The sequence below is a fragment of the Convolutriloba macropyga genome, chromosome 1 (genome assembly GCF_964194025.1).
Source record: "Convolutriloba macropyga chromosome 1, txConMacr16.3, whole genome shotgun sequence".
Lineage (NCBI taxonomy): Eukaryota > Metazoa > Xenacoelomorpha > Acoela > Convolutidae > Convolutriloba > Convolutriloba macropyga.
Window position 1 is genome coordinate 80,570,857 of NC_134468.1, and position 67,706 is coordinate 80,638,562.

Genomic DNA, 67,706 nt, shown 5'->3' on the forward strand with positions numbered 1-67,706 from the left:
AACTGTTTCTTGAAAGCCCAAGGCGAAACTGTTTGACCCCCAAAAATAAGCTGATCTCGCTTCAGCAGATCGTTCAAAAGTGCATCAGGGGCGTTATGCAGCGAAACAATAGCCAAAAGTGAAGCCATTAAATTTGTCTTTGTGACACCTGTTGTGCTAACTATTTCATTTGTTTCATCATAAGCTTCTGGTGTCCCGTGAACGTCCTCAGAATTTTGGAAATTGCCGATGAGATCTAATCCAAATTCATAATCTTTGTCTTCACCAAAGAAATCGGCGAAATTTGTACTGCTAGCAACTGATAATTCAGATAAATTGCTGTTAGTATCAAAATTTTCGTCAGATGAATCCCAATCTGAATCAGTTGAATTTGTGAGAGGCAGCGAGCTAGTCTCTGATTCTAAGCTGACATTCGAGTCTTCATCGTAAAACTTGATGAGATTGACCAGTAACGAGCTACGTTCATCATTTTCAATAATTTTGATCCTGGGTTTTGCCACTCGTTTTCTTTTGGTTGTCGTAGCGCAAAGTTCATCTTGGTTCTCAATGCCCTGTCCTTCTTCTTTTCCATGTTTTGCTTCATGTTCACAGAGACACAAAGCATTATTTTCCCCAAAAAAATTACTGTTATAGAAAGTAACTAACTGCTCGCCGTCCATAATTTCACGAAGAGCTCTTAACCGAACGCAAACTCGTCCCCGAAAACCATTACTCATATAATAGTCGCAATTTGCAACACATGAATGGTTCGCCCATCTTGCCACTCCAACTAACAGTTTCCCCCTCCATCAAAGACCAGTCATCAATTTCACGATTTTTTGGCTTCTTAGCTAACAGGCCGACGGCAACGTTTATTTCTCCACACTTAATGACTTTTCCACTACGGTTGAACAGGCCATATCCTCCATAATTGTCAGGTTCAATTCGCAGTCCAAAAGAAAAAGAAGACTTATAAATTTCTTCCATATCAAGATGCAGTTTCTTGAAACTTTTGTCAGAGATTAAAAGTTTCTTGTAGCTGTCTGCTGATAATAAATTTGTCAACGCATGAATTGGATTATCCGACCTCTTCACAAACTGCTCGGCCAAAAATCCTTCAACTTGTGCGAGCTTGTCACATTGGTCCATAATCTGAAAATTGAAAAAGTTTTTGTTTTCATGATTAGAGAGATCTACTAATTTGATTTTAAAAACCGCTGCAACTATAGAAAGACTTGATAATTTCATTATTTAGCCACGAAAACAAACGAAAACTAAAGGCCATCACTGCACGACGATGAACCCTAAAGAAAATCGAAAACTGTTCAGAATCAAATGACAATTAAAACCTCTCATGAAAGCAACCGCTATCTCAATTACGTAAAATTAGGAGACAATTTGATAACTCATATGCAAACTTTCAAAAAAAATAATAGAAACTAAAAGTAATTATCCTGAGATCAAAAACTATAATCACAAATGTAACGCTTCAGAATTGACTGATCTACTAAATCTCAATCTCCGATGAATGCTAGAACGATGAATGCTAAGGAAAATCGAAAACTGTTCAGAATCAAATGACAATTAAAACCTTTCATGAAACTAACCGCTATCTCATTTAAGTAAAATTAGAAGACAATTTGATAAATCATATGCAAACTTTCAATAAAATAATAGAAACTAAAAGTAATTTTCCTGAGATTAAAAACTATAGTCACAAATGAATGGGTCAGAATTGACTAGTCTACTAAATTTCAATCTCCGAAATTACTGAGCAGTAAGGGTTGAAACTGCAGCAATTTCCGCTTCATCATCAATCTCTGTCCTTTTAGAATAACTGAGTCTTTCTCGACCAGCCTGGTTGGCAGCTTCCTCAGCTTTGCGATATGCCAGTTGTGGCGTGAGGGGGTATTTCTGCATGACGACATCTAAACAAGAATCAGATTTCTTTTATTTTCTCAGAGCTAAGAACCAGGACTTGGACAACTATAACTTTTTCCAAAATACTGAGACAAAAATATGTTAAGAATTATGTTATAAAAGAAAAAACGCGAAAGCAAGTTAACCTTGAAAAAGCACGACTTTATCCCTCGGTGCTTCGGAACGCTTTGCAGACCGGGTACTGTCAATCATTTCCTCCACTAAACCATCTTCTCCGAACAGAACACGTCTCAAAAATCTACCCAGTTGAGAAGGATGCGCATTGGCTTTGTGAGCTTTCACTAAGTCTTCGCCCTCAAAGTCAACTCGGTGTACAGGATACGCCACCATCAACTCTGGATGCTCATCAATGCTCTGGAAGCCGTGTTTTTGAAGTAGACAGATTTCCTGAACGTCCTTTGCCTCAATTTAAAAAAAAAGTTGAAGTTTTTTCAACGTCTTGTGCCTAAATTAAAAAAAGTGCTGAAGTTTTTATTAAAAAGCAACCACACAAGACAGACAAAATTACCGTTTGATCTAGCTCTCCAAGCAGTTTTCGCTTTTTCTTGTCATGTCCGACTTTAATATCATTCGCAACCCTTTCTGCTCGTCTCATTCGTTCTTCGTGCCCTTTCATGAATTCCATGAACTCCTTACAGACAGCCGGGGATCTACCCTGCAAAAAGACCTTCAAATTTTAGAAGACATGAAAAAATCCAAAAACTCTACTATCAGCAAAAAAATCACCTGCTCATTGGGCTTATCACTCATCACTGCTTTTTCTTGGAATAACAGCGCTTGGGTTGTCACCTTCTCCCTGCTGACTGCTTTTGCCTCTTTATTGCTCGCATGCGCAGTTCCTTCTTGAACGTGAACCTCTGGCGAAGAAAAGATGTCAGGCGATTCCGGAACTATGGTTTCGGTAGCTTGCGTAACACTGGTTGCTGCCTTCTTTTTTTATGATTTGTCTGGTATGACGCAATTCAAGTAGGTTGGAGGCAGTCCTCTTTTAACTCTCTCTTCTGTCAACTTTTTTTGTAGCCTAACTTCATCAGCGAGACCGTACCCTAAGTATAGCATCCTATGTGTAGCTTGATTATGTCGTATGAACTCGTACTGGCCCGGTTTCATTGCTAGCTTCTGTTCATCGGAGTATCCACGTGGCCATGCAATACTATTCAGCGTTGTCGAAACGCATGCTTTATGGTAGGAAAAACAAAACAGTGTATTTCGATGTTGATATCGAATGCTTCGCTGAACTTGGACTTCTGGGCTGGTTTCAAAACTCGGCGCTTTAACTTCTCGTTTTGAATGGGACGTCTTTTTGATTGGAGCCATGGTTAAGATCTGAAAATCAAACGAACAATGAGCATCAGCAGTGGACTTTTACTTTCTTTGAACGTACTGTTTTGCTATTTGAATCAATGGAGTATTATCTCGGGTTATTTGTAATCTCAAATTGAAAACTATAAGAAAAGACCAAACTCGTAATTTTTTCAAAAATTAAATAGACAATTAAAGGCCAGTAAAAACTCGACTTCACAACTGCGCATTCATTCAATTAATCTAGACAAATAGAGCTCTCATTAAAATTAATCATAACAGAGGTAAAGACATCTAGCTACATAACATCTAAGAAAAGAAAATGCTTGAAACATTACAAAAACTGAGCACTAGAATTTCAATTTGCATCCTTCTTTCTTTTAGCATCCATCAAAGCCAAATAAGACTGCTTCTTTTTCCCTTTAGCATCTTCGCTGTATTTGCCCGTGGATTCCAGTCTCTGTTTTGCATTCAAACCCGCTTTGTTTGCTGCCTTCTTCGCATCTCTTCTCGCATTAGGGAAGGAAGCACTCGGAAACTTTCTCTCAACAGCACCTAATTAAAAACAAGTACAAATGATCACATTTACAAAGGATCCAATAGAAAAGAACTGACAAAAATCACCAAAGATATCCGGCAAGAAACTTACGCAAAAATGTAAGCATTGATTGTTTCGAAGCACAAGCTCTCCCACTTGACAAACTTTTTGAGGGTAAGATCATCTGGTATGCTAGGCCATCAGCTCCTTATATCCATTTCCTCAATGCCAGGCCATACTCTGCAGGTTTGTGACCACTGTATATATGATCAAGGTTTTTGCCGTTTATGCCAAACTGAACTGCAGGTTTTTTCTCAATTAAACGCAGCAAGGCGGCCTCTTCCAAATCCTCTACCTCCAAGGTATTCTCCTCGTCAACCTCAGCTGTAACGTTTCCTAAATCTTGAAACCCATCAACGCCAGCAAGAGCACCCGTAACCTACAAAACAAACCGGTATAACGTTCATAATAAGAAAAACTTCGAAACAACTGTTGAAAACTAACAATCCCATTCAGGTTGCGCTTGATGTTGTTTATGTCCTCAATTGACTGACTTGTGGTGCTTTCGAGGAGGGTCACAAGATTATGCATTCGCTTTTCATTTTCTAAGAGAACTTCGGTAAAACCTTTATGTTTCGCACAGCACTAAAATGCAGAAAGACAAAATATTGAATGTAATGTTTTTTTTTATTATATGCTTTTGAAATGAAACATACCGAAACCATTGTTAACTTCTTGACTTTTGAGGACTGAGGGGCAACCAAATCATCACTTTCTTCGTTACCTGCTTGGGTAGAATCACTTAGAGAAACTGGGTCGTCAAGTTTAAGCTGTTTTCTCAATTCACGAAGGTCTGCAGTATAATCATCGGTGCCATGCTTCAAAATTTTATAGGTACGCCAATCATTGCCTTTGAATAAACGCGCTTCTTTGCCCTCGGTTTTTTTCAATTTGTCAGACTGACTCAAGTAACCCCACCTTTCAGAATCCGTATCAATGATTTGGGCATCATCTTTTTCGGCGCTCATAATCAGCCAATAGTATTTATTGTCCATTTTCAAGACCTGAAATTCAGAAACAACGTTGTGAAACTGATGACACATTGTTACAACAAAAATTTTAGTGCCTTTCCAACGCCGTTGAGGTTAAACAAACACTAGTGTAATTAACATAAACTAATTTAGAAAATCCTCTCGACTAAAAAACTTCAAACTCACTAACGAAGAGTTTATCTCTAATCAGAACTAAATTGCATGGCATTTTGGATCCAACAATTATCTCAAATACCGTTAGGGATATCGCTGTCAACTAAATCTTCTGAAAGTACGGAGACCGTCGATGGAAAGCTATCGTCAGCTGTCAGATCAACCATTTCAACTTTCGCGTTTTCAAGCTCCCGTACTCTCTTTTTCAATAGCTCAATTTCTACTTGAAGTTGTCTTATTTTCAGCCAAATTTGGTCTTCCTGTGACTGGCGCACTGAATTTTCATCAACGTTCAAACGAGGCCTCTTACAGGACACTCTGCCAGATTCTTCTATCACAATTCTTGTTTGCTGCATCAAGAGAACTAAAAAACCAAGCTCCGCTGAACCTCAGACTAAATCCAATTTTTTTGTACGCAAGCTATAGCGAAAATTTTTTTTACCCTTAACTCTAACTACACAGGGGATACTCCACATCGAGTTTGGTTTGATTTGAAAAACTCCTTGACCCGATGAAAAATACTATATTTAAAAATTAAAAATTCGAAATTATCGCAAATTTCCGTATGAAATACTAACTTTTTTCCTAGGCATGCTATACCAAAAATTCTTTTTGTTTTACAATCTGGTTACCTTTGGGATACTCGATGCCGAGTTTGGTTTGATTTGGACAATTCCTTGACCTGATGAAAAAAAAACCTATTTTTAAAATTCAATAATTTCAAGTTATTCGAATAGCAAAATTCCGTATGAAAAACTAACTTTTTTCCTAGGCAAGCTATACCAAAAAATCTTTTTGCTTTACACTCTAGTTACAAAGGGGATACTCTATACCAAGTTTGGTTTTATTTCAACAACTCTATGACCTAATCAAAAAGACCTATTTTTAAAATTATTTATTTGAAATAATAGCAAATTTCCGTACGAAAAACTAACTTTTTTCCTAGGCAAGCTATACCAAAAATTCTTTTTGTTTTACAATCTAGTTACCCATGGGATACTCGATACCGAGTTTGGTTTGATTTGGACAACTCCTTGACCCTATGAAAAAGACCTATTTTTAAAATTCAATAATTTCAAGTTATTCGAAATAATAGCAAATTTCCGTATGAAAAACTAACTTTTTTTCCTAGGCAAGCTATACCGAAAATTCTTTTTGCTTTACACTCTAGATACACATGGGATACTCCATACCAAGTTTGGTTCAATTTGGACAACTCCTTGACCCGATAAAATTTCTATATTTTTGAAAATATAATAAGCGTATAATAAGCGAATAAGTCGAAATTTCCGTATGAAAAACTAACTTTTTTCCTAGGCAAGCTATACCAAAAACTCTTTTTGTTTTACAATCTAGTTACCCATGGGATACTTGATACCGAGTTTGGTTTGATTTGGACAACTCCTTGACCCGATGAAAAAGACCTATTTTTAAAATTCAATAATTTCAAGTTATTCGAATAGCAAATTTCCGTATGAAAAACTAACTTTTTTCCTAGGCAAGCTATACCAAAAATTCTTTTTGCTTTACACTCTAGTTACAAAGGGGATACTCGATACCGAGTTTGGTTTGATTTGGACAACTCCCTGACCCGATGAAAAAGACCTATTTTTAAAATTATTTATTTGAAATAATTGCACATTTCCGTACGAAAAACTAACTTTTTTCCTAGGCAAGCTATACCAAAAATTCTTTTTGTTTTACAATCTAGTTACCCATGGGATACTCGATACCGAGTTTGGTTTGATTTGGACAACTCCTTGACCCTATGAAAAAGACCTATTTTTAAAATTCAATAATTTCAAGTTATTCGAAATAATAGCAAATTTCCGTATGAAAAACTAACTTTTTTTCCTAGGCAAGCTATACCGAAAATTCTTTTTGCTTTACACTCTAGATACACATGGGATACTCCATACCAAGTTTGGTTCAATTTGGACAACTCCTTGACCCGATAAAATTTCTATATTTTTGAAAATATAATAAGCGTATAATAAGCGAATAAGTCGAAATTTCCGTATGAAAAACTAACTTTTTTCCTAGGCAAGCTATACCAAAAACTCTTTTTGTTTTACAATCTAGTTACCCATGGGATACTCGATACCGAGTTTGGTTTGATTTGGACAACTCCTTGACCCGATGAAAAAGACCTATTTTTAAAATTCAATAATTTCAAGTTATTCGAATAGCAAATTTCCGTATGAAAAACTAACTTTTTTCCTAGGCAAGCTATACCAAAAACTCTTTTTGTTTTACAATCTAGTTACCCATGGGATACTCGATACCGAGTTTGGTTTGATTTGGACAACTCCTTGACCCTATGAAAAAGACCTATTTTTAAAATTCAATAATTTCAAGTTATTCGAAATAATAGCAAATTTCCGTATGAAAAACTAACTTTTTTTCCTAGGCAAGCTATACCCAAAATTCTTTTTGCTTTACACTCTAGATACACATGGGATACTCCATACCAAGTTTGGTTCAATTTGGACAACTCCTTGACCCGATAAAATTTCTATATTTTTGAAAATATAATAAGCGTATAATAAGCGAATAAGTCGAAATTTCCGTATGAAAAACTAACTTTTTTCCTAGGCAAGCTATACCAAAAACTCTTTTTGTTTTACAATCTAGTTACCCATGGGATACTCGATACCGAGTTTGGTTTGATTTGGACAACTCCTTGACCCGATGAAAAAGACCTATTTTTAAAATTCAATAATTTCAAGTTATTCGAATAGCAAATTTCCGTATGAAAAACTAACTTTTTTCCTAGGCAAGCTATACCAAAAATTCTTTTTGCTTTACACTCTAGTTACAAAGGGGATACTCGATACCGAGTTTGGTTTGATTTGGACAACTCCTTGACCCTATGAAAAAGACCTATTTTTAAAATTCAATAATTTCAAGTTATTCGAAATAATAGCAAATTTCCGTATGAAAAACTAACTTTTTTTCCTAGGCAAGCTATACCGAAAATTCTTTTTGCTTTACACTCTAGATACACATGGGATACTCCATACCAAGTTTGGTTCAATTTGGACAACTCCTTGACCCGATAAAATTTCTATATTTTTGAAAATAGAATAAGCGTATAATAAGCGAATAAGTCGAAATTTCCGTATGAAAAACTAACTTTTTTCCTAGGCAAGCTATACCAAAAACTCTTTTTGTTTTACAATCTAGTTACCCATGGGATACTCGATACCGAGTTTGGTTTGATTTGGACAACTCCTTGACCCGATGAAAAAGACCTATTTTTAAAATTCAATAATTTCAAGTTATTCGAATAGCAAATTTCCGTATGAAAAACTAACTTTTTTCCTTGGCAAGCTATACCAAAACTTCTTTTTGCTTTACACTCTAGTTACAAAGGGGATACTCGATACCGAGTTTGGTTTGATTTGGACAACTCCTTGACCCGATGAAAAAGACCTATTTTTAAAATTATTTATTTGAAATAATTGCACATTTCCGTATGAAAAACTAACTTTTTTCCTAGGCAAGCTATACCAAAAATTCTTTTTGTTTTACGCTCTAGTTAGACCTGGGATACTCCATACCGAATTTAGTTCAGTTTGGACAGTTCCTTGATCCGATAAAATTTCTATATTTTTGAAAATAGAATAAGCGAATAATAAGCGAATAAGTCGAAATTTCCGTATGAAAAACTAACTTTTTTCCTAGGCAAGCTATACCAAAAACTCTTTTTGTTTTACAATCTAGTTACCCATGGGATACTCGATACCGAGTTTGGTTTGATTTGGACAACTCCTTGACCCTATGAAAAAGACCTATTTTTAAAATTCAATAATTTCAAGTTATTCGAAATAATAGCAAATTTCCGTATGAAAAACTAACTTTTTTTCCTAGGCAAGCTATACCGAAAATTCTTTTTGCTTTACACTCTAGATACACATGGGATACTCCATACCAAGTTTGGTTCAATTTGGACAACTCCTTGACCCGATAAAATTTCTATATTTTTGAAAATAGAATAAGCGTATAATAAGCGAATAAGTCGAAATTTCCGTATGAAAAACTAACTTTTTTCCTAGGCAAGCTATACCAAAAACTCTTTTTGTTTTACAATCTAGTTACCCATGGGATACTCGATGCCGAGTTTGGTTTGATTTGGACAACTCCTTGACCCGATGAAAAAGACCTATTTTTAAAATTCAATAATTTCAAGTTATTCGAATAGCAAATTTCCGTATGAAAAACTAACTTTTTTCCTAGGCAAGCTATACCAAAAATTCTTTTTGCTTTACACTCTAGTTACAAAGGGGATACTCGATACCGAGTTTGGTTTGATTTGGACAACTCCTTGACCCGATGAAAAAGACCTATTTTTAAAATTCAATAATTTCAAGTTATTCGAATAGCAAATTTCCGTATGAAAAACTAACTTTTTTCCTAGGCAAGCTATACCAAAAATTCTTTTTGCTTTACACTCTAGTTACAAAGGGGATACTCGATGCCGAGTTTGGTTTGATTTGGACAACTCCTTGACCCGATGAAAAAGACCTATTTTTAAAATTATTTATTTGAAATAATTGCACATTTCCGTATGAAAAACTAACTTTTTTCCTAGGCAAGCTATACCAAAAATTCTTTTTGTTTTACGCTCTAGTTAGACCTGGGATACTCCATACCAAATTTAGTTCAGTTTGGACAGTTCCTTGATCCGATAAAATTTCTATATTTTTGAAAATAGAATAAGCGAATAATAAGCGAATAAGTCGAAATTTCCGTATGAAAAACTAACTTTTTTCCTAGGCAAGCTATACCAAAAATTCTTTTTGTTTTACAATCTAGTTACCCATGGGATACTCGATACCGTGTTTGGTTTGATTTGGACAACTCCTTGACCCGATAAAACTTCTATATTTTTGAAAATAAAATAAGCGTATAATAAGCGAATAAATCGATATTTCCGATTGAAATATGAACTTTTTTCTAGCAAAGCTATACCAAAAACTCTTTTTGTTTTACGCTCTAGGTATACATGGGATACTCCATACCGATTTTGCTTCGATTTGGACAACTCCTTGATCCGATAAAATTTCTATGTTTTTGAAAATAGAATAAGCGAATAAGTCGAAATTTCCGTATGAAAAACTAACTTTTTTCCTAGGCAAGCTATACCAAAAATTCTTCTTGTTTTACACTCTAGGTACACATGGGATACTCCATACCAAGTTTGGTTCGATTTGGACAACTCCTTGACCCGATAAAACTTCTATATTTTTGAAAATAAAATAAGCGTATAATAAGCGAATAAATCGATATTTCCGATTGAAATATGAACTTTTTTTCTAGCAAAGCTATACGAAAAATTCTTTTTGTTTTACGCTCTAGGTAGACCTGGAATACTCCATGCCAAATTTGGTTCAGTTTGGACAACTCCTTGATCCGATAAAATTTCTATATTTTTGAAAATAGAATAAGCGAATAAGTCGAAATTTCCGTATGAAAAACTAACTTTTTTCCTAGGCAAGCTTTACCAAAAATTCTTTTTGTTTTACAATCTGGTTACCCATGGGATACTGGATACCGAGTTTGGTTTGATTTGGACAACTCCTTGACCCGATGAAAAAGACCTAATTTTAAAATTATTTATTTGAAATAATTGCACATTTCCGTATGAAAAACTAACTTTTTTCCTAGGCAAGCTATACAAAAAATTCTTTTTGTTTTACGCTCTAGGTAGACCTGGGATACGCCATACCAAATTTGGTTCAGTTTGGACAACTCCTTGATCCGATAAAATTTCTATATTTTTGAAAATAGAATAAGCGAATAAGTCGAAATTTCCGTATGAAAAACTAACTTTTTTCCTAGGCAAGCTATACCAAAAATTCTTTTTGTTTTACAATCTAGTTACCCATGGGATACTCGATACCGAGTTCGGTTTGATTTGGACAACTCCTTGACCCGATGAAAAAGACCTATTTTTAAAGTTATTTATTTGAAATAATTGCACATTTCCGTATGAAAAACTAACTTTTTTCCTAGGCAAGCTATACCAAAAATTCTTTTTGTTTTACGCTCTAGTTAGACCTGGGATACTCCATACCAAATTTAGTTCAGTTTGGACAGTTCCTTGATCCGATAAAATTTCTATATTTTTGAAAGTAGAATAAGCGAATAATAAGCGAATAAGTCGAAATTTCCGTATGAAAAACTAACTTTTTTCCTAGGCAAGCTATACCAAAAATTCTTTTTGTTTTACAATCCAGTTACCCATGGGATACTTGATACCGAGTTTGGTTTGATTTGGACAACTCCTTGACCCGTTGAAAAAGACCTATTTTTAAAATTCAATAATTTCAAGTTATTCGAAATAATAGCAAATTTCCGTATGAAATACTAACTTTTTTCCTAGGAAAGCTATACCAAAAATTATTTTTGTTTTACGCTCTAGGTAGACCTGGGATACTCCATACCAAATTTGGTTCAGTTTGGACAGTTCCTTGATCCGATAAAATTTCTATATTTTTGAAAATAGAATAAGCGAATAAGTCGAAATTTCCGTATGAAAAACTAACTTTTTTCCCAGGCAAGCTATACCGAAAATTCTTTTTGCTTTACACTCTAGATACACATGGGATACTCCATACCAAGTTTGGTTCAATTTGGACAACTCCTTGACCCGATAAAACTTCTATATTTTTGAAAATAAAATAAGCGTATAATAAGCGAATAAATCGATATTTCCGATTGAAATATGAACTTTTTTCTAGCAAAGCTATACCAAAAACTCTTTTTGTTTTACGCTCTAGGTATACATGGGATACTCCATACCGATTTTGCTTCGATTTGGACAACTCGTTGATCCGATAAAATTTCTATATTTTTGAAAATAGAATAAGCGAATAAGTCGAAATTTCCGTATGAAAAACTAACTTTTTTCCTAGGCAAGCTATACCAAAAATTCTTCTTGTTTTACACTCTAGGTACACATGGGATACTCCATACCAAGTTTGGTTCGATTTGGACAACTCCTTGACCCGATAAAACTTCTATATTTTTGAAAATAAATAAGCGTATAATAAGCGAATAAATCGATATTTCCGATTGAAATATGAACTTTTTTCTAGCAAAGCTATACGAAAAATTCTTTTTGTTTTACGCTCTAGGTAGACCTGGGATACGCCATACCAAATTTGGTTCAGTTTGGACAACTCCTTGATCCGATAAAATTTCTATATTTTTGAAAATAGAATAAGCGAATAAGTCGAAATTTCCGTATGAAAAACTAACTTTTTTCCTAGGCAAGCTATACCAAAAATTCTTTGTTTTACAATCTAGTTACCCATGGGATACTCGATACCGAGTTTGGTTTGATTTGGACAACTCCTTGACCCGATGAAAAAGAACTTTTTTTAAAATTATTTATTTGAAATAATTGCACATTTCCGTATGAAAAACTAACTTTTTTCCTAGGCAAGCTATACCAAAAATTCTTTTTGTTTTACGCTCTAGTTAGACCTGGGATACTCCATACCAAATTTAGTTCAGTTTGGACAATTCCTTGATCCGATAAAATTTCTATATTTTTGAAAATAGAATAAGCGAATAATAAGCGAATAAGTCGAAATTTCCGTATGAAAAACTAACTTTTTTTCCTAGACAAGCTATACCAAAAATTCTTTTTGTTTTACAATCTAGTTACCCATGGGATACTCGATACCGAGTTTGGTTTGATTTGGACAACTCCTTGACCCGTTGAAAAAGACCTATTTTTAAAATTCAATAATTTCAAGTTATTCGAAATAATAGCAATTTTCCGTATGAAATACTAACTTTTTTCCTAGGAAAGCTATACCAAAAATTATTTTTGTTTTACGCTCTAGGTAGACCTGGGATACTCCATACCAAATTTGGTTCAGTTTGGACAGTTCCTTGATCCGATAAAATTTCTATATTTTTGAAAATAGAATAAGCGAATAAGTCGAAATTTCCGTATGAAAAACTAACTTTTTTCCCAGGCAAGCTATACCGAAAATTCTTTCTGCTTTACACTCTAGATACACATGGGATACTCCATACCAAGTTTGGTTCAATTTGGACAACTCCTTGATCCGATAAAATTTCTATATTTTTGAAAATAGAATAAGCGAATAAGTCGAAATTTCCGTATGAAAAACTAACTTTTTTCCCAGGCAAGCTATACCGAAAATTCTTTCTGCTTTACACTCTAGATACACATGGGATACTCCATACCAAGTTTGGTTCAATTTGGACAACTCCTTGATCCGATAAAATTTCTATATTTTTGAAAATAGAATAAGCGAATAAGTCGAAATTTCCGTATGAAAAACTAACTTTTTTCCCAGGCAAGCTATACCGAAAATTCTTTTTGCTTTACACTCTAGATACACATGGGATACTCCATACCAAGTTTGGTTCAATTTGGACAACTCCTTGACCCGATGAAAAAGACCTATTTTTAAAATTATTTATTTGAAATAATTGCACATTTCCGTATGAAAAACTAACTTTTTCCTAGGCAAGCTATACCAAAAATTCTTTTTGTTTTACAATCTAGTTACCCATGGGATACTCCATACTAGGTTTGGTTCAAGTTGGACAACTCCCTGACCCGATGAAATTTCTATATTTTTGAAAATAGAATAAGCGAATAAGTCGAAATTTCCGTATGAAAAACTAACTTTTTTCCCAGGCAAGCTATACCGAAAATTCTTTTTGCTTTACACTCTAGATACACATGGGATACTCCATACCAAGTTTGGTTCAATTTGAACAACTCCTTGATCCGATAAAATTTCTATATTTTTGAAAAGAGAATAAGCGAATAAGTCGAAATTTCCGTATGAAAAACTAACTTTTTTCCTAGGCAAGCTATACCGAAAATTCTTTTTGCTTTACACTCTAGATACACATGGGATACTCCATACCAAGTGTGGTTCAATTTGGACAACTCCTTGACCCGATGAAATTTCTATATTTTTGAAAATAGAATTAGCGAATAAGTCGAAACTTCCGTATGAAAAACTAACTTTTTTCCTAGGCAAGCTATACCGAAAATTCTTTTGGCTTTACACTCTAGATACACATGGGATACTCCATACCAAGTTTGGTTCAATTTGGACAACTCCTTGACCCGATAAAATTTCTATATTTTTGAAAATAGAATACGCGAATAATAAGCGAAAAGGTCGAAATTTCCGTATGAAAAACTAACTTTTTTCCTAGGCAAGCTATACCAAAAATTCTTTTTGTTTTACAATTTAGTTACCCATGGGATACTCCATACCAAGTTTGGTTCAATTTGGACAACTCCTTGACCCGATGAAATTTCTATATTTTTGGAAATAGAATAAGCGAATAAGTCGAAATTTCCGTATGAAAAACTAACTTTTTTCCTAGGCAAGCTATACCGAAAATTCTTTTTGCTTTACACTCTAGATACACATGGGATACTCCATACCAAGTTTGGTTCAATTTGGACAACTCCTTGATCCGATAAAATTTCTATATTTTTGAAAATAGAATAAGCGAATAAGTCGAAATTTCCGTATGAAAAACTAACTTTTTTCCTAGGCAAGCTATACCGAAAATTCTTTTTGCTCTACACTCTAGATACACATGGGATACTCCATACCAAGTTTGGTTCAATTTGGACAACTCCTTGATCCGATAAAATTTCTATATTTTTGAAAATAGAATAAGCGAATAAGTCGAAATTTCCGTATGAAAAACTAACATTTTTCCTAGGCAAGCTATACCGAAAATTCTTTTTGCTTTACACTCTAGATACACATGGGATACTCCATGCCCGGTTTGGTTCGATTTGAATAATTCTATGACCCTATCAAAAATAGCAAACAAAAAAATCGAGACGTTTGGAGAATAGAGAAAATAGCCTATTGTCAACAATTCTGTTGGTAATCTAGGGTTTCCCCTGCAGAATCCTCGACAATAGACCACTTGGTTCATACTATATGAATAATGAAACCGATAAATGGTAATAAAACATTTTTGAAATCATCATTTTTCAATTCATCATCTCTAAGTAGTCATAAAAGGTGAATATATACAAATTTGAAGGGTAAAGTGGACTTTAAAACCTAAATCTACACCAAGCAAAAGCACCAAGAACTAATATACAAGCACAACATTACTAAGCAAGCTGGAAAATTCGTCGACTGCAAATTTACTATAATTTTTTGGGCTTAATCTCTTGCCCCAAATGAAGTACTGTCTCGGAACTTTCTCCTTGGCGGGTACTCTGAAACGTGGAATTTGAACGTATTTCTTCTTGGCATCAAAACCCAGGATCCTGATTGAACCAACTTTTTCAATTTTCATTTGACCGTACTTATGGGGTTTCTTTTGAATACGTCTTTTAGCACGGTTGCAATCCCCGATGCCAAAAAAATTGACCCATCCTTTGTATACCCATTCGGTTTTTATTCGTTTTTCTGTTTGGGCCTCAATTTCCCCAATTTGACGGACTTTGCGCTTTTGAACAGCTTCAATACAGTGCTCAACACTTTTTTGGGTTCGCATTTGGCTTTAAAATTTCTGAACTTTAATGAAGTTGCATGTTCGAAATTGACGCAACGTCTTGATTTCATCAAAAAATCTTCCTTCTTTACTTTCAAATTCTCCAAACACTTTATCCTAATAGCCTTCTTGTTACCTCCAGGGCTCAAAAACTCATTAGCATTAATTCCACTTCCGTGAATATCATCCTCGAAATAGCGCGAATGCATCTCAGTAGATCTAAAAGTGCTCGAAACCCGTTAAAAATGGACTATAACAACCCTATAACACTTATAACGCTCTGCTAGCTATATATGGTTGTTGTTAGTTTAAAAAAAAGATTACAGATCGGAATAATACAGATCGAACTACCATATTTGAATCCCCAACCCCCCAAACTGGTTTCAAAGCTTAATATCTCGACTGAACCGTTTCTTAAAAATGAAGGTGTTTTGGAATCAGGAAGAAAAGGGCTATCATCTGGAACATAAAAAAGTTCGGAAAAACAATTTTTAAATTTTGACGATTCTGACCCCTTGATCGAAAACAGCTCATTTTCGATATTCTTCAGTAATAGCAAAAAAACAACACCTTTGTTCACAGATAACATTGCAACAATATACATGACCGTAACGCAAATTAGCTAAGCTTTATTTTAAGCCATAGAACGCTTTCTAACTCTATCTATGCTCGAAGTTATTAACAAAAACTACTTTGAAAATTCGAATTTTTTCGAAATTTCCACCTCAAGTACGTCGTACTCTTTGACAAATTTCTCAACATTTTTTACGTATTTTTAGAATAAAATTGGTTTAGTTACAAAGCTGCGGTATTAAGCTAAACGATGCGTACTTGAAATCATAGTTTCGAAGTACAAACACAATTTTAAAGCAGGACTGATTGTGAAACAAGGCGTTTTTTTCTTTTCTTCCAATTCCGTGCAATTTTTTTTAACCTTTCGTTCAAAAACGATAGTCTTTGTATACATATCTAGAAAGATGATTTTCTAAGCAGTATAACAAGCATACATATGCCAGATAAATATTCTGTAATGGTAAGATACGTTGATAATCTTGAAAATTCACCTAAAAAAATTGAAATGTTTCAAAAACTTCCTCCAATTTTCATGCCTAAAACATACATTAAAGACCCTTTCTTTTCGCGCAACCTTTCTTTCACGCCTGATTTATTGAAAATCATAATAGATTTTAGGCGTGGAGTCCCTTAAAAACAATAAATTTAATGTTTTTTCTGTTAGTAAAGTGAAAAAAATTATAACATTTTGAGACCCAATGCAAATTTTTTCACCGAAGAATCTTTTTCAAAGCAGGCAGGCTAATTTGTCCTTTTGATTTGCCCTAAACACACAATCGGAACTCTTCGTATCATATTTGCATTCATTTGAACAACACATTGACCCGGACACAAAAACTGACCGCACTCGATGAGGCTTAACTTTTTCGATCACCGAACATTGTTTTGGACACCAAATCGTCAATTTTAGTCCAATTAAGCTCATTATTGGTGGGTATGCTCCATTTTAGCCATAATTGGGGATGAAACAAAAAAATGGACTGAGCGAACCATTTTGGACAAGTTTATTCCTATTTCCAACAAAGTATCTGAACTTTTTCTATCACCGAACATTTTTTTGGAGACCAAATCGTCATTTTAAGTCCACTTGTGCTCATTTTTGGTGTGCAGGCTCCAATTTAGCCATAATTGGGGATGAATTAAAAAAATGGACTTAGCGCACCAATTTGGACAAGTTTTCAATTACTTCCAAAAAAGTACCCGCGCTCGATGAGGCTTAACTTTTTCGATCACCGAACATTGTTTTGGACACGAAATCGTCAATTTTAGACCAATTATGCTCATTTTTGTTGGGTATGATCCACTTTAGCCGCAATTTATGATAAAATTAGAAATTCGGACTGACCGAATTAATTTTGACAAGTTTTTACCTAGTTCCAAAAAAGTATCTGAACTTTTTCTGTCACCGAACATTGTTTTGGTGACCAAATCGTCCATTTTAGTCCAATTGTGCTCATTTTTGGTGTGCAGGCTCCAATTCAGCCATAGTTGGGGATGAAATGAAAAAAATGGACTGAATAAACCATTTTGGACAAGTTTTCAATTACTTCCAAAAAAGTAACCGCGCTCGATGAGGCTTAACTTTTTCGATCACCGAACATTATTTTGGACACCAAATCGTCAATTTTAGTCCAATTGTGCTCACTATTGGTGGGTATGCTTCATTTTAGCCATAATTGGGGATGAAATAAAAAAAATGGACTGAGTGAACTATTTTGGACAAGTTTATACCTATTTCCAACAAAGTATCTGAACTTTTTCTAACACCGAACTTTGTTTTGGAGACCAAATCGTCAATTTTAGTCCAATTGTGCTCATTTTTGGTGTGCAGGCTCCAATTTAGCCATAAGTGGGGATGAAATAAAAAAATGGACTGAGCGCACCATTTTGGACAAGTTTTCAATTACTTCCAAAAAAGTATCCGCGCTCGATGAGGCTTAACTTTTTCGAACACCGAACATTGTTTTGGACACGAAATCGTCAATTTTAGACCAATTATGCTCGTTTTTGGTGGGTATGCTCCACTTTAGCCACAATTTGTGATAAAATTAAAAATTTGGACTGACCGAATTAATTTTGACAAGTTTTTACCTATTTCCAAAAAAGTATCTGAACTTTTTCTATCACCGAACATTGTTTTGGTGACCAAATCGTCAATTTTAGTCCAATTGTGCTCATTTTTGGTGTGCAGGCTCCAATTTAGCCATAATTGGGGATGAAATAAAAAAATAGACTGAGCGCAGCTTTTTGGACAAGTTTTCAATTACTTCCAAAAAAGTATCCGCGCTCGATGAGGCTTAACTTTTTTGATCACCGAACATTGTTTTGGACACGAGATCTTCAATTTTAGACCAATTATGCTCGTTTTTGCTGGGTATGCTCCACTTTAGCCACAATTTATGATAAAATTAAAAATTCGGACTGACCGAACTAATTTTGACATGTTTTTACCTATTTCCAAAAAAGTATCTGAACTTTTTCTATCACCGAACATTTTTTTGGAGACCAAATCGTCATTTTAAGTCCACTTGTGCTCATTTTTGGTGTGCAGGCTCCAATTTAGCCATAATTGGGGATGAATTAAAAAAATGGACTTAGCGCACCAATTTGGACAAGTTTTCAATTACTTCCAAAAAAGTACCCGCGCTCGATGAGGCTTAACTTTTTCGATCACCGAACATTGTTTTGGACACGAAATCGTCAATTTTAGACCAATTATGCTCATTTTTGTTGGGTATGATCCACTTTAGCCGCAATTTATGATAAAATTAGAAATTCGGACTGACCGAATTAATTTTGACAAGTTTTTACCTAGTTCCAAAAAAGTATCTGAACTTTTTCTGTCACCGAACATTGTTTTGGTGACCAAATCGTCCATTTTAGTCCAATTGTGCTCATTTTTGGTGTGCAGGCTCCAATTCAGCCATAGTTGGGGATGAAATGAAAAAAATGGACTGAATAAACCATTTTGGACAAGTTTTCAATTACTTCCAAAAAAGTAACCGCGCTCGATGAGGCTTAACTTTTTCGATCACCGAACATTATTTTGGACACCAAATCGTCAATTTTAGTCCAATTGTGCTCACTATTGGTGGGTATGCTTCATTTTAGCCATAATTGGGGATGAAATAAAAAAAATGGACTGTGTGAACTATTTTGGACAAGTTTATACCTATTTCCAACAAAGTATCTGAACTTTTTCTAACACCGAACTTTGTTTTGGAGACCAAATCGTCAATTTTAGTCCAATTGTGCTCATTTTTGGTGTGCAGGCTCCAATTTAGCCATAAGTGGGGATGAAATAAAAAAATGGACTGAGCGCACCATTTTGGACAAGTTTTCAATTACTTCCAAAAAAGTATCCGCGCTCGATGAGGCTTAACTTTTTCGAACACCGAACATTGTTTTGGACACGAAATCGTCAATTTTAGACCAATTATGCTCGTTTTTGGTGGGTATGCTCCACTTTAGCCACAATTTGTGATAAAATTAAAAATTTGGACTGACCGAACTAATTTTGACAAGTTTTTACCTATTTCCAAAAAAGTATCTGAACTTTTTCTATCACCGAACATTGTTTTGGTGACCAAATCGTCAATTTTAGTCCAATTGTGCTCATTTTTGGTGTGCAGGCTCCAATTTAGCCATAATTGGGGATGAAATAAAAAAATAGACTGAGCGCAGCTTTTTGGACAAGTTTTCAATTACTTCCAAAAAAGTATCCGCGCTCGATGAGGCTTAACTTTTTTGATCACCGAACATTGTTTTGGACACGAGATCTTCAATTTTAGACCAATTATGCTCGTTTTTGGTGGGTATGCTCCACTTTAGCCACAATTTATGATAAAATTAAAAATTCGGACTGACCGAACTAATTTTGACATGTTTTTACCTATTTCCAAAAAAGTATCTGAACTTTTTCTATCACCGAACATTGTTTTGGTGACCAAATCGTCAATTTTAGTCCAATTGTGCTCATTTTTGGTGTGCAGGCTCCAATTCAGCCATAGTTGGGGATGAAATAAAAAAATGGACTGAGCGCACCATTTTGGACAAGTTTTCAATTACTTCCAAAAAAGTATCCGCGCTCGATGAGGCTTAACTTTTTCGATCACCGAACATTGTTTTGGACACGAAATCGTCAAATTTAGACCAATTATGCTCGTTTTTGGTGGGTATGCTCCACTTTAGCCAAAATTGGGGATGAAACAAAAAAAATGGACTGAGCGAACCATTTTGGACAAGTTTATTCCTATTTCCAACAAAGTATCTGAACTTTTTCTATCACCGAACATTTTTTTGGAGACCAAATCGTCATTTTAAGTCCACTTGTGCTCATTTTTGGTGTGCAGGCTCCAATTTAGCCATAAGTGGGGATGAAATAAAAAAATGGACTGAGCGCACCATTTTGGACAAGTTTTCAATTACTTCCAAAAAAGTATCCGCGCTCGATGAGGCTTAACTTTTTCGAACACCGAACATTGTTTTGGACACGAAATCGTCAATTTTAGACCAAGTATGCTCGTTTTTGGTGGGTATGCTCCACTTTAGCCACAATTTGTGATAAAATTAAAAATTTGGACTGACCGAACTAATTTTGACAAGTTTTTACCTATTTCCAAAAAAGTATCTGAACTTTTTCTATCACCGAACATTGTTTTGGTGACCAAATCGTCAATTTTAGTCCAATTGTGCTCATTTTTGGTGTGCAGGCTCCAATTTAGCCATAATTGGGGATGAAATAAAAAAATAGACTGAGCGCAGCTTTTTGGACAAGTTTTCAATTACTTCCAAAAAAGTATCCGCGCTCGATGAGGCTTAACTTTTTCGATCACCGAACATTGTTTTGGACACGAAATCGTCAAATTTAGACCAATTATGCTCGTTTTTGGTGGGTATGCTCCACTTTAGCCATAATTGGGGATGAAATAAAAAAATAGACTGAGCGCAGCTTTTTGGACAAGTTTTCAATTACTTCCAAAAAAGTATCCGCGCTCGATGAGGCTTAACTTTTTCGATCACCGAACATTATTTTGGACACCAAATCGTCAATTTTAGTCCAATTGTGCTCACTATTGGTGGGTATGCTTCATTTTAGCCATAATTGGGGATGAAATAAAAAAAATGGACTGAGTGAACTATTTTGGACAAGTTTATACCTATTTCCAACAAAGTATCTGAACTTTTTCTAACACCGAACTTTGTTTTGGAGACCAAATCGTCAATTTTAGTCCAATTGTGCTCATTTTTGGTGTGCAGGCTCCAATTTAGCCATAAGTGGGGATGAAATAAAAAAATGGACTGAGCGCACCATTTTGGACAAGTTTTCAATTACTTCCAAAAAAGTATCCGCGCTCGATGAGGCTTAACTTTTTCGAACACCGAACATTGTTTTGGACACGAAATCGTCAATTTTAGACCAATTATGCTCGTTTTTGGTGGGTATGCTCCACTTTAGCCACAATTTGTGATAAAATTAAAAATTTGGACTGACCGAACTAATTTTGACAAGTTTTTACCTATTTCCAAAAAAGTATCTGAACTTTTTCTATCACCGAACATTGTTTTGGTGACCAAATCGTCAATTTTAGTCCAATTGTGCTCATTTTTGGTGTGCAGGCTCCAATTTAGCCATAATTGGGGATGAAATAAAAAAATAGACTGAGCGCAGCTTTTTGGACAAGTTTTCAATTACTTCCAAAAAAGTATCCGCGCTCGATGAGGCTTAACTTTTTTGATCACCGAACATTGTTTTGGACACGAGATCTTCAATTTTAGACCAATTATGCTCGTTTTTGGTGGGTATGCTCCACTTTAGCCACAATTTATGATAAAATTAAAAATTCGGACTGACCGAACTAATTTTGACATGTTTTTACCTATTTCCAAAAAAGTATCTGAACTTTTTCTATCACCGAACATTGTTTTGGTGACCAAATCGTCAATTTTAGTCCAATTGTGCTCATTTTTGGTGTGCAGGCTCCAATTCAGCCATAGTTGGGGATGAAATAAAAAAATGGACTGAGCGCACCATTTTGGACAAGTTTTCAATTACTTCCAAAAAAGTATCCGCGCTCGATGAGGCTTAACTTTTTCGATCACCGAACATTGTTTTGGACACGAAATCGTCAAATTTAGACCAATTATGCTCGTTTTTGGTGGGTATGCTCCACTTTAGCCAAAATTGGGGATGAAACAAAAAAAAATGGACTGAGCGAACCATTTTGGACAAGTTTATTCCTATTTCCAACAAAGTATCTGAACTTTTTCTATCACCGAACATTTTTTTGGAGACCAAATCGTCATTTTAAGTCCACTTGTGCTCATTTTTGGTGTGCAGGCTCCAATTTAGCCATAATTGGGGATGAATTAAAAAATGGACTTAGCGCACCATTTTGGACAAGTTTTCAATTACTTCCAAAAAAGTATCCGCGCTCGATGAGGCTTAACTTTTTCGATCACCGAACATTGTTTTGGACACCAAATCGTCAATTTTAGTCCAATTGTGCTCACTATTGGTGGGTATGCTTCATTTTAGCCATAATTGGGGATGAAATAAAAAAAATGGACTGAGTGAACTATTTTGGACAAGTTTATACCTATTTCCAACAAAGTATCTGAACTTTTTCTAACACCGAACTTTGTTTTGGAGACCAAATCGTCAATTTTAGTCCAATTGTGCTCATTTTTGGTGTGCAGGCTCCAATTTAGCCATAAGTGGGGATGAAATAAAAAAATGGACTGAGCGCACCATTTTGGACAAGTTTTCAATTACTTCCAAAAAAGTATCCGCGCTCGATGAGGCTTAACTTTTTCGAACACCGAACATTGTTTTGGACACGAAATCGTCAATTTTAGACCAATTATGCTCGTTTTTGGTGGGTATGCTCCACTTTAGCCACAATTTGTGATAAAATTAAAAATTTGGACTGACCGAACTAATTTTGACAAGTTTTTACCTATTTCCAAAAAAGTATCTGAACTTTTTCTATCACCGAACATTGTTTTGGTGACCAAATCGTCAATTTTAGTCCAATTGTGCTCATTTTTGGTGTGCAGGCTCCAATTTAGCCATAATTGGGGATGAAATAAAAAAATAGACTGAGCGCAGCTTTTTGGACAAGTTTTCAATTACTTCCAAAAAAGTATCCGCGCTCGATGAGGCTTAACTTTTTTGATCACCGAACATTGTTTTGGACACGAGATCTTCAATTTTAGACCAATTATGCTCGTTTTTGGTGGGTATGCTCCACTTTAGCCACAATTTATGATAAAATTAAAAATTCGGACTGACCGAACTAATTTTGACATGTTTTTACCTATTTCCAAAAAAGTATCTGAACTTTTTCTATCACCGAACATTGTTTTGGTGACCAAATCGTCAATTTTAGTCCAATTGTGCTCATTTTTGGTGTGCAGGCTCCAATTCAGCCATAGTTGGGGATGAAATAAAAAAATGGACTGAGCGCACCATTTTGGACAAGTTTTCAATTACTTCCAAAAAAGTATCCGCGCTCGATGAGGCTTAACTTTTTCGATCACCGAACATTGTTTTGGACACGAAATCGTCAAATTTAGACCAATTATGCTCGTTTTTGGTGGGTATGCTCCACTTTAGCCAAAATTGGGGATGAAACAAAAAAAATGGACTGAGCGAACCATTTTGGACAAGTTTATTCCTATTTCCAACAAAGTATCTGAACTTTTTCTATCACCGAACATTTTTTTGGAGACCAAATCGTCATTTTAAGTCCACTTGTGCTCATTTTTGGTGTGCAGGCTCCAATTTAGCCATAATTGGGGATGAATTAAAAAATGGACTTAGCGCACCATTTTGGACAAGTTTTCAATTACTTCCAAAAAAGTATCCGCGCTCGATGAGGCTTAACTTTTTCGATCACCGAACATTGTTTTGGACACGAAATCGTCAATTTTAGACCAATTATGCTCATTTTTGTTGGGTATGATCCACTTTAGCCACAATTTATGATAAAATTAGAAATTCGGACTGACCGAACTAATTTTGACAAGTTTTTACCTAGTTCCAAAAAAGTATCTGAACTTTTTCTGTCACCGAACATTGTTTTGGTGACCAAATCGTCAATTTTAGTCCAATTGTGCTCATTTTTGGTGTGCAGGCTCCAATTCAGCCATAGTTGGGGATGAAATAAAAAAAATGGACTGTGTAAACCATTTTGGACAAGTTTTCAGTTACTTCCAAAAAAGTAACCGCGCTCGATGAGGCTTAACTTTTTCGATCACCGAACATTATTTTGGACACCAAATCGTCAATTTTAGTCCAATTGTGCTCACTATTGGTGGGTATGCTTCATTTTAGCCATAATTGGGGATGAAATAAAAAAAATGGACTGAGTGAACTATTTTGGACAAGTTTATACCTATTTCCAACAAAGTATCTGAACTTTTTCTAACACCGAACTTTGTTTTGAAGACCAAATCGTCAATTTTAGTCCAATTGTGCTCATTTTTGGTGTGCAGGCTCCAATTTAGCCATAAGTGGGGATGAAATAAAAAAATGGACTGAGCGCACCATTTTGGACAAGTTTTCAATTACTTCCAAAAAAGTATCCGCGCTCGATGAGGCTTAACTTTTTCGAACACCGAACATTGTTTTGGACACGAAATCGTCAATTTTAGACCAATTATGCTCGTTTTTGGTGGGTATGCTCCACTTTAGCCACAATTTGTGATAAAATTAAAAATTTGGACTGACCGAACTAATTTTGACAAGTTTTTACCTATTTCCAAAAAAGTATCTGAACTTTTTCTATCACCGAACATTGTTTTGGTGACCAAATCGTCAATTTTAGTCCAATTGTGCTCATTTTTGGTGTGCAGGCTCCAATTTAGCCATAATTGGGGATGAAATAAAAAAATAGACTGAGCGCAGCTTTTTGGACAAGTTTTCAATTACTTCCAAAAAAGTATCCGCGCTCGATGAGGCTTAACTTTTTTGATCACCGAACATTGTTTTGGACACGAGATCTTCACTCGTTTTTGGTGGGTATGCTCCACTTTAGCCACAATTTATGATAAAATTAAAAATTCGGACTGACCGAACTAATTTTGACATGTTTTTACCTATTTCCAAAAAAGTATCTGAACTTTTTCTATCACCGAACATTGTTTTGGTGACCAAATCGTCAATTTTAGTCCAATTGTGCTCATTTTTGGTGTGCAGGCTCCAATTCAGCCATAGTTGGGGATGAAATAAAAAAATGGACTGAGCGCACCATTTTGGACAAGTTTTCAATTACTTCCAAAAAAGTATCCGCGCTCGATGAGGCTTAACTTTTTCGATCACCGAACATTGTTTTGGACACGAAATCGTCAAATTTAGACCAATTATGCTCGTTTTTGGTGGGTATGCTCCACTTTAGCCAAAATTGGGGATGAAACAAAAAAAATGGACTGAGCGAACCATTTTGGACAAGTTTATTCCTATTTCCAACAAAGTATCTGAACTTTTTCTATCACCGAACATTTTTTTGGAGACCAAATCGTCATTTTAAGTCCACTTGTGCTCATTTTTGGTGTGCAGGCTCCAATTTAGCCATAATTGGGGATGAATTAAAAAATGGACTTAGCGCACCATTTGGACAAGTTTTCAATTACTTCCAAAAAAGTATCCGCGCTCGATGAGGCTTAACTTTTTCGATCACCGAACATTGTTTTGGACACGAAATCGTCAATTTTAGACCAATTATGCTCATTTTTGTTGGGTATGATCCACTTTAGCCACAATTTATGATAAAATTAGAAATTCGGACTGACCGAACTAATTTTGACAAGTTTTAACCTAGTTCCAAAAAAGTATCTGAACTTTTTCTGTCACCGAACATTGTTTTGGTGACCAAATCGTCAATTTTAGTCCAATTGTGCTCATTTTTGGTGTGCAGGCTCCAATTCAGCCATAGTTGGGGATGAAATAAAAAAAATGGACTGTGTAAACCATTTTGGACAAGTTTTCAGTTACTTCCAAAAAAGTAACCGCGCTCGATGAGGCTTAACTTTTTCGATCACCGAACATTATTTTGGACACCAAATCGTCAATTTTAGTCCAATTGTGCTCACTATTGGTGGGTATGCTTCATTTTAGCCATAATTGGGGATGAAATAAAAAAAATGGACTGAGTGAACTATTTTGGACAAGTTTATACCTATTTCCAACAAAGTATCTGAACTTTTTCTAACACCGAACTTTGTTTTGAAGACCAAATCGTCAATTTTAGTCCAATTGTGCTCATTTTTGGTGTGCAGGCTCCAATTTAGCCATAAGTGGGGATGAAATAAAAAAATGGACTGAGCGCACCATTTTGGACAAGTTTTCAATTACTTCCAAAAAAGTATCCGCGCTCGATGAGGCTTAACTTTTTCGAACACCGAACATTGTTTTGGACACGAAATCGTCAATTTTAGACCAATTATGCTCGTTTTTGGTGGGTATGCTCCACTTTAGCCACAATTTGTGATAAAATTAAAAATTTGGACTGACCGAACTAATTTTGACAAGTTTTTACCTATTTCCAAAAAAGTATCTGAACTTTTTCTTTCACCGAACATTGTTTTGGTGACCAAATCGTCAATTTTAGTCCAATTGTGCTCATTTTTGGTGTGCAGGCTCCAATTTAGCCATAATTGGGGATGAAATAAAAAAGTAGACTGAGCGCAGCTTTTTGGACAAGTTTTCAATTACTTCCAAAAAAGTATCCGCGCTCGATGAGGCTTAACTTTTTTGATCACCGAACATTGTTTTGGACACGAGATCTTCAATTTTAGACCAATTATGCTCGTTTTTGGTGGGTATGCTCCACTTTAGCCACAATTTATGATAAAATTAAAAATTCGGACTGACCGAACTAATTTTGACATGTTTTTACTTATTTCCAAAAAAGTATCTGAACTTTTTCTATCACCGAACATTGTTTTGGTGACCAAATCGTCAATTTTAGTCCAATTGTGCTCATTTTTGGTGTGCAGGCTCCAATTCAGCCATAGTTGGGGATGAAATAAAAAAATGGACTGAGCGCACCATTTTGGACAAGTTTTCAATTACTTCCAAAAAAGTATCCGCGCTCGATGAGGCTTAACTTTTTCGATCACCGAACATTGTTTTGGACACGAAATCGTCAAATTTAGACCAATTATGCTCGTTTTTGGTGGGTATGCTCCACTTTAGCCATAATTGGGGATGAAATAAAAAAATAGACTGAGCGCAGCTTTTTGGACAAGTTTTCAATTACTTCCAAAAAAGTATCCGCGCTCGATGAGGCTTAACTTTTTCGATCACCGAACATTGTTTTGGACACGAAATTGTCAATTTTAGACCAATTATGCTCGTTTTTGGTGGGTATGCTCCACTTTAGCCACAATTCGTGATAAAATTAAGAATCCGGACTGACCGAACTAATTTGGACAAGTGTTTACCTAGTTCCAAAAGTCTGGACATGAACGCACGCAAGTCTGGTGAACGCACGAAGGTCTGATGAACGCACGAAAGTCTGGTGAACGCACGAAAGTCTGGTGAACGCACGAAAGTCTGTCGAACGCACGAAAGTCTGGACATGAACGCACGAAAGTCTGGACATGAACGCACGAAAGTCTGGTGAACGCACGAAAGTCTGGACATAAACGCACGAAAGTCTGGTGAACGCACGAAAGTCTGTCGAACGCACGAAAGTCTGGACATGAACGCACGAAAGTCTGGTGAACGCACGAAAGTCTGGTGAACGCACGAAAGTCTGTCGAACGCACGAAAGTCTGGACATGAACGCACGAAAGTCTGGTGAACGCACGAAGGTCTGGACATGAACGCACGAAGGTCTGGTGAACGCACGAAAGTCTGGACATAGGCACTTTCCGTCTGGGACGGTCTGGACATAGGCAGTTTCCGTCTGGGACGGTCTGGACATATCGACTTTCCGTCTGGGACCTCAACCTGGGTATGCATCAAGTATCATCACATGCATGAAATTGTGATGGTAATATTGATGCATTCCGATACTAGGAAGCATTTATGAACAGTCTGAAATTTGGGAAATAATAGAGATGAAAACAGGCCGCTCTTGGCGTAATGCTGTTCCGTTCTGATTCCGCAGAAATCGAAATTTAATATAATAATTCAAAATTATCTCTTTTTAAGATTTCCGATTTATTATGATGGTGAAACTGTCAACATTGATTTTCAGCTTAGTCCAACTAAAGACTAATTTTTATTCGAAAGTGGAAGAAGTATATATTCGAAGGGTCCTTTTCATTTCAATTTAAATCTCAGCCATAGACCCATTTTATGTTGAAAGATATTAGTACTATGATTAGGAAGCGCGCACAGCGTGCGATATTTAGTTGAAAGATTTTTTGATGTCGTCTTTTTCCTGTGAGTTTTAAGGATTAAGGTTTTCAGAAATTTGACTTTTTTCTGAAAACCTAAATTGTCATTATGTCCAAACTTGTAACATAGATTTTAATCCATCTAAATGTTATTCAATTTTTGTCTTGTCACCAAAATTATCATCAGTTTTGGAAAACAATGTTTTTTCCACATAGACATTTAGGGTATAATGTTACACGTATCATCACATACATGCGATTATTCCATGTTTTGTTTCTTATTTGTAGAGAAATTGTAAAAGTTTTGTAAATAATTTTATTAAAAGATCACTGAAGGAAACCTTTTTTCTTGCTTCTGAAAAGTTCTTTGCTGCTTCAGTTAAGCGAAACCTTCGTGTGCCTATCTTTTTGGTGAGTCAACGAGGGAGTCAGTGTCAGGTTTATATCATTCATAGTTTACTGCTAAATCTTTTCTACGAGGCTGCCTTTTAATAGAAATTCGAGACATACAATCCAATAGAGCTGGAAAAAAGCGCCGTGTTGCTCGGAGTGGCCGCGAACTTGTAACTTATTTTGATTACTTCAGAGAAAAGTACCAGCTTTTTATACCAGTTTTACCCTTTTAAATATTTAAATCTCTTAAAGATATAGATTTGTTTAACTATTAATAATGAATGTCACTGAAAGATTGCGCATTAACAACATGAAATGGCTCACAGGAGGCAATCGTTACTAGGATGCGTAATTGCTTTGCATTTATTTAAAACCCGAGATCTTTGAGATTAGGCATGAATATTTGTGTCGTAGCCCTTGTCAGAATTTTTTCATTTTTTAAGTTATCTTTTTTTTTAAATTATCCGATTTTGTCAATAACTGTTTTCACCCAACACGTGAGCATCTAATTAAATGAATAATTCAAGATTGCAAGTCTATAGTTTTTTATTTTAAAACGCGTTTAGTTTAAATTTTTTTGATTACTTTTTTTGGATGAAAAAAGAAGCAGGGCTGAATATGTTTACAGGTGCCGCAAATAATTCTGGACGACTTCCACAAAAGACAAGACAGATGTTCAATTCTGGTGAGTCAGTCGAGGGGACAGACTGTGATCTCGTCAGCAGAGAGGGTGTCTTACGAGAGAGGAGCCACTTCATCCAACAGTCCATCAAATGTTAGTTGAAAATTTATTCAAAAAACTCTGTTAAATAGATGTTGCTGGGATGATACAAAATTATTTTCAAGAAATTTGTTGAGCATCTGAAAATATTTGATCTGCTGAACTATTAGTATTATGACAAAAGGGCTGAAAGTATTGCAAAGTTTTATTATTTTGAAATATTGTGCCAAAAAATGACAAATTTTTTTGAGAAAAATTCTTAAAAGTTATGATTGCTTGATTTGATCGTCCAGATGGCTTGAAGCTATGTCGCTATGTCATGATTCACTTATTCAAAACATTTAATAGTGAGGCGCCTTACGAATTAGGCATTTGACTAGAATTAGGCATTTTTGAGTATTATTTTTATGTGGTTTTTTTTACTATCATAGGTATTCTTAGGTAGCAAAACTTCTTTAATTGCAAATGGAGCTGTACTTACGGAGCTTCGCAGAAAGAGTTCTATGATTCAATCGAACGATGGAAATACATGATTCCGCAAAATGCATAATTCTGTTGTTGGTGATGATGACGGGGGCATTTTCTATAATATCTGTAATGCATTCTTTGCGGTGAGCGCAGCTGAAAAATGATATTTCAGCGTCTTTTGACCTTTGTAGTTTGGCTCATATCTGAGATAGTCATGAACGTTCCTCCAACGAGAGCTTCCTCTGTACCTAAAAGCACGTCTCTGAGATATGATCTCCTTCGCTAAATACCCTACACTTGACGCCGCATTGGATATGCAGGTGCGACAAGGAGATGAAAAAGTGACTTCAGACAGACTTAAATAGAAACTTCTGTTTAATAGCCGCCCTCATCTTCTCAGCCGTCTATTATTGCGCTCGTATTTTTTTTTACAATTCAAAGAATTTGAATTGTATTGGGGCGCTGTCTTTTTTACAATTCAAAGAATTTGAATTGTATTGGGGCGCTGTCTTTTTTTTACAATTCAAAGAATTTGAATTGTATTGGGGCGCTGTCTTTTTTTTTAAGATCTGTTCTCACATTTTCATAATTTTTGAAGTCAAATTGGAGTAGTGATTTTGGTCACGCCGAAACAGGAAATGGAGCGAAAACGCGAGTGGTTTTGCGGCGTGATTTTTTTTCACTCTAATTTTAAAGTAGAGTGAGGAAACGGTGTTTGAACAAAAGTTCGGTTTCTCGGTAGTGGTTTTTTGTTCACATGCGGCAATTTCACTCTGATTTTTACTGTTGTTTCGAGTTTTTTGATCAGATTTTTTTCTAAATGGTTTTCCCATTCCATTCACAGCTCATTCTAGGCCTAGTTTTTTGGTTGAATTAAATTTTCATTTCTCGCTAGTGGTTTTTTTGTTCACATTCGGCATTGTGACATTGATTTTCTGTTTATTTCTTATTTTTTTGTTCTGATTTTTTAAAATGGTTTTCCATTCTAGGTCTAGTTTTTCTGTTAAGTCAATGAAAAATCTTTGAATTGTACGTCAGGACTTGTCCTGCTATGTTTTTTTTAAGATCTGTTCACACATTTTCATGATTTTTGAAGTCAAATTGGAGTGGTGATTTTGGTCACGCCGAAACAGGAAATGGAGCGAAAAAGCGAGTGGTTTTGCGGCGTGAATTTTTTTCACTCTAATTTTAAAGTAGAGTGAGGAAACGGTGTTTGAACAAAAGTTCGGTTTCTCGGTAGTGGTTTTTTGTTCACATGCGGCAATTTCACTCTGATTTTTACTGTTGTTTCGAGTTTTTGGATCAGATTTTTTTCTAAATGGTTTTCCCATTCCATTCACAGCTCATTCTAGGCCTAGTTTTTTGGTTGAATTAAATTTTCATTTCTCGCTAGTGGTTTTTTTGTTCACATTCGGCATTGTGACATTGATTTTCTGTTTATTTCTTATTTTTTTGTTCTGATTTTTTAAAATGGTTTTCCATTCTAGGTCTAGTTTTTCTGTTAAGTCAATGAAAAATCTTTGAATTGTACGTCAGGACTTGTCCTGCTATGTTTTTTTTAAGATCTGTTCACACATTTTCATGATTTTTGAAGTCAAATTGGAGTGGTGATTTTGGTCACGCCGAAACAGGAAATGGAGCGAAAAAGCGAATGGTTTTGCGGCGTGAATTTTTTTCGCTCTAATTTTAAAGTAGAGTGAGAAAATGGTGTTTGAACAAAAATTCGTTTTCTCGGTAGTGGTTTTTTGTTCACATGCGGCAATTTCACTCTGATTTTTACTGTTTTTTTTCGATTTTTTCGGATCGGATTTTTTTCCAAATGGTTTTCCCAATCCATTCACAGCTCATTCTAGGCCTAGTTTTTTTTTGAATTGAATTTTCATTCCTCGCTAGTTGTTTAATTGTTCACATGCGGCATTCTGACATTGATTTTCTGTTTTTTTTTTTCTTATTTTTTGATCTGTTTTTTTTTAAAAATGGTTTTCTCAATTCACTCATAGTCCACTCTTAGTCTAGTTTTGCTGTTTAGTCAATGAAAATTCTTTGAATTGTACGTCAGAACTTGTCCTGCTATGTTTTTTTTTAAGATCTGTTCACACATTTTCATGATTTTTGAAGTCAAATTGGAGTAGTGATTTTGGTCACGCCGAAACAGGAAATGGAGCGAAAAAGCGAGTGGTTTTGCGGCGTGAATTTTTTTCGCTCTAATTTTAAAGTAGAGTGCGAAAATGGTGTTTGAACAAAAATTCGATTTCTCGGTAGTGGTTTTTTGTTCACATGCGGCAATTTCACTCTGATTTTTACTGTTTTTTCGATTTTTTGGATGGAATTTTTTTCTAAATGGTTTTCCCAATCCATTCACAGCTCATTCTAGGCCTAGTTTTTTGTTTGAATTAAATTTTCATTTCTCGCTAGTGGTTCTTTTGTTCACATGCGGCATTTTGACATTGATTTTTGTTTTTTTTTCTTATTTTTTGATCTGATTTTTTAAAAATGGATTTCTCAATTCACTCATAGTCCATTCTAGGTCTAGTTTTTCTGTTTAGTCAATGAAAATTCTTTGAATTGTACGTCAGGACTTGTCCTGCTATGTTTTTTTACTTCGTCAAACTTTTTTTCGCTTTACCATTTTGCCGCTTTTTCGACATTTGGCGTGAAATCTTTTTGACTTCTCTAGGCTAGTTTCTCTCTTCTCTCATTCTTCTAAAATTGAATTTGTACATCAGTTGATAAGCAAAGCAATTCAAAATGAACAGAGTCGGTATACAAAAATTGAAGTCAGAAATAGAAACGGGATAAACCCATAAAGCCCAATTTTAGATGCCCGCTATTTGAACGTCGTTCCTATAATTCTTAGATACCACCTCTAATGCTTATTGGTGTTGATAGTAGCCCCTGTAGCCTCTCTCTAAGAAACAGAAGTATGCTCAACTACGAAATGCCATCAAAATAAATCGGACTTAAAAAATATTTTTGTACAAAAATCTTTTTTTTTCAATATATTCTATTCGTTCAATCCCAATCATGCTTATTGGAATCAGCGGCGGCTATTTTCCGGCAATCTGCCGGGTATGTTTCTATTTTCCACTTTCAGGCAGCCCGCTTTGAACTGGGCTCGGTTTTTATTTGGCAACCAGCGCTGTTGTAGCAGTTCTTTTAGGTTTACCAAACTCTAATCGTGCTAGCTAATTTTTTGAATTCTGAAATTTCCAATCTAGTGTAGAGTTAACCCAGATGAAAAGCATTACACTGATGATTAGTGGACAAAATATAGCATCTGACAAACAGATTGTTGAGCTTTTTTCACGAAACCATCAGCAAGACAAAAGTTGCCAAAGTAATCAAAGCAGCTTTCCTAGCAGCAGTGATTTCTTTGTCCAGAATAACTCAAAATGGTGCGAAATTTGTTTCAAAAATTGTTGTCAAATTCTGACGTTGTTAGTTGCGTCTTCTACTGAAACTTCAAATTGAGCTTTCAAATAAATTTCCACGTGTTGCAGAGCTTCTACGATAGGTGCTGAAAATTTCCCTACGCATTCCTTAGAAAATTGAGGATCGTCAACTTTGAATTGATATTTGCATCTGATGGAGTCCACTTTCTCAAAGAGCGGATTGATTTGGCAATAGAAGAAAAAGTAGAGATCTTAAAAGGTTACCATGCGGAACACCAGCTTGTTGCTTGACTCCAGCATTTGAAATTAGGAAACTTGCTGTTCTGTCTTTATTTAATTGTATACTAATGAAGTATCTGTTTAATTGCTTTCAAACGAACTTTGCAGAAATTATATTAGTCCTTTGGTCTTTTTTGATACATTTTTTTTTGTGTGACCGTATTTTTTCCGACCCATTTGACTTTTCAGGCTCAAAACGGGCTAAAGAAGTAGCGCTCGGAGGGCATTAAGTTCTCTTAGATCCCTAAGACTTACTTAACTCTAAGAATGCGCTCAGACCCCCGCCATCAGCTCCCGCATTAACCCCCGCTCCCCCTCAACACTCCCATTGTTCACCGTCCTCCGCCTGTTGATTTGAACCCCCCTCTCATCTAGCCTTTGAAACCATATCTCCATCGCTTGAACCCAACCCCCCGGTCGTTTGAGAGCAATTCACCCGACGCTAGTTATATAATTGAGCTCGAATTTCTCTCTAGAATTCCTTTGGACGTGATTTTAGATTATGTACTAATGAATGGGCAAAAGAAGAGAAAGCTATCAGTCATAAAATCGGCTTGTAAATATCTTCGCCCAGCTATTTAGTTTCACTTGGGTGTTGCATTTTGGTCTAAAAAAACTTTTTTTTATTTATTTGCTCTCCTTTTTACAATTCAAAGAATTTGAATTGTATTGGGGCGCTGTCTTTTTTTTAAGAACTGTTCACACATTTTCATGATTTTTGAAATCAAATTGGAGTAGTGATTTTGGTCACGCCGAAACAGGAAGTGGAGCGAAAAAGCGAATGGTTTTGCGGCGTGAAATTTTTTCGCTCTAAATTTAAAGTAGATTGAGAAAACGGTGTTTGAGCAAAAATTCGCTTTCTCGCTGTGGTTTTTTTTTTCACATGCGGCAATTTCACTTTGATTTTTACTGGTATTTTTTTCGATTTTTTGGATCGGATTTTTTAAATGTTTTTCATAATTCAATCATTGTCCGTTCTAGGTCTAGTTTTCTGTTTAGTCAATGAAAATTCTTTGAATTGTACGTCAGGACTTGTCCTGCTATGTTTTTTTAATTCGCTTTACCTTTTGATCACGTTTTTCGTTTTACATAAGTCGATTTTCATTTTTGACTTCTATTTTACCTCACTCGCTGTTTCAACTGAATGGATTCTATTTTCTTTCACGCATTGAATTACGCAATGTAGTGAATACAGTCAATGTCAAAAGAGCAAAATTAAAAACAACGGGATAAACCGATAAAGCCCTGTTATTAAGTCATTGAGAATTAGGTTATCAAAGTTCATTTGCTAGCTGACGTTGGTATTAAGCTTATTAGCTTTCTGTTTAGATTCTGAGTTATGGATAAATTTAGAATCCAACCGAAACTGCACCCGAATTTGAACATTTTTTGACGCTGAAAAAAATAGAAAAAAACTTCTTTTCTTCTTTTTCTCTTTCAATCCCGATGTGCATCAAGCGCGTCAACGGCGGTTATTTTCCTGCAATCTGCCAGATGTTTTTGGATTGAGGTAGTTATTTGTAGAATTACTGGGAAGACCTGCATCTGACAAAACACTGAAGACAAATTTGTCGAAGATGGTATGAATCTCTCCGGTGTAATGAAATTCTTCATCCGAAAATCTGACTGGTTAAAATTTTCAATATTTGGACCTTGTTTAATTGCATACTATTTCAAAATAGTTTAAGTTATTTATAATTAAGAGCCGCCGTCAGCCTCTCAAACAGCTATTATTTAGGCGCTCTCCTTTTAAATTCGCTTTACCTTTTGATCACGTTTTTCGTTTTACATAAGTCTCGATTTTCAGGTTTGACTTCTGACTTACCTCACTTACTGTTTCAACTGAATGGATTCTTATTTCTTTCACGCATTGAATTACGCAATGTAGTGAATTCGGTCAATGTCAGAAGAGCAAAATTAAAAGAAACAGGATAAACCGATAAAGCCCGGTCATTATGTCGTAGTGCATTAATTTATCGAAGTTCATTAGAGGATTGCTAGTTGATATTATTATTAAGCTTAATACTCTTCAGTTTAGAAGCTGAAGTGAGTATCGGTTTTGAATCTAACTGAAACTGCACACTGAATTAGAACAATTTTTGTAACTTAGGAAAAAATTTTGTCAATTTTCATCTCTTCTTTTTTTATTATCTGTTTCAATCCCAATGTTTGTCTAGCGCGTCAACGGCGGCTATTTTTCGGCAATCTGCCGGCTATGTTGGGTGATTTAAGTTATAATAAGTTGTTATTTGGAAACGCTTGGTTGAAAACGTTAGTTTTTTTTGAAATCGAAAACTTGGAAAACATTTAGCATACCCACAGCAGTGTACGAATTTTTCTTCAAGACAGCACGCGATATTTATGACATGGACTTTCCTCAATGTGTAAAATTCTACTGACACAGATCAAACAAAGTATAATGCCTTTTTTTGAATTTAAGTCCTCAATTGGCGTGAGTGGTAGTGGCAACGGTGGCCTCAGCGCCTCAATCAACAAGATAGATGGTCAACAACAGCAACAGCACAGTTCCCAATTTCAGTCAGAGCCACAGTTGAGAGGATTGTCTAATGGGAACGGTGGCTTTGTCGGAAGAGGTATGGGTGGAGTGGGAACAACTGGGGGAATTCAACAAACATCACCGAAAGATTATGCAAATGGGCGAAATGCAGGAACCGTCGGATACCAAGTATGGAATTGCGATTAAGTTGACCTACTGTTTTCGGAATATAGCTCTCCCTTATCTCTAAAGCCTCAAATTGGTACATAATTAGGAAAAACCCTTGGTCTATCACCTTTCGGATCATTTTGATACTAAGAGCACTACAGCGATTGCAGCTTACTCTCCGAACTAACTTTTATGGGAATTTTTGAAAAGATTTTGATTTAAAAATTTAAAATTTTGCAATTCTTTTAATATTCTTAGTACTCGTCCTATTATTTTTCCTCAATGTATAAAAGTTATTTTTGCAAGAATCTTACAGGAAAAAGACGCCATATCGTCTGGCGAATACTTTGCAGAGTTCATGAAAGATTTTTCAAGAGTTACTCTTTTTTCGGTTCGAGATTGTTTATTGAATATCAAGTGTCGTTCACGAACAATCCTCTGACCTTGTTCCTGTAAATTTTTGCATAGTTATGGAAGCTATTTTCAGCGGATGATTTTAGCAACTTGTTATCATACGACGCAATCTGATACCTGTTCAAACAGGTTCAAGCAGGAACTATATACTCAAATGGGTTTTTTTTCAGACAATTTTGGCCGATCGATATATTCATCGTAGAGTTGAGACTAGTATCAAAAGAAAGCTTGTCCAACGTAGAATATGGAATTAAAAAGATTTTTTTGATTTTCGTTTTTTACAGGGAGTTATCGAGGTTTAAACTTTTGAGAAAATAGAGTGAATTCCGTTGATTTTATTCACATTTTCCGAATTTTTTTTACTAAAATTTCGCTAATATTTGTTAATTTTTTAGGAAAGTGTTGTTGATTTTATTTTCAATGAAAAACAAAATTGTCCGCTATTTTTGTTTAATTTAATCAAAAATTCTGGCTAAATATTTCAAAATTCAGACTTTTTCATGAAAAACAGCACGAATTAAGTTCCATTATTCCACTTCGATTAAATTTGCAGGAATTACACACCCGAACATCACTAGCACAATTTTTGCAGACTCACAAGGGGGCTATTTCTACTTCAACGTCCGTTGCGAGTGCTCCATAACTAAAACTTTGCCGTTTTTTGCTAACTTTATTCGTTGATTATCAAAAACGCAGCATTTATTTTTGGTTTTCTAACTAACAAAATATCTATATCTATAACGTTCGAAAAATTAGGTGATTTTAATGGACGAACAGCATTAGCAGAGCTGGTTTTGGACCAATTTTGGATAGTTACAATTCACAAATAATTCGGATTGTAATCAGTCGGTCTTTTTTATAAAACAAAATTCGATCTTTTTTATATATTAATTAAATAACAGAACATTTCAAATTGAAGCTCACTAGTGATAGGTCCTATTCGCTTCCTAATGAGCTCCACGTTATTGTATCGAGTTTATTACTTGAAAGCTTGTGGTCGTTTTGTCTTTTAAGAAAATTTGATTTTTAAATAAATAATGGCTTATTGAACTTTGCCTCTATTTTTTTTTAATTTGGTCGGTTTGTAGCTTAGTGTCAGCAATGAAAGAATTATTCTTCTTTCTACTGAATTCAAATTCAATCTTTATTGTGGTCTTACAACTCAAGTTATGGTTTCCTGGCTTTGATAATACTAGATTTCACATTTTTTTATTTTCCATTATTTGCCCATTTTTCACGTTTTCTGGTTTTGTCACATTATCACGTTATTGTCAGTTCATATATCACATTATTGGCTTTCAAAGTAAGGCTCAATCGATAATATTAAAATCTGGTTTTAACGGCTTCGACAATACATTCTCTAATAATTTAATTGAGTTTTTTTTTTGTCTTTAACTGTCGTTTTTACTTTGTTGTTTTTAGTCGTATTAAATTTCTTGTACAATGACACGGTTTCATTGGCTTTTCTTGGAAGAGTATATGGGCCGAAATTCTGATATTAGTAGATAGCTGATGGCTCTCATGACTTTGAAAACAATGATCCAAAATATAAAAAGCACTTTTTAATTTCGCAATTTTGCTACTTTTATTGTCTGTTTATTACCTAGTTTCATTAATTACAGGCCAAATATGACAATATTGTTGTCAAAAGAAGCTGGCAAAGGGATTGTCGTCACAATATCTATTGTTTTTAATGAATTCGTTATGACTTAACACGGGTTTTTCACAAAAAAAGTTAACTAATTTTTGTTTTTTGTCATATTTTACGTTCTTTTTTAGACTCAAGATATATTCGGGACAATTTCAGGTCTAAGGGTCTTCCTTTGGAAGAATAAACGAATATATTTAATTATTTCATTTTGTAATTAATGGCTTTCATATCTTTGGAAATAATTTTTTTCGATAAAGTTTTACTTAATTTTGCCTTTTTCTTTTTTTTTATTTTGTTATCTGGTTTCATTAATAAAACATTATCGGTATTCGAAACAGGTGCAATTGAACACATTTTGAGGGCCAAGGTATGGCTTTGGGTCTTCAAAAGCGTTTTCTGGCAATATTTAACTGATTTTTTGTTTGTTGTCTATTTGTTGTTCTTTTTGTAACCGCATAGAAATTGAATTCCGACCGTTCTTAATTCTCATTTTTAGAAAGACCTTGGTGATCCTTAACCTTTGGGATATTTTAGTTGATTTCTAATGGTTTTTCTTACGTTGAATTTAATTGTTTTTAAATATAAAATAAACGATTTTTTCAAATTTACTGATTTTGTTCTTTATTGTCTAATTGTTACCAAGCTTTATTATAGACTGGTCCCATATCTTTTCTGGTAAATTACAAGTTATTTTGTTTATTTTCAGCTTTGTCTGACCTTGTTTTGACTTTGTTATTGAGTTTTGTTTTTTAAAACGGACATGAATTTTTTTAATATAATTAATGTTTGTTGTTGTTGTTTGATTTTGCTGTTCGTCTTGACTCACTTTCTTAATATTGGCATATCTCATTTTTACTCCGCTGAGTTATTTGCTTTGGAGGCTATCTTTTCGTTCATACACCATTTTTTTAAATACCTGAATTTTTGGAGTTTTCTATCTGTTCCTCATTTGGTAGACAATTGCCAAAATTGTGGATGAGCGGGGTCGGAACCTTATGTGCAATCGGAACCTTATGGCACATTACCGTGCCTGCCTCTATGTTTGTTCACAAAATATTCAGCTAAGAATAATGGGATCTTTTCCGTTTGTGCCCCCCCCCCCCCCCCCAGCTTAGTGAGTGCATATTATTTGCGCTCCCCAGCAGCACGTGCAATATTTTTACATAGTGGTTTACTATGTAATGACACGCGCTCTGTAACGGGGGGGGGGGGGGGGGGGGGCAAATCGTACGGGCACAAACGGAAAAGATGTGAATAGTGAATTGTTTTGAATTGGAAACCTTGAGCAGAATTCAGAACATCATTTTCATTGTGCCCACAGCACTATTCAAATATCTTGTTCAAGGCTTCACCGGATAAGTATCACCTCAAAAATTTGACATAATGTTTTATTTACTAAACAGAATCGACCCAAAATTTCATGCTGATTGCCTCTTTCAGTCGAACAAACCGGAACCGCAAAGCAAAGTGTCAGTTGACTCTGCTTTGACCTACTGTACGACAGATGTACTGCTCAGGACCCTCAGAGACCCAAACTTTCTCGCGTTCATCACTCACGTCATTGTGGTGAGTTTTGATCAAACTTTGGTTTTCTAATTTTAAGCTTTAAAAATACCTGACATGAACTGTTGTTTTTACTGTTCTCTGCAAAGCATATTTTTGACCGAACAACCGTTTGCCAGACTATTAACTTTTTAATGATGCAGTGGTAGTTGATCAAAGCACTGATGGGCAATATGAGGGCATGTATGAATGCATGCTTTTATGATTCCACTTCTGCTGCTTATACGACAACTGATTTTTGCAGCTTTTTTATGTGGTATATTTTTGACATATATTTTTACGATCCACCTTCTTTTCCACCACGCCTCAATGCCTTCAATTTGTTTAAAATCGGGCAGTGATAAATAAATCGTTTGACCATTTTCACGACATTTTCACGACCATTAGTTTCACTATCTATTATTTCACACCGATTCAAATCATTAAATCATTAAAATACAATCATTTCAATTGAATTTCGATTATTGGGTACACTTAGTATTCGGCCGATGAGGTTTTAGATTAATTTCAAAATTAGTGATACGTAGAGAGAGGTCAAGGGTTCTAGGGTTAAAAACTGTGCTGGGTTGAAAACTTTTGCGGGGTTTCTTAAAGTAGTTATCATAGATGGTATCATTAACTGCATAAACTCAATTCTCTGATCTGTTGCTATCTAAATTTTATAGCATGCAAGTCTGTTAGGCAGCTATTTCGGCAATCTGTTGGCTATTTTCTTTTCTGCTGGCCTTTGAAAGTCGTCGTTTTGGGTCTCTTTAGCCGCAACAAGATGAGGTCCATGCACGGCAGTTGAATGATAAATATGACAGGAAATTTTGGTTCAGAAAGATTTGTTACTGTCTATTATTTTTTAAAAATATATAAGATTATTGCGGTCTGTTTATAGCGCAGTTTCTTGATTGTTTTCAATGTTAACAATTGAAGTTTTAAATGAAATCTCAATTTTAGAGCAGTCATCTTGAAACTGTTTTGTGCATTTTAGATTTCCGTAAGTGAAAATTGTCTCTGTGTGTTTCTGAGACATCCTATCCCAGGTTGAGGCGCCAGACGGGAGTGACCTCTGATCAGACACGGTGTGTTTCCAGACCAAAACTACAGGGTCTGGGATTTGGTTTGAGCACACAATAGTATGATCAGAGGTCACTTCGGTCTGGGGATGGCCGGATCAGAGGTCACTTCCGCATGGTAATAGTCTGATCAGAGGTCATTTTCATCTGGGATGGTCTGATCAAAGGTGGATTTAATCGCACATTAGTCTGATCAGAGAAGATTTCGAGCGAAATTGGATCTGATCAGAGACCATTTCAAGCGCATTTTTCTTTTTCGATTTTTTTGTATTTTTTTAGTGAGAGATGTTGGCTCTGCCAAGCGGCAACAAAAAAGTAGCATTCTGATTGGAGACTTATCTAGAGTCTGATTGCTCTCATCAGAACCAAAGGGCTCCAGCTGATAGCAAATGCTGGTCTCCTTAAAAGGAAATTTTGATTAACTCGACGTTTTTTATGGTAAGCTGTCTAAGTTCATCCATTGAGTCACAAATATGCACTAATTGTATACTAAGTAATTTTTTCTCAACAGTTGAGTTTTCTTTTCATTGGCAATCCTTTTAGAATTAGCTTTTCCTGAAATGAATATATTATTGCAAATTTAAAGATATTCCTTCATAGTGAAAACCATTCACTGATCACACTAATTCGAGCGCAATTGAGTCTGATCATAGGCGATTTCGAGCGCTCAATAGTCTGATCAGGAGTGACTTGGAGCGCATAATAGTCTGATCAGAAGTAACTTTGTGCGCACAATTATCTGGACAATGGTCTGATCAGAGGTAATTTCCGTCTGGCAAGGTCTGATCAGAGACAATTCCGTGCCCACTTCAGTCAGATCAGTGGACACTTTGGTCTAGGATGGTATGATCAGAGTTTACTTTTGTCTGACATGGTCTGATTAGAGGTCACTTCCGGATGGCACCTCAACCCGAGATATGGTTAATATTGAAGATGTTTCAAAATGTGATTTCGTGCCTCAGTCTCATTTTATTTTTTAATGGATAATTTTTCATGTATTTTCTGTTTTTTTTAATGCGTCGACTTTAATTTTTCTAGCAATTTTTTTCTCTTTTTTCTTTTATCATTGTTTTTTGCTTCTATCCAAAACGCTAGCTATCGGAATTAGTATTTTAATCTGGCAATATCGTTTGGATTTCTTGATGTTTTCCGTAGTTTTCACTTTGTTTTTCCGAACTTATTCTTTTTTTGTAGCCAACAAACCAAAGTTTTGGTTATCAGGATATAAGAGAATAAATAAAACACAAAATCTGAGCTTTGAATGTACATAAACTTTTCCGATTTTGCTTGGGTGCTTAATGTCCCCTAATATTGCGTTTTTTTTTGAAAACTAAGAAAATCTTGCGTGACTTTCATTTGCAGTACTTTCAATTAGAAACATCTGGAACGGATCAATGTCCCAGGGAAAGCTCTAATGCATAAGAATTTTTAATGAAGCGAATTTTATCTGTACATGGAAATTATGTCATCGTGTTTCTCTGAGCGATTTGGCGAATTTTTCTTCCAGGATGACGTACATGAGCGTAAGATCTTGGGCGACTTTCTCTTGCTTGCCCTCAAACACTCATTGAAGAGGCACCCGAACCTAAAGCTGGTTCTCCTTTCAAACTCCTGCTACCCAAATATGGATGAGTTCAAAGACTTCTTCCACGACTCAGCTGTCATTTGTATTCAGCAGGATAACTTGTTGGAATCATCAGAAAGCACCAAACATGTCTACTTGCCAGAAATATTGAAAACGTAAGATAAGAGATTATCAAGTTCTTTTACTCATCAGTTTCTTTAATGTTTAATTACAACTACATGTAGCACTTTAGCACCATGTAATTTTCTAAATCCTTGGATCTTTTCTGTTTGTGCCCCCCCCCCCCCCCCCCCCCAGCTTAGTGGGTGCATATTATTTACACCCCCAGACACTGCCATATTTTTGTATAATGGTTTACTATGTAATGATACGTGCTCTATTACTGGAGGGTGCATAACGTACTGGGGGGGCACAAACGGAAAAGATCCATATCGTTTAGGAGTCGAAAAACCTTTGACACACCCCATCCTCCGTCTGCAGGCTAAATAGAAACGAGCCCCTGTCGTTCCAGAGCGGTTCGTCCGACTTCTTTTTTTCATAGAAGCTTTTTGTTCTCACATAATCTCAAAAATTTTGTGAACTCAAGAATTTTATCGCTGCGAAATTAAAATTCAATCTACGATAGACACCTAATTTTTTTTTACTACCTGCTCGTAAGTGAATTTCAAATCAATTGTCGTTTGTGTCTTTTTGCAACTCGAAGAAGAGTAGTTGCTGCTACAGTTAGTACCGGAGACGAGTATTTGTTTTTTATCGTTTTTTATTCCACGTGCAGTATTGGAGAATTGTCTTTTTCAATCAATTGTTTTCTTGGGGTCAATTTGAAAAACAAGAATTGCAGTGTGGAATTTTTTCTAGTTTAAAGGTTTTAAACTGTTTTGCGAATTTTAGCCGACCCCTTTTTTGTGTAATTGCGTTTATCGGGAACTGATGGAAGATATATTACTTATGGGCATTTTGATATTTGAGTATAAAGTTGTTTTCTCAGAAATATTTTTTTCTAGGATATATGGCTTTTGGACTTTTCTATAGAATCTATCGCCGTTTCTATCTTCTCAAAATTCATTGCTCATCTAATCGCACTAATTCACAATTTTAAGCAGCTGAACTCAATTGGCAGTGCTTTACTAAAGAAGTTCAAACAAAATTGGTCAGCATTTTTTTCTTGTCTCCATTCCGGTGAAAGTAGGTTACAGTCAATGCCCCTTCAGGATATAGAAAGCTACAGTGGAATCGAGCTTCGCCTAACGTACGAGAGCAATATATCTGGTATTAGTCAATTTTGGTATGCTTGTTTGTGGTCAATACCAAATTACATTTTCCTGCTATTTTAAGGTGGAATTGATATTGAGAAAATGGTCGGTGGTAATAATTTTTGAGCATTTTTTTTATAGATCTCACATTTATTCGAAAAAAAAACAGTGGATTTTGAAAAAAGTTAGCTTTGGTCTAATAATAATTCAAATTATCAGAAACTTAGAGTGACTTTGAGACATGAGAAAAACTGTGGAAGGAACCGAACTGACACGAAACGACAATTTCTCAACCTTACGATTTTTCTTTAAAAACAAATCTCTACTTATGAACAAAATCCCTATAGTTTTTGATTTTTAAGGCAGGTTAACAATTTTTTTCCAGTATAATTCGTTTCTTCCTGAATAATTTTGATGAACTTCACTTTGGATTAATTTCATTCCAAATTATTTTGAGATTTATCTGAGAATTGACGGCCATTGTTTGAGCTTTCCCCTGTTAGAATTTTTATGATAATGAAATTTCTAAAAATTCCGTCTTCAGCTAATTTCCGCCTTAAGTATGGCGTACAGCTGTGATTTTGATATATTATTAGTTGAGTTCAGATGTGCAAAATAGTTGTCATTTTTTAGCTTATTATTTTTTAGCTCAATTAAATTTGGTTCACATTCATTTTGATTCTAGGTGACTTGGGGAAATCAGTGGTAAAGGAAGGTTGCAAATGTATTTTCTCAAAATCTTACTCCCTGATTGACTGACTTCGATTTACTCCTTGTTTGTTCAATTATCTATCCAAAAATTAGAAAACAGTTTTCTGTACTTTGACTGATTTGTAACTGAGACGACGCTACCAATCAGGTATTTTTTAGTTGATCTGGCTGGCGCTTGAATGGAATACAAAAAAGTAATTTTAAAAAAGTAAACGGGACGTCGATAAAAAACTCTGGGCTGTTCAATGTTTTTAATTGAACTCAAACGAAGTTTATAACAAATGTATTAGTCGTTTTTAATGCGAATTTTTGTTTGAACAATGTTTTTCTGACCCTTTTAATTTTTCGTCCTGATAACGGGATAAAACTTGGAGGGCATTAAATGGCTGAGCAGCTCTCTTAGAGCCTTACACCTGACTAGTCTCTAATTAAGTCTCAACCGTACCCCCATTGTGTGCCCGCCTCCCCCACTCTTTTACCCTCGAACTCCGTTCACCCCCCCCCTAATGCTAGCATCACTAAGCTCTAGCCTGCTACAACCGACGCCAATCTATCGCCGGTCGTTTGAGAAAAATTAGCGGGACGTTAGTCGTCTTTATGTAAACAGTTTTATTGTTCCGACCCCACTTGTTGGGGGGGACTATATACTCAAATTTTTTTTTTGTTCCGTGAATTTTGGCCGACCGATATATTCATCGTAGAGAAATGTGCGTGGTATCATTAAAAAGCTCGTCCAGCGAAAAATTCGAAATTAAAGATTTTGTTGAATTTGGTTTTTTTGGAGGAGTTATCGAGGTTTAAAGTTTCATGTGAACACTGGATATTTGGTTCACTTTTGTCCACTTTTACAGTAATTTTCGTTCGAATTAACGTTTTTTCTACGAAAAATTTAATTCAAAACTAGATTTCACTCCAAAAAGTAAATCAATTTTAGGTTTTTAATAGACGAAAGGAGAAAAAAGACTAGTTCTAGTCTTAGAGGGAAGTTAAATATATAAAAAAATTCGATTTAGGTTTGGGAGCTCTTTTTTTAGAAAATTTTGCAATTTTTTTTTGTTTTTTGAAGTCACCTAGAGACTACTAGACACTTTTAATATCGCAATTCCGTTAATGACAAACCTATTTTACGACCAAATGAAGCCCAATGAACAAAAAACTTTTTTCGAAGGGATCGCTCATGTTTTTTTTGGATTCGTATCTCAAATTTCGTAATTTCATATGAAATTTTGATTTATTTTTTGAGGTTTTACTAAAGTTTTATAATCCTATGGCATAAACTTTTTGACTAAAGGTGTAATAGATTTGCTAATGAGCAATAAGTGAACCTATCTAGTGCTGTGAGTGGACAGCTAATGGCTGTTAAGACTTTGAAAATAAATTTTCGAAATTTTTTTTAAAATTATTAAATCATAAACTTATTTTTGTGAACTGTAAGTTCGTCTCAGTAAAACAGGATTGAAGTCCTTCATACCAGTGCAACATACGTTAATCTCATTGGCGGCTTTATCAAATAACTATTGGTTATACGTCTTCAATGCCAAAAGATTTCAAATTTTTTTAAAAAACTTTTTGGACATTTCGTTTTATTGGTTCATTTTGAAATCTTATCACGTCATCCTAATATTGATGGCTACATCTTCCTTTAGTGAAGACATCCAAAGGATCATAGATAAAACTTCCTGACAAAAAAATATGGTTTAATTGGCTTCAACACTTTCCCCATTTTTCTAAAGAAATTTTGGTTTTTGCCTGTATTTGTTGTTTTTTTTTCATAGTCATAAGACATATTGTGATGTGTTATTGATAACCTAGGCATGATAAACATCTTTGTATTCACATCGTGGCATAGCTGGGCGTATTCATTGAATTCCTATGAAAGCTTTTGAGATTAATGGCCGTTAAGACTTTAAAAATATTTTTTTCGAATTTTTTTTGAACATAAATCTTAAACTTATTTTCGTGAATTGTAAGTCACTCTCAGGAATGACAGATCCGCTTTTTTTCTGCATCTACAACAATTTATCTAGTTAGCGGTTTTGTCTTCTAACTATTGGTTTTTTTACTTCGGTGCACGAGTTTTTATAATTTTTATAATTTTTGGATTTTTTTTTTAGTAATTTTGGTTCCTTTTGAAATCGTATTACATTATCCTAATATTGATAGCTCCCATTGGCTTAGTGAAGACGTTCAATGGATCGCTGGAAAAGTTTTCAGAGAAAAAAGCTTATGGCTTAAATAGCTTCGACACTTTCTTCTTTCAATTTTCTACCGAACTTTTGGATTTTGCCTGTTTTTGTTGTTGTTTTCATAGTCAATGACTTGTTGTAATGTCTTATTGATAAATTTTGAATGACAAACATCCTTGTCTTCACATAATCTAGGCATAATTTAGCGTATTAAATGCCTTCCGTTGAAAGCTGTAGAGTTTTATGACTTTGATATTATGGGTTTTCTCAAAAATTTAGTGGTTTTGATGTATTTTTCTTTGCCATACGACTTATTGTGATGAGTTATTGATGTCACATGAATGAAACCTATGATTGCTATTTCATCGAGGCAGATTTTAGTGTGTTTAATTAACTGCGTTGAAAATAATTGAATTCAATGTCTTTGATACTAAGGCTTTTCTCAAAAACTTCGTGGTTTTAATATCTTTGTTTATATTTGTTGTTTTTCAAGTCATTTTGTAACAATAGAAACAATAACCTTGCTGTTAAAAAATTACTTGAAAATAGAAGATTTTATACTGAAAAGTTCATTCTCTAATGGCTTTGAAACTTTTCTCGCTTAATTTTTGTGAGTTTGCTGTTTTTGCTTTTTTTTTTATTTTTAGGTAGCCGTAAAATTCTTATCGGTCTCATAAACCTTTAATGTTGCCTGTCATGTAGCCCATAAACCTGTAATGAGTGATGTTACCCGAAGCAGTCAGTTTAAAGCCAATAGTCTTAAAAATTATGATATTATACATCTTCAAAGACTTTTCAAACTTTTCAGTTTTTTTGTTCTTTTCGTCAACTTATTCTCGTCATTGAGAAGTCCACCCCAATTCCTTGAATTTCAAAAAACAGTTTGTCTACTAATACTTTGTCGTCACTGATGTTTTGTTTGGTGGACATTATGCGTTTTCATAAAAAATATTGTGAGTGGAGTATTTGTGTTTCTTTTTTCTCTTCTTTTAGCTTTTTCAGCTAATAACAGATCCCAATGATTTTCAAATGTGGCCCAAATGAACGAACTTCTTTTCTCTTTTAGTATAAATTTAGCTGAATGACTATAAATGTAAACTGAAATAAAAATAAATAAAATTCAGATAATAGCTGATGATTTTAATGGCTTCAATAATTTATGTTATTGTTCTTAATTTTTTGAGATTTTCTGCGTCTTTGTGTAAATTGTTCGTGTTTTTGAGATTTTCTGCGTATTTAGTTTATTCCTATGGTTTATTCTGAGCAAAGACAGGTCCCATCAGTTTCATATGGACTTTTTAGTAAATTTATCAATAATTATTTTGTTAAAAAGCTAAAGATTTTTTTAGACTTTTGAAATTATTTGGTTTAAGAAATGTTGATTGATCTTTGACTTTAACCTCATTTTTTTTTCTATGTCAACTTTTTACCTAATCTCTTCATGAAAAACATACATCTGCTGTATAGTTAGCAAAAACTAAATTTGTGGAGTTAAGGCTTTATCTGATTGCATTTTGACGTTGTTACTAGGTGCTTTTAAAATTATATATTGGGTTTCTGCCGTGAAAATTTTGTTTTTGCATATTTTGTTGTTCGCTGTTTTTTCTTGTAGTCTTTTTATTGGTAGATCTCGTGAGCGCTGTAATGAGAAATGGCATTATGTAATTGAATTAGTATTTACGTTTTGTATTGTGTTTTTTAAAGTCAAACATCTATTTTTGTTATCTCTTCATTTGGTTGACAATTAAGTCAAAAATGTAGATGAGCTCGGGTCGGAACATCATGTGCGAACGCACATTAACGAGCCGCCTTGTTCAATTATTAGTTTGTATTCACTTTATTCAATTAGAAGTGATGGGCGAGGTTGGTGTTCAAGATAGTCAACGGTTTTTGAGATGAAATTGAAAAACAATGTTAATTCAAATTCGTCGGCCATTTTACACTGAACAACTTGAACGGGATTTTTACAACGCTCTTAGCAGGCGAATTTTGCGAAGTTTGGTGGCTGATCTTAGATCGGAAGGTGGACCGCCTTATTAAAGTAGTTAATGTTATTTTCTTTTTATTCAAACTTCTGCTTGTCGTATCTGTTCTAGAATGTTTTTTTTCGCACTGACAAATTTGACTTTACTTTAAAAAAAACTGGTTAAACTTGTAAACCTATAAACCGAGGGTGCTGAGTAGCTGTGTGGCCTTAGCAGGCTCTAAAGTTACGGTTCACTGCAACTGCTGCGTAAGCAGAACTTTTTGATTTAAAGGGCAATTTCCCACTTACCTGACCCCTTAAGCTAACTACAACCAAAGCCAATCCTTCGCCAGTCGTTCGTTCGAGAGCAATTCTTCCGACGACAGTAGATTATATTTTCCCCAAAAATGTGCTATTGTAAGATTGCATCGTGGGTGATTAGAACAATCTCTGCGAAAGCAATCATGTACGAGCCCGATTTATTGGTATTGATTGTAGGTTAAATTTTGACTCGATTGAGATGAAAAGGCAACGAGTGATTTCGCAACTGTCGGACGAATGGGCCCACGTGACTAAACAGTGGGTGGAATTGAGATACGAGTTGGAGCTAAAACGAAACAAAGATGTCCTAATGCAGCAGTTGCCTACCAACAACATCAACATCGCAACATCGACGGGAAGCTCCTCCGCTATAAGTGGCAGTGAATTGAGAGAAGAATTGTATTCCAATAGAAATACAGCAAGTGAATTATCTGGTACTGCTTCAATCTCGATACCAGATATCGCATCTGGTGGTGGCACTGGTTTTGGATGTGCAATGCCGAAATCAACTGTTGAAGTGGTAAGCATTTTTGCTGGTCTCCGGTAGGCATCGTGAAACACTGATTTTTATTACTTTTGACCCTCTGATGTCAGGCAGACTCGACCGTTTCATAACGGGAGAGGTGTAGCTAGAATATCCTTAAAACCGAGTTTTAGATAAATTACAAAAATAGAATTTAGAGAACGGTTCTGCATTTAGAGTATGCTCACGCATCCGTTCATTTTGAGAAAATGAACGCCATTCATTTTGAGAAAGTGCTCATGCATCAGAAAACAGTTCATTTTGTAATGTCCTATTGAGAAATTTGGGAATTTATTTATACGACAAAGGTGTATTCTTTTGGGAAATTCTTTGAAGCGTAGTCGGCCCTCTTCCATTTTAATAGCCGCAAAGCGATATCTGGGGCTATTACTGGCCTTAATTGGTTTTTTTGCAATTCCACAGGATTTGAATTGTATTAGGGTGCTGTCTTTTTTAAGATATATTCACACATTTTGACGATTTTTGAAGACAAATTGGGGGATGGGATATTAGGCGAAAGCTCGATTAGGTAAAGCCAATTTTTGTAGACATTAGGCGAAAATTTTTAGCTCACATTTTGTGCATCTTTGGCGAAACCCAAATAAATCACTTAGAGACGGTACTTCAAAATACGCTTGAGACTGCAAAGTTGTTCCTAACAATTAACTTAACTTGATAATAGCTTACAAAAGACACATAAAAGGGGTTTTTAATAAGGTAAATTTGCAGTGTCTCAATTTAGTTTTATCCCACAGTTGTGCCAATATTTTTCTCTATCATCTTTCCGTAGTGACCTTTAACAAAATTCTCTTCTCGGATACTCTAGAAGGGTATAAAAATGTTTGACATAAATTTTATCAACTCATTTACATCATTTACTCGTTTAGACAAGCGTTACGCTGATTTTTAGGTACCGTCTTTAAGTGTTATAATGGCTTTCGCCAAATTTCCACAGAAAGGTCTTTGAAAATTTTCGCCTAATGGCTACAAATTTTGATTTGACTAATTGAGCTTTCGTCTAGAATCCTAGGCCCCCAAATTGAAGTAGTAGTTGTGGTCACGCCAAAACAGAAAAAGAAGCGAAAACTCGATTTTTTGCGGCGTTAATTTTTTACTCGGATTTTAAAGTAGTGTGAGAAAATGATGTTTGAACAGAAACTCACATTCTCGCTATTGATTTTTTGTTCACCTGCAGCAATTTGACTTTGATTTGTTTACTTTTTTTCAATTTTTTTTTTCCGAATCTCTTTAGATGGTTTTCCGAATCTATTAATTGTCCAATCTGGAACTAGATTCGATTGGATGTGAGGACTTGTCTTTCTGCGTTTTTTGACTTTTCAGAGAATTTGAATTGTTTTGGTGTGCTGTCACGTTTTAAGTTCTATAAACAATTTTTCATGATTTTTTGAGTCAAATTCAAATGATGATTTTGGTCACGTCAAAACAAGAACAAGAAGCAAAAATCGAGTGGTTTTGTGGCGCTTTTTGCTCTCATGTCAAAGTAGTGTCAGAAAATGGTGTTTGACAGAATTTCACTTTCTCGCTAGTGGTTTTCTGTTCACTTGCGGCATTTTGATATTGGTTTTTACTGTTTTTGATGTATTTTATATCTATTTTTTTCAATGCTTTTCATTTTTCAATCGCACAATCTAGGTCTAGTTTTTTGTGTTTAGTCAATGAAAATTTTTTGAATTGTATCAGGACTCTTGAGCTGTTATGTTTTATTTCGTCGTGAAGATTTTTGTTTTTGTCATATGACTTCAATCACTTCAATCTACTTTTGTTCATTCGTTCATGCAATGTTGACTAATTTGAGTGTGTGAATCATCTTATCATTTTTAGTGGAGCTGGGTTTTTGTTCATTCGCGTAATGAAGTTTTTGACCACACATGACTTACATCATTCTCAGAAATGACTGCCTCACTCTCAAGTTGACTTTTCTTTACTTTAATTAAAATAAATAAGGTCAAGTGAGTATGTGTCACTCTAAATGAAGGCTTTCTAATATCAGCTAATAGAAGCACCAATAAATTATGTAGATTGTTAATCCAAATATAACATCTCAACATTTATTGAATGGAAGAAATTCCTTTTTTGGTCTGTTTTTTTAAATCTTTTTGAGACTGCAGATTTACGAAGCTATTGCGGCTTTTCTGGCAATCAGCCATGTTTGTACTATTTGTAAACCTGGGTATACAAAATGTTATTTTATTTGTTAAAACATTTTAGGATAATTTTTACGATGGTGTCACTAACGGTCTGCGTCACACAGTTGACTGTCTTTTGTTCGACATTTGGAGCAATAGTCCACTCACGTCCACTGACTCTCTCGCTCAGCTCAGATCCATATTTATCGAGAAGCGAGAGGTGCCTTGTGACTTTGTCCACTCTCATTCTGGCATGACCTTCTGTGAGATCGCAGCTTCTAGAGGTCTGGTCAGCATCGTGGAGGAACTGTTGACACTGAGTGTGAATTTTGAGTCCTCGTGCGCAGCTAACGCATGGTAAGCATGATAACTCATCTCTCTAAACGTATTTTAGGTGTATATTAGAGAACCCTGGGTGCGCTTTCATCGGTAACTAAAACTTCGAGGCAGAGAGCTTAGTTTGAAAGATTGAACTGACTTAAGGAAGTAAAAGTCTCAAACTTTTTTGCCGTAAACGTAGTGTCCCAATTTAGGACACTAAGTTTAGGGCAAAAAATAAACTTAGTTGGAAATTTAACTTTTGACACTTGAATCAAACCACTAGAAAACCGACTGTTCTCGTAACCTTAATTTCAAATGAAATTCAAAAATTTTGTACCCTTTGATACTCTAAGAGCGTTAGAACAAAATCTTACCCCTCTCGGTCATTGTGCGCAGCACTCGAGTCCAAGCACCCTAGTGTCAGGGCACCAAACCCTCAGGCCACTAAGATTTTCTTCTAAAATATACTTAGACGTCTGCTTTTTGGCGTATCGAGTTACTAAGAGATTCAAAAGAGTGACACCACGAATAAGGAGTGTCAAATAGGAGTAGTCTGGTGAACTTAGCTACCCAATAGCTCAACTGATAAATATCTCAACTGTTCATTAACACCACGCATGGGTATATTAAGCGGATATAAAAAGTCATGTACATCTCTGTATAAATTTTTGATGTGTAAGATATTTGCTTATCGGCTGATTACGGGTTATCGGCTGTTGTTGGGTGTAAGCGTTTGGATTTCTGCCCTTTGTTTCTGATTCAATATTACCATTCAACTGTTTTTATCTGAGCTTTTTGCTGATCAGAAAATATTCATGTTAGACTATGGTAACAAGAAGCTACGCAAACCTGAGGATTCTTTTAAAAACGTCTGAAGCATCAAAATAAATTACTTTTTGAGTTCAAATCAGTTCTCTAGCAACGCTTTATTACACCTTAAACTTTCTTTCAGCGTTTATTTAGTTTCCATGCAAGTTCCTCATTGTATTTGCATCAATTTTTTCCAAAATTCCAGACGTTTCCTTTCTAATTTTCCAAAAAACTTTTGTAATAGCCGCTTGAAAAAAATGGTACATAAGTTTTAGTTTGGATTCAGATCTGGACTATTTGACGACTTCAGTGCCTCTCACTCATTTTAGTGGAAGCAATTGCCCGAAAACTTTTATTGATGCGAAGGAGCGTCATCATATTAAAAAATAGGGCATTGGAAATGCATTTTTGTGCTTAATTTCTCAAATATTTAATTAACCTAAGGAGCGTATCATGCAATGTTATCATGCAATTAACCTAAGGAGCGTAAAATGACGTCCTCACTTTGAAATTGACTTTAATTTACTTTCATTCAAAGAGATTAGGTCAAATGGGTGTGTATCACTCTAAATGAAGGTTATTAGAGAGCAGCTAATCGAGACAGCAAACACATACAGGTTTTTCAATCAAAACATAACATATCAGCCTTACAATGAAAGGACGAATTTTTTGTAGCAATTAAATTAGTCCTGTCGGTCTTTTTTGCTATTTTTTCGCTTGAGCGATTTTTCGTCTGACGCTTTTGACTTTTCGTCCTCATAACGGGATAAACAGGTAGCGCCCATTGGGAATTAAATGCTCGTAGAGTCTTTCAGCTCTGTTTGAGCTCAAACTGTTTTGGAGACTTATACTTATGGTGTGAAGGGCGGTTCTTAGAGGTTGAAGACACCCATACTGTTGACCCCAGCCACTTTTTCCCCCACCCCCCACCAAACTGTTGCGCGCTCATCCCGCTGTTGCCCAACGCCCTACCTCCCCATCAGCCATCCAATGCACCCCCCACACCCCCCCCCCCGTAGCTACTGACGAACAACCCATCGCTAAAAACACCCAATTTTTATACTAATTTTCACAATTTGTTTGCAAGCTTTTTGAAAATTTTTCCTTTTTTGAGTTTTTCCGCCCTTGGTGTCAAGGAACCTCCTCTGGTGTTTTTCAATAGGTTACTGCATAGTTTCTAGTGGTATTGGAATGTTTTCAGCTTTTTAACATCACGAATTGTAGCATTTTTTTGACAAAACGTGCAAATTTTTTCAATTTTTTTCAACATTCATTTTTCATTATTCACGTTCTTCCAGACGCTGGGGCCAGAAAATGTCCGTAAGGATTTGATAATAAGTTTTAATAACTGATTTGATAACTGAAAAAATTTTATTTGCCATGGAATAGCTTTCATTTTTTTAATGTGACAAATTTTAGCAATTTTTTTGATAAAATTTTTACTTTTTCAAGTTTTTTGAAAATTTTTTGTCGGTTTTTAGGTTTCTCCAGTCTCAAGAGCCAGGTTTTCTCCTTTAGGTTTTGACAGTAGGTTACTGTATAGTTTCTAAGTGTAATGAAATGTTTTTCAAGATTTCAACACCGCGAATTTTTGCATTTTTTTTAGAACTTGCAGTTTTTTTTTCAATTTATTTTGACATTTTTCGTCATCATTCAGATTTCTCAGCTTAACAGAAAATCTCGGCTAGTGTTTGATAATAATTTACTGGATAATGTTTTTTGGCCCTGGATTAGTTTTCATCTTATTACAAATTTTAGCAGGTTTCAAGTATTTTTTGAAATTTTTCGTCTTTTTGGTTTATCCAGCCTCAAGAACCACATAACTTCCTCTAGGGTTTGATTAAAGGTTACTGCATAGCTTCTAGAAGCAATGGAATGTTTTTCAAGATTTTAATATCAGCACTTTTTAAAAAAAGAATGCAATTTTTTCAAGTTTTTTTAATGTTTTTGAATTTTTAAATCATTTTTATCATTATCGGGCACCAGGGTCCTAGGGACCTCTTCCAAGATTTGATAATAAACTTTTGCATAGTTTCTAGCGTTAAAGAAAAGGTTTTCAATTTTTTAATGACCTCAGCTTTAGCATTTTCTTAATTAAATTTAATTCGGAAAGTTGTTATCATGTTCCAAGTGTATGGATCTTTATGAGCCACTGAAAATATTTAAAGCTTGAAATAGGGATACTGGATAGTCTCTTGAGACAGTGAAATGGTTTTGAAGATTTTAAAATTTTGAATTTTAGCAAAATTTTGTTAAAATTTGCGATTTTCAAAATTTTTCAAAAGTTTGCAAATTTTTAAAATGTCAGTTTTTTGTTTGATTTCTTTACTAACAAAGCTAGAAAACTAAAAGTTGCAGAGTCGAATCAAGCTAAAGCTAGCCTCAATAAACAGTGGGTAGCTACTGGCGAAGCCAACCGCTCGGCGGTCCTTTGAGAGCAATTCGCCAGACGTTAGTCGGCTAGGTTTTTTTTTATACTATGCGCATGCATGGAAAGTTGACTTTCCTTGGTTTGTCAATAAATCTTGCTCACCTAATATATTCAACATTTGATCCATTAAAAAGATTGTCGAGAAGATGCATTACTTTGCAAAAAGCATATTTGCTTGAGTATATGTACTCGGCAAATCGCTGTTTTATGCATGTTTTTAGGCACATATTTTGAGATCTGGAACGTAAGCGAGCGCGAAAAATCGTGATTCGCTCAAATATTGGCATGTAGGTCGCTAGTTTTTGCATTTTAAAGTGTGCGAATACTGGCGGCAAGTTTAATTGGTTCTTGTTTGATGTCGACAGAATTTTTTCAGAAGGTTTGTTTTAACTTTGGGATTTTTATAAAATAATTAAGCCGGGTTAATTAATAAACCATTTTTAAATAATTATCAATTTAAAGATATTTAGTTACTAAAACGTAAGCACTGAGATGGCAAAGAAATGATACAAATTGGTGCAAAAATTAGAGACGCGATTTGAGAGATTAGTCGCCGATTTTCGCAGTGCTATTGGCGCTAGAATTCGCTGCCGGAATTAGCGACGAAGGAACGGCAGTTTGTTCGGTAACTTTTGCATTGTCGCTGATTTCGGGAAGTTTGCTAGAATACGAAAAAAACAACGGAATGTGCGTTGAATTAAGGGCGTGTTAAGTAATCTAGGAATTGAAAAATCGGGATTAAATTATAGGAGGTTAAGAGAAAAGGGTCAAAAAACAGGACACATTGTGTGGCTCTAATTGATAGTTGTTACCGTTTTTTATAATAGTATATGTTGATTTTAATTGTCTTATGAGGCTAATTCCGTAGACTAACCTTTATTAGTGCGAAAATGCACATTCATTCTTCACACAAAATGTTTTTGTTGTTTCCAGGCTGTCATACAAATGGGCCCACTACTTTAGGAAAGAGGATGTTGCAAACATATTGAAACGATTCATGTAAGTAGAGCAATTCTAATTTATTTGTATCCCAATTCTACCGTACTATAACTTAGTCTTCAGTTGGTCTAGGCAATAATTAATCAATTTGTGTTTGTTTGTTTGTTTCCTACTATTGATAGAATGGCAGCAGATAAATTACCGCCTGGCTGCAACGCCAGATTAGTAAAATAAAATGTGAAAAAAGTTAAAATTGACCTATTTAGAGTTTGTGGATTTAGTGTTTTATCACCTCCTGCTTATAGCCAGCCCCCTCTCCACTTGCCAATTTCATCTACTGCTGATTAACTTTTTTTAAAAAAATACATATGCAAAAGTATTATTAATGCTCTCAAGCAAAGTTCATAGCAATTAATATTTCTGCTGATTTTACGGCTTTTTTGTGGTACGAGTTTTTTGTGTGGCGCCTTTTCTACTGACCAACAAATTTTGTGACTTTTTGCTTTGGAAACGGGATTTGGTAAACCCCGAGGGCATGAATTTGCTGAGCTGCGCTCTAAAAGTCTTACTGTGCTCAAAACTATGCAATTGCTGAGTTGACCGAACTGCTGAGAAGCGACTTGGTTTCAAGGTGTGAAGGTAAACTGATGGAGTTTTTGACGTCTCCATAAAATTGGTTTGAGATTTTGGTATTTTTCAATGTCGTTTTCATCAGATCGATATTTCTCGCGTAGTGAATCAAAAGTGGTATCATTGGAAAGCGCTTCAGAAATTTATAAGCAAATTCTTTGTTTTAAATCTAACTTTTTCGCCCTAAAAAGTTTTTCTATTATCTTAATAAGTATTTGTTGGTTTGGCAACAGTTTTGAATAATCTTAGCAAATAGTAGACTTATAGATACAATCTTTTTCTGTTTGACAATATGACATCTTAAGCGGAATTTTAGTGATTTTTAATTGTCCTCAAACGAAGTTTGACCGAATTATTGAAAAAGCGTTATTCTTTTTTGCAACGTTTTCGCTTGACCGTTTTGATTTTCCGATTGACTTTTACGCCCTTGACGTTTTCTTTTTGCGTGCTATTAGTTTATCTATCATTCGAAGGTGTCCGCAGCTAAACTCAAGAGGCGGCAGTTCTTTGCTAAAAGTCAAATTAAAATTTTTCATCAGGCCTCAGTTTTGATGGCCACATGGTTTATGTTAACTTTAGTCTTGCGTGCGTCTTGCACGGTTAAAAGAACTTCAAGTTTTTTAAAACTTTTTTTTTACTACACATCCATCACAGTGTGTTCCGCATATGGTATCTTTGTCAAGAACTGTCAATTCGGTTTTTGAATCACTCACCACAATGACCTTTCCACCCAATTGTGGGACATATTAAAGAAAGAACCTTACGTCTACCTCCCAAATTGTTTGAAATTTTTAACTGATGGAAAATTGGTCAAAAGTTTTTCAGTGAATGAGAGCCTCAGTTTTTCACCTAGTCTATATTTCTTACATTTCAGAAACTTGAAAATCCATTTTGTTCACTCAGTAGCCTATTGAGCATTTACTTTCTATGGCGTGAGTTTGTGACCATCATTTTAAAGTAGCTAGTGAAGCCATACTCCCTGCTGAAGCACACTACATTTATTTGACCCCCTCGCCACCTCTCGTTTGAGAACAATTCATTCGACTTAGTCATTTATGTTTGCTAGTTGTCGGCTTGTTTGTGCTTGCGTTGCGTGAGATTATAGGTTCCATGTCCTAAAGATGGAAGCCCCATTCTACACTCGGGCCACCTTGGGATCACTTCTCAAACTGGCAATCTCTCAGCTGCTCAGAAAGTTTATCGTTGTTTAGAGTACAACACGGTCTGGGAGAACCCAAACACAACGAGCTGCTCAGACAAGCGAGGCAACTAGGTCAACTACAGGAAGAGGATTTGGAGTTAATGCGAACATACTTTGATGCTCACGGGGAGAAAAGAGTTAATAAAAATCTGATTGCTGACATCATTTCCCAAATTCTTTTAGAGCCAAAAACTGAGAGCGCAGCAGCGAGGCAGAACAGTCTAGGTTTGTACCAAAGTTAATATCATTCATTGCCTTTAATGCTGGATTGCAGGAGTGAGTATCTTCTTGCAAAATATCGAAAAAAGCCAGTAACTCAACTGAAACCAGTAATTAGATCACAACGTAAATACAGTATTTTATTAGAAACCTGTAACGCTTTTGCAGAGAGATGTTTTGAAGAAATTCTTGTTTTTAGTGCGTCCTATTATAAAACAGGACAAGTTAGCTTTGATTTTAATCTACTAGGACTACAATTAATAATCAAGAACTACTTTTTGGTTCGCAATTTCGTCCTTGATTATTAATTGCTCTCAAACGAAGTGTCAGCAATTATATTGGTCCTCTTGGTCTTTTTGTATTCGGTTTTCGTACTACCCACTTTTCGTCTGTCAGTTTTTTCGTATGACCATTTCTTCATCTTGCGAACTTGACGATGTTTTGCTTTCAGAGAAAGAAAAATGATGTTAATGAAAGTATTTCGACTCGATTTTATATCGATTTTTAATCGGTGACTCGTTTTGTTATTGGTATTGGTGTACTGGGAAATATATATTTTGATAATTGCCAATCTAAACCGGTTTCTCGAACTTACTGACAGGATTAAAAAAATCTCAACAAATGTATACCAAAAGTATCTCAAAAGGCTCTGCTGGAAATCGATAAAATGCTAAAAAAGTTGCAAGACTTCTATTGTAATTTTGCTTCAGCTGTACTAGTCTACGAATTGATCAAAGGATCTCAGGCTAGTTTTAGGTTTTTTAAACTCATTTTAGAAAAAATTGATAAAAATTAGTAATCTGTAATTTTTAAGGCTCTGATTCAATCAAATGAGATGCTGCTGTAGTCACTCGGCTTCCTTTTTAATTGCTCTCGAAGGAAGTTTAAAGCAATTATTGTAAACGTGTTTGTTGGTCTTTTTTTATGCAAAATTTTTGCCTAACCGTTTTGACTTTTCGATCAACTTTTACGCCCTTGATTTTTTCGTTTTGCGTGATTTAATTTTTGCTCTCATTTACCAGTGTCAACAATTGAACTCAGGTGGCGGCAGTTCACTACTAAAATTCAAATTAAGAAAGCGCCGAAATTGCAGTGATTTTTTACTGGAAATTTTATTAGTGGTCATAGTGGTATATAATAACCACTAATGATGTCATTTGACGCCCCCTTAGTTATTTCAGTTACCCCCCCCAACTGAAGCAGGCTGCAATAGATTCGAGCTCCCACTAGTCGTTTGAGAGCAATTCTTCAGATGTTAATCGGTAATGTGTTTAGTAAGTAGTTCTCACTAACTTTGGGGCGTTAAAATGGGTGGTTTTTCTAAAAGACGAGTGCGGTGACGCCCTTCTACAACAAAAACGTTTTTGGGTCCCCCGACTGGTTTTGAGATATTTTTTAAAAAACTGACTTGTAAGCATTCTCGGGGACTATGGCAGCTATTGTTTTGTTGCTTATTTATTACCTTATGACACAACAAAAAATTTGGTCCTCTTAGCTCTGAAAGTGAGCAAATTGAGAACGAATTAAGGCTTCATTCTTGTGCATTCATACTGTTTTTAATAGCCGCCCTCATCTTCTCAGCCGGCTCTTATAGCGCTCCTATTTTTTTACTTCGTCGAACTTTTTTTCGCTTTACCCATTTTGCCGCTTTTTCGACATTTTGCGTGAAATCTTTCTGACTTCTCTAGGCTAGTTTCACTCTTCTGTCATTCTGCTCAAAGTCCTTTTAAACAGCAGCTGCTCAGCAAAGCAATTAAAAATGAAGAGAGTCAGTATAAAAAAAATCAAAGTCAGAAATAGAAACGGGATAAACCTATAAAGCCCATTTTTAGATGCGCGGTACTTGAACTTTGTTCTCATAAGTTTTAGTTGCTATCTATAATGCTTATTGGGCTTATTGGTATTCATACTAGACCCTGTAGCCTCTCACTGAGAGATAGGAGTGTTCAACTACGAAATGACATCAAAATTAATCGCACTTTAAAATGTTTTTGTACAAAAATCAATTTTTGTTCATATTTTCTTTTCTTTCAATCCCAATAGAGTTATGGGAATCAACGGCGGCTATTTTCCGGCAATCTGCCGGGTATGTTTATCTATCTACTTATTAATTATGTGTTTTACTTGAAGGTCACGATGAGTCTGTCACGTGTCTTGTCTTTCTCTCGAGCTACTTGGAAGTTGTGGAACTCAGGGACTGCCTTCTCCGTAAACCAGATTTCAATGAAGCATTCTCAGATCAAAGGTTTGTGTGTGTCGATTCTATCAAACGCGATTTGTTCGTGAAATCATCCATAATAGCTGATTTTTCCATCATTTAGAAGTATTGAGAAATAAAAAAGTCCACCATTTGATTGACTTGGCAAACTAAAATCACAACTCATCATGTTTTGACCCGCCCAATTTCTCGTTCAAAGGTCCTACGAAGCCATTATAGGCGAAAATAGTTTTCCATGAGAAAAAAAATGGCCTCATTAAGAGAAGCTCTTTTATGTAAGTTTGTGTTCTTGTCCACTGAAATCAATTATTGTTCCGACCCTCTTGAGGGGGGAGGAACTATATACTCAACTGGGTTTTTTTTTGTTCCGTGAATTTTCGCCGCTCGATATATTCATCGTAGAGAGTTGAGACTGGTATCATTAGAAAGCTCGTCCAGCGTAGAATATGGAATTAAAAAGATTTCTTTAATTTTCGTTTTCTACAGGGAGTTATCGAGGCTTAAACTTCTGAGAAAAGAAGAGTGAATTCACGTTGTTTTTATTCACATTTTCCGGAATTTTTGCCTAAATTTTCGTCAATTTTGCTAAAATTTGTTATAATTTTTAAGAATAGTGTCGTTGATTTTATTTTTGAAGACGAACAAGCATTTTTGATTGTTTTGATTTAATTTTTTGGTCAAAAAATCTGGATAAACATTTCAAAATTTAGCCTTTTTCATCAACAACAGCACGAAATAAGCTACTTTAGTCCACTTTGATTAAATTTGTCTACAGTACACCCCCAAACAACACTCATACAATCTTTGTAGACTCAGAGGGGGGCTATTTCTACTTCAGAGTCCGCAGAGAGTGCCTTGTAGTTAAAACTTTGCCGTTTTTTGCTAACTTTACTCGTTGATTATCAAAAATGCAAAATTTATTTTGAGTTTCAACTCAGAAATTATCTATATCTACAACATTCGAAAAATCAATTGCTCTTAACGGACAATAAGTATTAACAGGGGTAGTTTTGGGCCATTCTTGGACTGTTACAATCCAAAAAAATCGGGTTGTAATCAGTCGGTCTTTTTTTTTTTTAAAAAAAAGACTTTTTTTTAATAATAAAGAACAGAACATATCATACAAAGCTCAGGAGTGATAGGTCCAACCACTTCGCTTGCTAAACAGCTCCAGGCTAATGCATTTAGTTTTTTAATTGAAAGTTTATGGTCGTTTCTTTTTTAAAAATAATTGACTTTTCAATAAATAATGGCTTAATTAACTTTTCCTCTATTTTTTTCTTAATTTGTTCAACTTCCAGCTTAGTGTCAGCAAAAAAAGACTGCTTCTTCTTTCTACTGAGTTAACATTTATTCTCGGTTGCAGTTTTAAGCCTGAAATTATTGTTTTCTGGCTTTGATACTACAAGATTTTAGATTTTTGTTTGTTTTGATATTTGCCAGTTTTTCACGTTTTCTAATTTTGTCACATTATCACATTATTGACAGTTCTCATGTCACCTTATTAGCATTCAAATTAAAGCACAATTGAACATATTAAAATCCTGAAAGATATAAATCATCGTTTTAATGGCCTCGACGCCTCTTTCTTGAAGAAATCAATTGAATTTTTTAATTTTGTCTTAACTGTCATTTATACTTTGTCCCTTCGGTCGTATGTAATTTCCTGTATAGTGATAGCTTTCATTGGCTTTTCATGGAAGAATAGAAAAACCGATATTCTGATATTAGCAGATAGCTGATGGCTTTTATGACTTTCAAACCCATCGTTTTCCAAAATTAAAAAAAAAACTTTTTTAACTTCGCAATTTTGTTCTTTTTGTTTCTTTTTGTTACCTAATCTCGTTAGTTGATTACAGGTCAAATATGACATTATGGGTGTCAAGAGAATAAAAGGGATTGGTGTCCCGAAATCTTTTTTTTAAAGATTTTGTTATGACCTTACTGGCTTCGACACCGCTTTTTCACAAAAAAAATTAAATTAATTTGATTTTTGTCATATTTGACGTTCTTTTTGTAGATGCAAGAAATATTCTGGATAATTACAGGTCTCGAGGGTTTCCTTTTCATGAAAAAACGACGATTTTTAAATAGCTCTTTTTGTAATTAATGCCTTTCATGACATTGAATGTAATTTTGTTTCGAAAAAAAAATTAAAAGTATTACATACTTTAGCACTTCGCTTTTTTGTCTACTTGTTACCTAGTCTTACTAATGAATGGCCACGTACTACATTATAGCTGTTTGAAGAAGGCGCAATCAAATATATTTTGAGTGCCAAAATTTGGCTTGACGGTTTTGACAGCGTTTTCTGGCAAGTTTCAATTGAAATTTTGTTTGTTCTTTGTTGTTCTTTTTAGCCGCTCTAAAAAATGAATAAGGTCAGGTCCTAATGCCCTTCTATAGAAGCAGTGGTAATCGCAAATTTGTGGTAATATTAATTTATTCCTAATGGTATTTATTACTTTGAAGTTAATTGTTTCAAAAAAATAAGTTAATTTTTTTTACTTTTCTGTTTTTGTTCTTTTTTGTATAATTGTTACCAAACCTTTTTATGGACTGGTCGCATATGTTTTCTGGTGATTTATAAGTTATTTTTGTTTAGTTTCAGGTTTATCTGACGGTATGTTGACTTTGTTATTAAATTTAGTTTTTAAGAGGGACATAAATTTTTTGATGTAATTAATGTTTGTTGTTGTTGTTGTTTGATTTTGCTGTTCGTTTTGACTCGCTTTCTTAATATTGACATATTACAGCAATCTAATGCATCAATTTTTACTCCACTGAGTTATTTGTTTTGGAGGTTATCTTATCGTTCATACAGAATTTTTTGAAAAAGACTTGGGCTTTTTTGGGATTCGCAAAAAATAATTTTTGGGTTTTTCTATCTGTTCCTCATTTGGTAGACAATTATGCCAAAATTGTGGATGGGCGGGGTCGGAACCTTATGTGCCATTGCACATTACCGAGCCGCCTTGTTACATTAGTTCTTAAAGAGTGAGGTCATTGTACAGTGGTGATCGTTAAAGTGATCTATTTTCCATCTGAACCAGCAACGAGAAAGTGAGCTTCAAAATCAAATAACCACATTCTTGCAAATCTCGCTCAATTGATTGAATTGTTTGAGTGTGAGGCTTCTGCAGGTAATGAAACGAATGAACACCTAGATTCAGCTAGCTAACAAGAGTAAAAAGAAAGCAAACAGAGAAATTCCTTTGTTGCAAATCTTATATATAATGATATAACGGGGACATAACTGCATTCTCTCGAGTCGACCTTCTCTGTCAAACTGCCTTTTTTCGAGGTCAACTCAAACATTACAAAGATTATCATTTGTATTATAACAGAATTGACTAGAAACGATTTTACCATTTTCTAGTTACATACCAGATATGGTATAGGGTTGCAACAGAGCTCAATCATTTGCGCGTTATGTTAATTTGCGTTTGTGCGTTTCTGCACTCGAGGGAACATTCCAACCGTTTTCAGAACACGTGTCGATCGCATTACAAAATTTAGATGCTCATTTATTTGAAGTTTAGTTGTTCAGTTTGCTCCGTCTTATCTTTTCTATGAATCCTAAAAAATGCATTATGAGTAGTAGCAGTATTGTTAAAAGACTCAATTCTAAAAATAGGAGTTGCATAGTTAAATACAGGCATCAACACAATTAAGAGCGAATATTACTGCAAAAAAATTAACGAAATAAATACAAGAGACATTAATATTAAAATTAGCAGACTTCTTCATTAAGGAATCATGAAAATTTGTTCTAAATATGCCCAGAGGCATATCGAACTTCACAGCATTCTGTCAATTTATTTGCGCATCTGGTGGCTCTGATAAACAAATTTTTCTCTGAGCAAAAATTTATGGGTTTTCGGCTCGTTAAACAGTCCTAAAGTTGACAACCTGGTGTTACTAAGCAGGATGTTTTCCTTGTCACGCTCAATTACGGCACGCTTGTTAAGTATTTTCCATAGAAAAAACATATCGGATTCAATCCTTTGGAAGCTAATTGGCTGACAAGGAAATTTTTGGAGAGCGGAAACGTAATCTCTGTTTGAAATTAACAATCGAAAGATGTTCAGTTAAAATTTTCGATTTTTTGCAAATATGAAACAGATTGCTTCAAAACAGATGAACCATATAAGAGAACAGACAAAATGAGACTACAGTGCAGAAGCAATTTCTCCTTCACGGAGGTTGTAAAAAGCACGTTTGCTTTTAAAAATTTGAATAAACGTTTGCATTTGGCGACTTTCATTTCATTGTGACTCTGCCACTGTAAATTGTTTGACACTAAAAAACATTGAGTCTTCAATTTGTATCAAAATATGGAAGTCATTCCAGCTAAGATTTAGAAGCTAAGACTTGTCGTATTTAAAAGACAAAATTTTGCATTACAAAGCATGAAAACAAAGAGAACTCGAGACAGACCTTTGATATCATGCACTTAGATATTCTTGAATCAGCTCCGGACTACAATTGGTAAAAATTTTTAGGTCGTCGGCGTATAAAAAGCAAGAGCCATAACTATTCACATCAGGTAAATTAAAAAAAAAGGAAAATAATGGCGCATGGACACTTCCCTGGGGCATACCAGATGACACCTTTGAATGGGACGGAAAACTCTGTCTGACTTTTACACACTTCATTAGTGCTGTGTTGGCTCTGAAATCAAAGTTATTTATCGAAGAGGTACTGATTTTAGGGGCTGAAGATCAATTTGGTCCCGTTTGCGTTAGTCGTTAAAATCTTCCGGCATACATTACGCAATGAAATTAGACAATAGTTTTAGCTACTCTCAAACGAAGTTTGTAGCAAGTATATTAGTCCTGTCGGTCTTTTTTATGCGTTTTTTCGCTTGACCAATTTTTCGTCTCACGCTTTTGGCTTTTCATCCTCAAACATAAGATAAACATGTAGCGCCCAGTGGGCATTAAGTGCTCTTAGAGCCTTTCAGCTCTGTTTCAGCTCAAACTGTTTTGGAGTCTTATACTTATGTTGTGAAGGGCGGTTCCTAGTGGTTAAAGACACCCCCACTGTTGACACCCCCCACTATTACCCGAACCCCCCCCCACCGCGCTGTTGCCCCCCCCCACCCCACTGTTGCCCAACCATTCCCCCTCCCTCGCCAGCAGCCCCCCCCCCCCTACCCCCACCCCCCGTGGCTACGTTCAAACAACCGATCGCTAAAAACACGCAATTTTGTACCAATTTTCACACAATTTTTTTCAAGCTTTTTGAACATTCTTGTAACTTTTGGGTTCTTTCAGCCCTAGGTGCCGAGGAACCTCCTCTAGGGTTTTATAATAGGTTTCTGCATAGTTTCTAGTGGTAGTGGAATGTTTTCAACATTTTAACATCACGAATTTTAGCTTTTTTTGACAAAACTTGCATTTTTTTCAAATTTTTTGACATTTTTTTCATTATTCAGGTCTTTCCAGACGCAGGGACCAGAAAAAGTGGGTAGGGGTTTGATAATTAGTTACTGAAAAATTTCTATTTGCCATGGATTAGCTTTCAATAAATAATTTTCTATAAATTCTAAATGAGCACTTATTTCCCAGTTTTTGCAATTCATTTTTGGCATTTTTTAATTAAATTTCTTCGTTTTTGCATCATAAAGCGGATTTATTTTTGTTCAAAAGTTTCAAAAATCAGTGCAGATAGCAATTCACCATTGATAGTTTATGCATTAAACGCCTCCTTATAACGTGAGGTATTTTTGTTTTATTACACTGTCCGGGATACTAATTTTTCATTGTTTTTTTCGTGTGTTTTTGTTTCTGTCCTTATTCTCCGCATTCTAGCATGTTTGGAATTTTTTTCTTGACAGTGCGGCTCTGAGCGGCACTGAGATTTTGCTCAAAATGCCGCGTAAACATTTTGGCTGATTTGTACTTTCTATGATCTTTTGATCATTATTGAGGTGTTAGTTTGATTTCAAACATTTTCCCTTTGACTCAAATCCTGTTTCTTTTGTCTTTATTGATTAATTTGAATGTTTTTCAGCAATTTTGCTGATTTTTTTCTCTTTGCGATTTTTGGTCAATTGTAATTTTTTATTGAATTTTGTCGGTAATTAAATTAAGGTCTCATTCCTGTAGTTTTCATTTACTATAAAGAAGTTTCTTTTGCTACAAAGTTGTCACTTTTTATACAATATAACGAAAAATAAGAAATTTTACAAAAATTGTTCTCGTTTTTTCTCTCATTTTCGTTTTAGTGTGCTCGTTAAGGATTGACTGATATTATGTGAATGGATAAATTGTTTTCATTGCATGGTCAGCGGTTTTCGTTTGTATGTGTAATTGTACTACATGGAAAATAAAGTGAACTTTCCTAATTTTTCATGTAAATTTTTCAGGCAAATTTTCTTTTGTTCTTCAACTTAAGACTGTTGTTTTGTCCGCATAGATGCCTTCTGCGAGTATAAGTTAGTTTTTTAAGCCATTTTTTCGCTGTTGCCCAACCAGTCCCCCTACCTCGCCAGCAGCCCCCCCTTCCCCCCCCCCCCCCCCCCCCCCGTGGCTACGTTCAAACAACCGATCGCTAAGAACACGCAATTTTGTGTGTTAATTTTCACTCACATTTTTTTTCAAGCGTTTTGAACATTCTTGTCACTTTTGGGTTCTTTCAGCCCTAGGTGCCGAGGAACCTCCTCTAGGGTTTTATAATAAGTTTCTGCATAGTTTTTAGTGGTAGTGGAATGTTTTCAACATTTTAACATCACGAATTTTAGCTTTTTTTTGACAAAACTTGCATTTTTTTTCAAATTTTTTGACATTTTTTTCATTATTCAGGTCTTTCCAGACGCAGGGACCAGAAAAAGTTGGTAGGGGTTTGATAATTAGTTACTGAAAAGTTTCTATTTGCCATGGATTAGCTTTCAATAAATAATTTTCTATAAATTCTAAATGAGCACTTATTTCCCAGTTTTTGCAATTCATTTTTGGCATTTTTTAATTAAATTTCTTCGTTTTTGCATCACAAAGCGGATTTATTTTTGTTCAAAAGTTTCAAAAATCAGTGCAGATAGCAATTCACCATTGATAGTTAATGCATTAAACGCCTCCTTATAACGTGAGGTATTTTTGTTTTATTACACTGTCCGGGAAACTAATTTTTTTCATTGGTTTTTTTCATGTGTTTTTGTTTTCTGTCCTTATTCTCCGCATTCTAGCATGTTTGCAATTTTTTTCTT

At 35.1% G+C, this 67,706-nt stretch overlaps 1 protein-coding gene across 1 annotated transcript; it reads left to right on the forward strand.

The window, feature by feature from the left end:
- Positions 1-29,133: 29,133 nt before the first annotated feature.
- LOC142351505 (3'-5' RNA helicase YTHDC2-like) lies at positions 29,134-60,599 on the forward strand. Its single transcript, XM_075403603.1, has 10 exons — positions 29,134-29,166; positions 29,447-29,593; positions 36,119-36,364; positions 39,849-39,974; positions 42,543-42,775; positions 49,235-49,577; positions 51,810-52,084; positions 56,223-56,288; positions 58,070-58,284; positions 60,409-60,599. The coding sequence occupies exons 1-10, from the start codon at positions 29,134-29,136 to the stop codon at positions 60,597-60,599; spliced, it is 1,875 nt and encodes a 624-aa protein (XP_075259718.1).
- Positions 60,600-67,706: the final 7,107 nt, after the last annotated feature.

What these genes read in the sequence shown, in the direction of transcription:
- LOC142351505 (XM_075403603.1), top strand. Translation starts at nt 29,134, where the DNA reads ATGGCTCACAGGAGGCAATCGTTACTAGGATGC. An exon ending in TCATCACTCACGTCATTGTG is followed by an intron (nt 39,975 to 42,542) that starts GTGAGTTTTGAT and finishes TTTTTCTTCCAG; the next exon opens with GATGACGTACATGAGCGTAA. An exon ending in TCGTGCGCAGCTAACGCATG is followed by an intron (nt 52,085 to 56,222) that starts GTAAGCATGATA and finishes TGTTGTTTCCAG; the next exon opens with GCTGTCATACAAATGGGCCC.